Here is a 72,089-nt window from a genome sequence, read left to right as displayed (position 1 = left end):
TGTCATTAAATAATTCATCTTTCTAACATGAATGTGACCCATTCGTCGATGCCACATAATCGAGTCTTTCTCGATTGCTTTCGAGACAAAACATGTTTCGATTGATGTTGATATCTTAGAACTCATATTTAAGACATAAATATCATTTGATCGTGGTGATCGCATGATAACCATGTCCTCGGGAATCACGTAACCCGGTTTCAAGATAAGACACTCTTTGTCAGTAAATATTGTAGTGTACTATTTATCACAAATCTGCGATACACTCAATAAGTTATGATCAACCTTGTCACAATAATTTACTTTTTCAAATGTAATATGACCATTTGAAACATCACCCTCTTGTGTGATCATGCCTCCAGAATTCCCAGCAAATGCTACATAACCACCTTGAATATTTCTTACGTTGGTTAAAAGGTCGAGATTTCCGGTGATATGACGAGAACACCCGCTATCCATGATCCAGTTTTCACCAGAAATGGTCTTGGATGAACCCTACACATAAACAAAAGATTAGTTCAAAAAGGCAGCCCAGGCCTCAGTCTTGGGCACCTTTTGGTTTTCTCTTTGATCATTTACATTAACAGATTTCAATTGTTGTTCAGCCACTTGTGAATAAGTTACTGGCTTCTTAGACTTTCGTCTTTAATAAGCTGCCTGAACAATGTTTGAATTTCTGTTTTGACATAAAGGTTCAGTTGGAATGAATTTTGGTTTCACTTGACCGTGTGTCTCATTGATCTGAAACACCTTCCGAGGATTCACATCAGAGAACAAGATATGAGTATCATCAGCATACGACATTGGTCGTTTCAGAATCTCCTTAACCACTGGAATTGTTTTAGATTTGTCCTTGATAAAAGGATGAAGATTCTGAAAGTTCTGTTGATTACAATTTCTCACAACATGACCTTGTTGACCGCATAAGAAACACGTTCGCATGTCCACAAGATGATGTTTAGAAGTAATTGGAATAGATGATTTATGATGACTCACATTCTTAGTCATGCTCTTAGCAAACTCATCAGATAATTCAGATTTCTTCTTTAAATAAAAATCTAAATTAGAACTGTTTGAAAAACTTTGTAGTGTATCTGTTCCAGTTGACTTAACAAAATTAATCTTCTTAGCTTGCTTTAAAAATTGTTGTGCCTTATTCAATGGATCAGATGAGACTGATGCTTTCGCTTGAGCATACACACGTTCAAGTTCACGAACCTTGGAAGTTTCAATGTAAAACACACTCTCAATTAGCTCAGGCTTAATGATACTAATTGGAATATCTTTTTCAGTGAACATTGTGTCCATTCCTTTTAACTTAAAAACTCTAGCAGCAGATGGCTTAGAACTAGAAGGATTATTGAAACGCATTAAATCCTCATCAGAAATTTTTGGTTTAACTGACTTCTTTGCCTTCATAGAGTTCACTTTCTTTGAATTTTCCTTTTTCTCTTGAGGTTTGTGTGAACCATACACTGCTTCCTCAAATTCGTGAGGTTCGCACAGAATATGATTAGAAGTGGGAATGTTCTTAATCTTGTGTATAATCTCTGGTTCAAACACATCCTCGATAATGACCTCGTCATTGTGTTCAACAAACACCTTTTTGCTTTGGACAAGAGATTTTTGAGGAGCAACTTGGGGTTTGACAATTTCAGGTTTAACCATTTTTGGTTTTTCAGAAATTACAGATTCCTTTTGAATCAAATCCTCTTCTTTTCTTGCAAAAGGATTAATTTTATAATCATTATGAAAAGGTGGTGGAATTTCAACAAAACCAATACCTTTCTTAGAATCTTTTTGTTTTCCAGAAACTTCAATAATTTCATTCAATAAAAACGAAGAATTTCGAAATTTACCCAACTTGTTCTTCAACTCAAGAACCTCATTCTCAAGCTCAGTTATTTTAGAACGATGTTTCAAGATTTCCTGAAACTTTTGGTCATTAATGGTCATTTTCACTGATAACTCGGCTTTGAGATCATGATTACTTGTCGACAATGCTTCAATCTTTTCTCGAGATTTCATTTGAGACTCAAGAGATTGTCGATAAGTGTCCTTAAGAGAAGCAATTTCTCTTATAAGATTATCATTTTAATTTTTCAAAGCTTCTAACTTAGAGTTATTAGAATCACAGTCAACACATGATGCTTTAACAAATGAAGTAGAAGAGATAGAATTACTAACCTCATTGATCTTAGCCATGCAAGCAAACATTGATTCAGAAGACTTGTCGCAAGAATCATCAGAATCAGATCCAGAATCATTATCTGAAGACATCACACTAGCAGTAGCATCTTGACAATCTTCATGTAACCCAAACATAGCTAAATTTGCTTGAACATCATTGCACAATAGCCTTTGAGACCAATCAGTTCCATCTGCTAACATCGCTTGTGTTGTAGAAGTAGACAGTTTCTTTTCAGCATCACTTTGTCGTGGTGAAGAAGTGTTTTGACTTTGACCACAAGGTCCAGTGTATTCTTTTCTTGGTTTGTCGCATTCCTTCGCGAAATGACCGAATTCTTGACAATTATAACACTTCACCTTCAATTTGTCAAAACCCAACTTCTTGTTTAACGCTGGAAGATCTTTTCCAGTTCTCTGCATGAATCTTTTAACTTTACGAACGATCATGGCCATATTCCATTTTAAATCCATAATCTCTAAATCATCCGGATCTATTTGATCATAATCCTCATCTGTTAACTCACTCGTGGCGATTTTACTACTCACCAGGTTTTCATATGAAGACATAAATGCCGTCAGAAAAGCAAAGTTTTGCTCAGCTTCCTTCATATTCACACTAGGAGGTGTAGCAAATGGATTAGTACTAGTAGAACTTCCAGAACCACCTGAATTACCAGCAGAGTAGAAACAAACTTTTGGATCATTAAATAAAGCAGATTCTTTTTCACTTGCGGCATGAGTAAGAAAAGCAGTGATAGGTGAGATTGTTGAACTCAGAGGCATACTTCCACCATAGAAAGCCGGATCTTGATTTTCTTTTGAAGACTTTTGACACTTAAGATCATATTCTCTTGCTTCGATCTTTTGTAGGAATTCAAGTGCTGTCAAATCTTCATTCAGAAAATAATCATTCTCTTTCAAAACCATGAGAAATGTTGAATAGGAACTAGGAAGCACACTCTTGATAGTGTCAATTTTATCTCTTTCAGAAATTTCCATTCTCATTTTATCCATTTCAGCAATCAAATGACTAAATCTGGTAATCATTTCTTCAACTATTCCTCCTTATAATAAATTAAAGTTTCTAAATTGAAACTTGAGCATCACTTTCTTACTCTCAGCTGTGTTTCCCATGCTTCTCATACGCAGATGTTGAAACAAAGATGCACATCTCTTGATACTTCCAACTTGATGAAAAATATTCTCTGGTAAAGCCATAGTCAATGTAGAATATGCTTTTATCTCAATTTCTAAAGCTTTCTTCTCCTCTTGTGAGTATTGAGAGACAGCTTTAGGAGTATACCCAACAGTATCATCACCAATCATTGGTGCAACATAAACCTCATCCAGACAATATGAACAGTCAGGATGAACCAATCCTAAATGTGCACGAAACCGAGGTTCCCATTTGGCGAAGTCACTGAATTTCATCAATCTTGGACATTTAGAATGTGAACCAATCTCGGTATCAAGTTGCAACATCTGTTGCATCAACATATTTTGAGACGCCAATGCGTACATACCAGCCATCTTCAAAAAATAAAATATCTTAACGAATCAAAGAACAGTAATAGCGAACTGTGAATAGTTGTAGCGAATCAAGACTTAACGAATCAAGTCTTAACGAATGAGGAGAATAGGTTAACGAATCAAAAGTCAACTAAACGAGTCAACCTTAACGAATCACAACTAAGTTTAACGAATCACCCAAATGGCGAAACAGATAACGAATGTGATAAAGGCTTAACAAATCACAAGTCAACTTAACGAATTGACTAAACGAATTGACCAAGTCAACTTAACGAATTGATCAAGCGAATTGACCAAGTCAACTTAACGAATTGATCAAGCGAATTGACCAAGTCAACTTAACGAATTGATCACACGAATTGACCAAGTCAACTTAACGAATTGATCACACGAATTGACCAAGTCAACTTAACGAATTACTAAGGAATGCTTAGCGAATTAAGATAACGAATCAGCTACAGTTGATAACGAATCAACACTATAGCGAATTATAATATAACGAATCAGGTTGTTACAACCGTTTGTAACAAACTTGATTCCTTTTTGCCACGTGGTAAAAAGTTGTTAAAGCACAAATTCCAAGACTAACACGTGTCAAACGAATCAGTTATCTAGTTAACGAACTAGATAACACGAATTAATTAACTCACATGAATCAGTTAGCGAACTGATTAGCGAATGGCACGAGTTGATAGCGAATCAAGTTAAAGAGTTAGCAAATCGCTTGAAACTTTATAGCGAATTGCCATCATCTTCAAATCTTCAAATATTCAAGAACAAATTACCAGAAATATGAAGTTCAAACCGAGAAATACATCAATTCCAGATCTGTATTACACACTCAATTGTCAACCAAAACTAACAAATAATATACCAAAATGCTCGTAATCGCAAAACGAATTCACTCCAGCACAACTCGTAACCGATTAACACCATACACGAATCAATTTTAACCAAAACCACTCCCCTGTTCACGGACTCAAACCGAAAACCCAATACAAATCACAAATCCAATTCACAATTCAATTCCATACAATTGAACCTCAATTATACCTTAACTAAACCATTTTCACTCTAATCCATCCATAATCAATCCAAAACAACCCAAATTGATTCAAATTCAATCCAAACAGAAAAATAACACAAAACTATAATAATAACAATCAAAACCAAGTGAATTGAGCCCCGAAAGCTCTGATGCCACTTGTTTGATCCCCTTATTTACACTCGATCTAATCAATAACTTAGATCTGATCCAGATCTATATGTTGATATTAATTAAACGGATCTAACTCCTTCTATACCTTAGTTTGATTGTTATGTAATATATATTATCAATAATATTAATCGTGAAGCTTGTGAGAGAGAGAGAATACTTTAACTATTTCAGAATAATATTAGTTCTCTCCCAACTTCCCCCATTTACAAGTGAACAGTGGTTCACTATATATAGAAGACGATCTGGTTCGCTAACATTCCCTAGCGAACCAGAATCCCCTTCGTTAAATAACTTAATTAACTTAACGAACCACCCCCTGATTCGTTAACATCCCCTAACGAATCAGGAGAGAATACATTATAAAGTCCTAGTTCGCTAACATTCCTAGCGAACTAGACTTAACCTTAACGAACTAGTCTTAGTTCGCTAACATTCCTAGCGAACTAGACATGACATAACGAATTAGATAAACAAACATTAAATATTACATTAAAATAATCAAATAAACATTTAACGATAATTACAAAGACTCGAGACGCAAAACCGTGCACTAACAGTGTTCTATAGGCTGTCATCTTCGTTGTCGTTCTCTGCAATTACGGAATCAAAACTGGTAATTAATATATGTTTCTTGGTCTTTCTTAACCTGTAATCAATAGCCCTATGCTTAATTGAATAAACAATAACGAATTCAACGATTTCTTGAATTAGGGTTCATATGATTTGGGGGTTATTCTGGGCTAGTATGTCTAATCTATTTTTTGCATTCCTTAAACAACGGATGACTTGGTTAACTTGTTGGTTGCGTGTCTGTAAAATATAAGAGGGCCGGCCAGGCGCGGGTTCGAGCCCTGGCCAGCGCGTTTATGTTAAATTTTATTTTTTTATATTATTAATTAATAATTAAATCATTACATTCAATATCAATTCCAAATAAATGTTATTTTAACCAAAAACCGACACCATAACTAGTTTCTTTCCACACATTGGTTTAGCCATATACATATAAACTTATATATATATATATATATATGTATGCATATATGTGTATATATAAATAAATATAATAACTTGTTTAATCCTTAAATTTTATATAAATTAAATTTATTAAAAGTATCTATATGTATTTATATTCATAAGAATAAAAGTAATATTTTTCAAGATTTGTTTTATTAACTTAACTAATCATTTATCTTATAAATCCTTATATAATATTATATTATTATAATATTTACTTATTAATGATTCCTTAAATCTTTACTTAAGCGTATTTATTACTCTCGTTTTCTCATAGGCTTTAACGTTCGCGTGCGATTCTTTTCCTCATTCTCATTATCTTAATCATCCTCGTTCATCTTTAAGGTGAGTACCACATTCCCCTATTTTACTTGTTTTCTCACGTTTTGGGGACATATGCGTAAATAATATTTCTCATATATACTTATACACAAAACTGCAACTTTGTCTTATGTGTTAACAACTTATACCTTACTTGTTTATGTGCTTATTTGCTTTGCATGCTTTCGCATTCGGAGAGGTCCAACATAATCTCAGTCTAGTATGATCATACGCCAGTCATTAGCCTTTGTGCTTCTCGACATCTCAGTTATACTTGCTCATTTGGTTAATTTGTTACTCTCATATGACTTGTTGCAACTACATATTTTTGTTATATACTATATGTACATTTAAACTGGTGTGTCGCTCACTCAACCTTGTTTTGACAAAACTATTCTATTTTCAACGCATATGCAGGTTATCGTGTGACGTGATTATCAAGATTGTTTGAATCAACTTAGGATGCATGTTAGAGAAGAAGATACAAGAACTTAATTTTGGATGTTTAATTTAATTGTTTATTTATGAATATTTGTTTTATTTGAAATTATTAAATAGATATTGAAACTTATATTGTGCATGATAGTAACCTTAAGAGTTGTGACAATCAGTTCGCGCCCCGACATTTCCGCCGTAGGTTGGGGTGTGACAACATTCTTCATGTCTTTCGTCTCGGCCGTAGCTTTGACATCATACGCTAGGTAAACATTGCACCCTCGCCTTAATAAACCTTTGGATTTTATCATCGAAATGACATTAAGCCCTGAACCTTCCTTATCACCATACACCGTCACTGTACTGCCATCCAAATATTTTAACCTTATCAACTTACTCTGACACACTATTTGAGCCTTAAACTCAAACAACTAATACATTCCCAGATGACATCAAACCCTCCTAAGGTCAAGCATAAAGAGTAGCAAGGAAGTCAGTAGTTCTATTAGGGGTTTTCAAAAGGATCCGTATCCGAATTCGTATCCGAACTATCCAAAATTTCGGATATCCGAAAATTCGGATTTGGATTTGGATAGATTTTTTGGGATTTTTTGGATAGTTTGTATATCCGAACTATCCGAAATATTAAATTTAATATTTTTTTTATTTTAACATATGCCTTTGAATATGTGACTCTAATGCCTAAACAACAAGCGTAGCTTTGAAAGTTCAGCAGTTCCCTTCTAGGTCTTCAATCTCCATCTTTGTTCTCTCTTTCCCGTCCAACTTCGCCACCTTCATGACTCCAGTCACCACCACCTACAGGTCCTCCACTGATTCTCCCCCTTCTCGATAAGGTTTTCTAGATTTCGATTAACTTGTTAGATTATTAATTACATATGTGTTTTAAAGATTTGTTAGTTGTATTACAAATTATTAGTTGATTGCTTCTATTACAGATTGTATCGCAGATTTGTTTTAAAAAGTTTTTTTCTTCAGATTTTATGATATCCGATTCACTATCAGATCGGATATCCGAAGTTCGGATACCCAAAATTTTGGACTCGGATAGTGAAATCCACTATATGAAAGGTCCCGATATCCGAAGTTCGGATATCCGAAACTTCAGATATCCGCTTTTGAACACCTTTAAGTTCTACCTTACAATACTTAATCATTCACATAATTTTATCGAAAGTATCGCTAGTGGTCTCTTCCATAAAGTCTCATATACACAACTACATTCTTCCTAGCGTCCTCCTTTCATATTTGCTACACTATGTAGCCTCATGCTTTTGTTCCCTTTTCAGTTAGAATACCTTGACAGTCACCCCTTCTTCTCGATCATCTCTACTATCTTAAAATTCACTTCGTTACTGATGGTCGGTTAATTTGTATATGTTTTAGTTCGTTTATTGTTTAGTTTTAACTGTTTATTCTAGAACTATCGATACTTCATACGTGTATTATTGGATTTCAGGTCACAGGCGTTAAAGTACTCAATATGGACTTGTTGTAGCATGGAATGAAGACCCGGGATGTCCAGCACGCGAAACGAGAAGTTAAATGATTTTTTGCTGACGAGGAGACCCATCGCGATATGCGATGGGATCGCTTGAAGACCCATAGCGTATCGCTATGGGGTGTTAATTATGATTTGACTTTCTGGTCCATCGCGTATTGAAGACACCATCGCGTATCGCGATGGGAGGTGTAGACGGGTTTTTTAGTTTATATCTTATTTTTCATCTTAGAAAACCCTAACTCGGTTTTTACGAACAAAAGGCGGTTTCCAGCAGTCCTATAGGCGATTTACACTATCCTAGCTCGTGTCAAGATCCTACATATGATTTATGTCATCCATATTGAAGATTCAATGATGTCTAGGCTCAGCTAATCTCTTAGAATCGCACCCGGGATGTATAGTTTGTAACCATTTACAGTTTTTCTCATGTGATTAAGAATACTTATGTTTTGTTATTGATGATTGATATATGATTATTGATATTTAGTATTTCTGTGTGTTTGGTCGGTTTAGGTTTACGTTGGTCTGAATGATCTGTTACCAGTTGCTAGATAATTAGTCATATAACTGTTTGGTTAGATTGAATACGATAAAATGTACAATTACCCTTAACTGAGTCACACTGGCAAGGACTGTTTGATAACAAGTTTCGTGTGTAAAGTAATTGTTGACGTCTAAGGTTTTGTCTGGTTGATCAGTTTTCAGTTAATCGTTGATAATCAATCTGTTAGGTTGCATGAGACACTGTTTGGTTGCTTACTTGAATTCCCGGGTGTGGTTTGCTTTGTTAACTGCTTAATACTTGTTTGCTTGCTCGTTTCTTAGTTCTCTTAATTCAAAATGTTGCTTGTGTGATCAGCACTAAAAACCAGTACTTCATAATATTAAATATGTTACACGACTTGCATTGACCACGTACTCCTTGTGATACGATACCCTACTTGCTCTAATTATTTAGAATAATTAGGTTTTTGATTGACTCAAACGACGGTCATCAAAATGGCGCCGTTGTCGGGGAGTTAGTGCGCTTAGTGTTTTTCGTGTTAATTGATTTTTGTGTTTATTTTTGTTTTAATTTTAGTTTTATTTTAAGTTTTTATTATGTGTATTTTACGCGAGTTGTGTTAGTTGTGCAGATTACAGGTTTATGCGCACCCGCCATTCGGGCCGGCAGTCTCCGTTAATTTACGAGGCCGAAATCGAGAGGTTAGCTCAGCAGAACCGAGTTCATAACAGAAATTCAGAAATGGAAGATTGATGTGCTTGAAGTAGTCATAAAATAAATAACTAAAATTATACTAATCTAGACACTAAGTAATAATTCTAGACTCTTAAACTACTAACCGGCAAGTGTACCGGTCGACTCTAGTACAGCTAAGTAAGTCCGGATATCGAACCCACGAGACTCTTTAAATTACGAAACTAGCAAATTAGACTCAACTACTGGACACGACTATTTATTAATAATATTTGAGGGGGATTTAAACTAATTATTAAAACTCTAATAATAATTAACTAATGATTACTTAACTATTAAACTAATAATAAACTAATTAAACCTAACCCTAATTAATATAATAATAATAAAACATAATCATTAACTTAAACTTAATTAATTAATTTAAACTTAACCTAATTTAATTTATCTAATAAACAATTTAGAAAATTTGGATTAATTCAGATGATTAGATTAACTACCCAGGCCGGAATCTCCAAGTTACAGTTAATAATTTAAATGGAAAAACGCAAGTTATGGAACCGGGATCATACGATAGACCCTTGACAGAAAACCCGAACAGGACCCTTGAACTTCAAGAAGACGCCTATGGGCTTCTAACAAGTTTTATGACTCACCAGTTTTATATTACACTTCCGTACGGTTATTGTGACACCCGGTAATTTCCCAATCCTATAAACTAAGTAATCAACCTAATAATTAGGTGATTGTAAATATTGAGCGCGCCATGTAAGAATCAGCGCGGGCATTTGTTATATGCGCCATGCGCGAGCGCGCTATGTTAGTCAGCGCGGGCATTTGTTATATGCGCCGTGCGCGAGCGCGCTATGTTAGTCAGCGCGGGCATTTGTTATATGCGCCGTGCGCGAGCGCGCCATGTTAGTCAGCGCGGGCATGTTATGTGCGCCCTGCGCGAGCGCATCATGTTAGGAACCTGCGTGGGCATATGTTATATGCGCCATGCGCAAGTGTATTGGTTTTATGTATCTATAACTTAATGTTGCCTATTGGGTTGACCGTCTCGCATGATGCTAAGGCGGGTGCATCCCAAATCGTTTATGCGCGTGCGGAAGGGGAACTAACCTCCCCGCATGGCGGGAACATTGAGAGCTAGTTTGTCTGAAGCTCCAAGATGGAATTTACTTCAACATGACTGATCACTATGTTGAAATACCAAGACCACCTGGAGAATCTACAAATGAAACTCAATGTCCCTGACTGCGAGAAGGTTATGTACCTACACGCAGCAAAGAAATGTCCTTCACGCAGAAAGCTATGCGCACAAAGTGATACGCGCAGAACACTTAGTCTATTCTCCAGAGGTAAGGGGATTACTCCCGCCCAAAAGGAAACAGTAGCGTGTTTCATAGATTTTCCACTTTTTACTGTACACTAACAAAAGTACCTGAAAAAGCACACTGTAACATGAAAAGTCAACTGTCAGCCACCCTACTCCCACCAACCACAGACCTGCATGTCCTGTCCAAATCAAATCAAAATCTTTTATCCACTACTCCACTTTTAAATAAATAATAATAATTTCCATACTTTATCATCATTACACCTAGATATGAAAAGATTACAATCCCCTAAAGCAAGGGATTGTGTTCCCTTGAGTTTGCCTATAAATATGTAACCTAAATTATCACCCAAAACACACTTCAAACTTCTCTCTTAAGAACTGCAAACTTGCACTAATCATCTCCCAAGCATCCGTTGTTGTTACTAGACCTTCAATTCCGAGGCCAACACCAAGAAAACCCGAATCTCGATTAATCCCTTAACAAGAACCACAGGTGAGTCTCACAGCCCCTATTTTCACTGTTTTCACTACTTTTAAACTGTTTTCGGGGCGAGGGACACGTACTTAAATAATGTTTTATCATGGTATACTTACAAGCTATGCAAGCGATTATGTGTTTAAATTATGTTTCATGATGAGCAATGCGAATGGTTATCTATGGTTTTCGATGTATGTGCGCTAGAATTCGAGTAAGTGATCACTTTACCATTGGAACTCGAAGGGTAGGGACTGCTGGTTTGATCCACCCACTCGTAGGGGTCGCACCTCTTTGCATGGACGAGTGCCTAGTATGGTCATGGGGTAGTACTACGGGATTGAGCCCGCTCGTAGGGGTCGCGCCTCTTTGCACGGACGAGCGCCTTGTTTTCCGGCACAACGTCTGCGCGTAACCCGCGGGACGGTATTATTCGCTCGTAGTGGCAGCGCCACTTACACAGACGAGCACGGTTTTTCAGAAATGTCCACGCGTAACCCGCGGGACGGCATTACATTATTTAGCTCGTAGTGGCAGCGCCACTTTGCATGGACGAGCACGTTTTCCCAGAAACGTTCGCGCGTAACCCGCGGGACGGTATTACTTATTTTGCTCGTAGTGGCAGCGCCACTTACACAGACGAGCACGGTTCCCAGTAATGTTCGCGCGTAGCCCGCGGAACGATTTTTATCAGAAATATGTGTCAGATCTATGTTTTCATACGGATTATCAAGCATATGTTTAAACATGAAATCAGAAATATGTTTCAATATGATTTTTATCAAGTTACTAAAACTGGTGAACTCACTCAGTTTATACTGATTCAAATGTTTTACGTGTCTTTCAGGAGATAACTAGGTAGCGCATGGAGTCACACTTAGAGCACCTCACGCTGAACATCTAAAACTAGCTTTTTGGAAGATTTTAGTTCTATCCCTTCGATGCGCGTGGTTGTTCCCGCCGCGCAAGGGGATATGGCGTGGAAATCTTCAACAGTTTTTATACTTGGATGTTTTATGTAATTTTTAAACAATGTAATGTATTTGTATTAAACATTTCATGCGCAATGAAAATCTTACTTTGAATGTTTGCAATGGCCCGTGCTTAATTATCAATCCCCACTCGCGCGCGCCCGGCTGTTTCCGCCGCTCAGGGCCGGGTGTGACAGATTGGTATCAGAGCACTGGTTATAGCGAACTAGGAAAAGAAGTTTTAACCTAGACTATAACCGTTGGGGGATCGCATGAAATATTTTTCAAAGAAAATATTTTCAAAAGAAACTATACACACACTTAGGAACACGGGTCACACAGTGTCTAGTGAATAATGATAAGAACATTATGTGCTCAGAATACATGCGCTAAGATTGATATATTTTCACTCTTTTAAAGCGAAAATGCCTCCAACTAGAGCCAAGGGAATTACCATGACACCCGAGGAACTCGCAGAAATAATCGCGCAAGCGATCGCAACACATGAGGCCAGCAAGGCCGAATCTAGTCAGGGTCGTCAGGAGAACGAGACCCCAGAACCCGAATCAGGAGCTTTGGACAAAGGATGCTCCTACAAGACATTTATGGCCTGTAAGCCTTGGCCATTCAAGGGTACCGAAGGGGCCATTGGGCTCTACAACTGGATTGACAAGATGGAGACAGTTCTCTCCATTAGCGGATGTAGTGAGAACCAGAAGGTCCTTTACGCGACCTGCATGTTCCAAGAAGCAGCTTCGTCTTGGTGGAAGCTTCAAGTGAAGACACTGGGGCGAGAAGTTGCTCTCCACAGGACCTGGGAGGAGCTGAAAGAGATGATGATGAAAAAGTTCTGCTCTCGCGCAGAAATTCAGAACCTGCAACAGGAATTCTGGAACCACACCATGGTAGGAACGGATATCGACGCCTACAACAACCGGTTCAACGAGCTTTGCCAGTTGGTGCCAGACATGGCAAACACGGAGGAGAAGAAGATCGAGAGGTATATCTTTGGGTTACCTCCTGTTGTTAGGGTTCCGCTCAACGCCGCAGCGCCTCCAACCTTTGATGAGGCGGTAGCGCGGGCCATCACCCTTACAAGGGATACGGTCCGTGCGGGTATGTTGACTACGCGCGGAAACGAACAGCGAACCTCTGACTCCAAGAGGAAATGGAACTCTCACCACCGAGGGTCCGACTCCAAGCAGCCACCGTTCAAGAAGCAAGAAAGCGCAAGGGTTTACGCGATCCAAGCCGCAGAACCATCAAGGAAAGGATACAGCGGGCCTCGCCCATGGTGCAACAAATGCAAGTATCACCACGAGGGTGAATGCGCAAGAATCGAATGCGCCAAATGTGGCAGACCAGGGCACAAGGCGATGAATTGCCGTATCAGAGAAGCTGGAGCGAGCGACAACTGCTACGCATGCGGGAAGCTAGGGCATTTTAGTCGGGATTGCCCGCAAAAGGGAAACCAAGCTCGCGGGAGAGCTTTTGTGATCGGCGCAGGCGAAGCTAAAGAAGAGCCGAATGTGGTAACCGGTACGTTTTTGCTTAACGGCCATTTTGCATCTGTCTTATTTGATACTGGCGCTGACCTAAGTTTTATATCCGCTGAGTTTAAAGACTCCCTAGGCTTAGCGACCAGTAGGCTAGACACACCTTATACTATAGAACTAGCCAATGGTAGGCAGTTATGCGCGAACGAAAGAACTGAACAATGTGTAATAGTCATGGGAGGTCACGGGTTCAATATTAACTTGTTGCCAATAGACTTGGGAAGTTTTGACATTGTGATAGGTATGGATTGGTTAGTCGAGAACCACGCGGAAGTTATTTGCCATGAGAAGCAGGTTCGGGTCCCACTGTTGAACGGAGAGACCTTGGTAATTCAAGGGGAAAGAAGGGGAGTTGCGACAAAACTGATTTCGTGCCTAAAGGCGCGCAAGTGCCTAAGGAAAGGGTGCTACGCCTTCCTGGCGCATTTAGTAGAGAAGAAAGGAGATGAGCGAAGAATTGAAGACTTACCAGTAGTGCGCGAATTTCCAGAAGTTTTTCCTGAAGATTTGCCCGGATTACCGCCGCCACGACAAGTCGAGTTTCGTATTGATTTAGTCCCAGGAGCTGCGCCAGTAGCTCGAGCGCCTTATCGACTAGCTCCATCTGAGATGCAAGAGCTATCCAATCAGTTACAGGAACTATTGGATAAGGGTTTCATACGCCCAAGCTTTTCACCTTGGGGAGCTCCAGTACTGTTTGTTAAGAAGAAGGATGGTTCGTTCAGAATGTGTATTGACTACAGGGAGCTGAATAAGCTGACAGTCAAGAATCGGTACCCCTTACCAAGGATTGACGACTTATTTGACCAATTGCAGGGATCCAGTTATTATTCGAAGATAGATCTACGGTCAGGATACCACCAACTTAGGGTCCATGAGGAAGATGTGCCGAAAACAGCCTTCCGAACTAGATACGGCCATTATGAGTTCTTAGTGATGCCTTTCGGGCTAACTAATGCGCCGGCTGTATTCATGGATCTGATGAACCGCGTGTGCAGACCATACTTGGACAAGTTTGTGATTGTGTTTATAGATGATATTCTGATTTACTCTCGGACCAAGGCCGAGCATGAGCAACACCTGAGATTGATTTTGGAATTGTTGAGGAAAGAAAAGTTGTATGCGAAGTTTTCCAAGTGCGAGTTTTGGCTTAGAGAAGTTCACTTTCTCGGTCACGTTGTAAACGAGAAAGGAATACACGTTGATCCTTCCAGAGTCAAGGCCATCGAAAACTGGGAAGCGCCAAAAACCCCAACTGAGGTGAGGCAATTCCTAGGACTAGCTGGCTACTATCGACGCTTCATTGAGAACTTCTCCAAGATAGCTCTACCTCTGACCGCGCTAACTCAGAAAGGCAAGAAGTTTGTTTGGGGCGAAAATCAGGAAGCGGCATTTCAAATGTTGAAACAGAAGTTATGTAGTGCGCCAATCCTGTCTCTGCCCGAGGGGACGGATGACATCGTCGTTTACTGCGACGCTTCACATCAGGGACTCGGATGTGTCCTCATGCAGCGAGACAAAGTCATAGCGTATGCCTCGCGCCAACTCAAGACCAATGAAAAGAACTACACAACGCATGATCTGGAACTTGGAGCGGTTGTCTTCGCGCTAAAGATTTGGCGCCATTACCTCTATGGTACGAAGTGTATAATCTTTACGGATCACAAGAGCCTTCAACATGTATTTGATCAAAAGGATTTAAACATGAGGCAACGAAGATGGGTTGAATTGTTGAATGATTATGATTGTGAAATAAAGTACCACCCTGGAAAGGCGAATGTGGTAGCAGACGCGCTAAGTAGGAAGGAGCGAATAAAAACACTACGAGTCAAGGCTCTAAGGTTGACCATTCGCGCAGATCTCTCTACCCGCATCCGAGACGCTCAACAAGAAGCCTTGAAACCAGAGTTTGTTAAAAACGAATCCCTTGGGGGAATGATTAAGAGCTTGGAACTTAAAGAGAACGGCAATCTATATTTCGCTAACCGGATATGGGTCCCTCTCAAGGGAGGATTGCGCGAGCAAGTATTAAACGAGGCTCACAAGACGCGGTATTCCGTACATCCTGGCGCAGACAAGATGTACCAAGATGTTAAAGCGCTGTATTGGTGGCCCAATCTGAAGGGCGCCATCGCGATGTATGTCAGTAAGTGCCTGACGTGTTCGAAGGTAAAGGCTGAATACCAGAAGCCGTCGGGGTTACTTCAGCAGCCAGAAATTCCTATGTGGAAGTGGGAACAAATCTCTATGGACTTCATCACCAAACTGCCAAGGACACCTGGGGGTTACGACACAATCTGGGTTATTGTAGATCGGCTAACTAAGTCAGCGCACTTCCTGCCGATCAAGGAAACCGATAAGATGGAAAAGTTAGCCCGATTGTATATTCGAGAAGTAGTTTCGAAACATGGAGTCCCAGTGTCCATCATTTCTGATAGAGATAGTCGGTTCACCTCAAGGTTTTGGAGATCGTTACAAGGGGCTTTAGGTACTCGTCTTGACATGAGTACGGCATATCATCCCCAAACGGATGGACAAAGCGAGCGAACAATCCAGACATTGGAAGATATGCTGCGCGCGTGCGCAATCAATTTCGGAGGTAGCTGGGATACTCATCTCCCATTGGTTGAATTTTCTTACAACAACAGTTATCACACAAGCCTCAAGGCTGCGCCTTTTGAAGCTTTGTATGGGCGCAAGTGTAGATCCCCACTGTGCTGGGCTGAAGTGGGTGACAAACAAATGACTGGTCCAGAATTGATCCAAGAAACAACAGACAAGATTTTTCAGATACGGGATCGCCTTAAGACAGCGCGTGACAGACAGAAGAGCTACGCAGATGTGCGAAGGAAACCGTTGGAGTTTCAAGTAGGGGATAAAGTACTTTTGAAAGTCTCTCCATGGAAAGGAGTCCCCCGTTTCGGCAAGCGAGGAAAGTTGAATCCGCGCTACATTGGACCATTTGAGATCCTGGAAAGGATCGGTCCGGTTGCTTATAAACTCCGTTTACCCGCTGAACTCAGTGGAGTTCATGATACGTTCCATGTGTCCAACCTCAAAAAGTGCTTATCTGACGAAACGTTGATTTTACCGTTGGAAGAGATTCACATCGACAAACAACTGCACTTCGTAGAAGAACCTATAGCAGTGACCGATTGGAATGAACAAAAGTTACGCAGAAGCAAAATCAAGTTAGTAAAGGTTCAATGGAACTCAAGGCGTGGGCCTGAATTCACTTGGGAAAGAGAAGATCAAATGCGCCAGAAATACCCACACCTCTTTCAGAACATGGCTTCTGCCAGCGACGTCTCCTAAATTTCGGGACGAAATTCTCTTAACAGGGGGAGAATGTGACACCCGGTAATTTCCCAATCCTATAAACTAAGTAATCAACCTAATAATTAGGTGATTGTAAATATTGAGCGCGCCATGTAAGAATCAGCGCGGGCATTTGTTATATGCGCCATGCGCGAGCGCGCTATGTTAGTCAGCGCGGGCATTTGTTATATGCGCCGTGCGCGAGCGCGCTATGTTAGTCAGCGCGGGCATTTGTTATATGCGCCGTGCGCGAGCGCGCCATGTTAGTCAGCGCGGGCATGTTATGTGCGCCCTGCGCGAGCGCATCATGTTAGGAACCTGCGTGGGCATATGTTATATGCGCCATGCGCAAGTGTATTGGTTTTATGTATCTATAACTTAATGTTGCCTATTGGGTTGACCGTCTCGCATGATGCTAAGGCGGGTGCATCCCAAATCGTTTATGCGCGTGCGGAAGGGGAACTAACCTCCCCGCATGGCGGGAACATTGAGAGCTAGTTTGTCTGAAGCTCCAAGATGGAATTGACTTCAACATGACTGATCACTATGTTGAAATACCAAGACCACCTGGAGAATCTACAAATGAAACTCAATGTCCCTGACTGCGAGAAGGTTATGTACCTACCCGCAGCAAAGAAATGTCCTTCACGCAGAAAGCTATGCGCACAAAGTGATACGCGCAGAACACTTAGTCTATTCTCCAGAGGTAAGGGGATTACTCCCGCCCAAAAGGAAACAGTAGCGTGTTTCAGAGATTTTCCACTTTTTACTGTACACTGACAAAAGTACCTGAAAAAGCACACTGTAACATGAAAAGTCAACTGTCAGCCACCCTACTCCCACCAACCACAGACCTGCATGTCCTGTCCAAATCAAATCAAAATCTTTTATCCACTACTCCACTTTTAAATAAATAATAATAATTTCCATACTTTATCATCATTACACCTAGATATGAAAAGATTACAATCCCCTAAAGCAAGGGATTGTGTTCCCTTGAGTTTGCCTATAAATATGTAACCTAAATTATCACCCAAAACACACTTCAAACTTCTCTCTTAAGAACTGCAAACTTGCACTAATCATCTCCCAAGCATCCGTTGTTGTTACTAGACCTTCAATTCCGAGGCCAACACCAAGAAAACCCGAATCTCGATTAATCCCTTAACAAGAACCACAGGTGAGTCTCACAGCCCCTATTTTCACTGTTTTCACTACTTTTAAACTGTTTTCGGGGCGAGGGACACGTACTTAAATAATGTTTTATCATGGTATACTTACAAGCTATGCAAGCGATTATGTGTTTAAATTATGTTTCATGATGAGCAATGCGAATGGTTATCTATGGTTTTCGATGTATGTGCGCTAGAATTCGAGTAAGTGATCACTTTACCATTGGAACTCGAAGGGTAGGGACTGCTGGTTTGATCCACCCACTCGTAGGGGTCGCACCTCTTTGCATGGACGAGTGCCTAGTATGGTCATGGGGTAGTACTACGGGATTGAGCCCGCTCGTAGGGGTCGCGCCTCTTTGCACGGACGAGCGCCTTGTTTTCCGGCACAACGTCTGCGCGTAACCCGCGGGACGGTATTATTCGCTCGTAGTGGCAGCGCCACTTACACAGACGAGCACGGTTTTTCAGAAATGTCCACGCGTAACCCGCGGGACGGCATTACATTATTTAGCTCGTAGTGGCAGCGCCACTTTGCATGGACGAGCACGTTTTCCCAGAAACGTTCGCGCGTAACCCGCGGGACGGTATTACTTATTTTGCTCGTAGTGGCAGCGCCACTTACACAGACGAGCACGGTTCCCAGTAATGTTCGCGCGTAGCCCGCGGAACGATTTTTATCAGAAATATGTGTCAGATCTATGTTTTCATACGGATTATCAAGCATATGTTTAGACATGAAATCAGAAATGTGTTTCAATATGATTTTTATCAAGTTACTAAAACTGGTGAACTCACTCAGTTTATACTGATTCAAATGTTTTACGTGTCTTTCAGGAGATAACTAGGTAGCGCATGGAGTCACACTTAGAGCACCTCACGCTGAACATCTAAAACTAGCTTTTTGGAAGATTTTAGTTCTATCCCTTCGATGCGCGTGGTTGTTCCCGCCGCGCAAGGGGATATGGCGTGGAAATCTTCAACAGTTTTTATACTTGGATGTTTTATGTAATTTTTAAACAATGTAATGTATTTGTATTAAACATTTCATGCGCAATGAAAATCTTACTTTGAATGTTTGCAATGGCCCGTGCTTAATTATCAATCCCCACTCGCGCGCGCCCGGCTGTTTCCGCCGCTCAGGGCCGGGTGTGACAGTTATTTAATTTCTTATGTCTAAGTATCTTTTATGACGAAAACCTACCTTACAGCGCGGAATTCAAAAGATAGCAAAGAAAACCTAATTAATTTAATAGACTAAGCTGACAATCAAATCTAGATGGACTCCTTACGAAGAACTAAATCTAGCAATCCCGACAAGCAAAGATCTATTAATAGCCTATCATTTTACAGCTTTTTAGACTAGCAGCTCACTTTTATTTGTTTAATTGATTTTATTGTTTCTATGATCTTAATCGATATAAATTCATAAACTAGTCAAGGACAAACAGTAAATGACCTAACAAAACCCTATCCTATAAAACAATCAACAAGGGCAATGAGAAACAATAAATTCAAGTAAACAAAACCAAGCAATCATACGCATCAACTAAATAAAACTCAACCGTTTACTTAGAACATAATAACCATAACGAAACGAAAATCCAAATAAAAATCAAACCGAACTAAGGTTCATCACGACCTAGGCAGTATGTGGAATTTAGCCTAGCATATTAAAATCTAAATCAAACAAAACAAATAATAATGAAAACATGGTGAAAGTATAAGAAACGGGGAATCGAAGATGATAAAACCCGTAAACTCGAACGTGAACGTGTAACTCTTCACCGGATGTTCTCTCGCCTTCAAAATCACCAACAAACGCGTAAAATAGCTCCAAGAACTCTCCAAAATCCTCTGGTGGCTTCAGGTTATGTCAGGATTAAGTTAAAGGTGTTTAAATACCCAAAACAAGGCCCGACAAGAAGCAAAAACGAAAATAATCTAGCCCAGCTGTGCCTAGGCGCCGCGCCAAGGGCTTTTAGCCTTCTGCCATCATGCGGCGCGGCGTGCTCCTCCATGGGGGGCGGTCAGACCGGCCCGGTCTGACCGGTTCTCTGTCTGGTTCCTTCCTGATGCGTTCCGGATCTCCGTTTCGACTCGTTTTAGCTCGTTTTTCGCCCTTTTTAATCAAGATTAAATCCCGGAACCTACGAAACATAAAAACGTTAGTAGTATACAAATCTCGACTAAAAACGAAAAAAAGCAATTTAAATATTAAATAAAATATACACGGGAAACATAAATATTTATCATTATATCAAATATCCCCACACTTATTCTTTTTTCGTCCCTGAAAAAGTTTGATGCAGTTGGAACAGAATCGGAAAATAAAGTCTAACAAACATATAGGTTAATTTTTAAAGCTCAGAAAAACGCAAAAACCGCGATCACCGATATTGTTGTCCACTTAAACCCATGCCTTAGTCATTACCAGGACAAATATGATCCGACAATTTTTTACTCAGTGGTTTACACAATTAAGACCCGCTTATTTTCAGCTTTTACCGGACCAGACCACCACAACTTGACTTAAACCTCAAAATTCGCAGATTTAAAACTTTTGTTGCTCTATTTTTTCATGAGTAGCTAAGAGATCAAGAGTATTGTTTATCCACCTAAGCTTAAGCATCATTGTCTACCAAGCAGCCATTAGATACGATTAAGGTTCAATTATTTTATAGCTAGTGTTCCCCACAACATGACATACCCCCGTTATCAAGCAATACCCCAAATCCATCACCATAGGTGAGCATGCAAAATTTCATCTGTAGGGCTTACATGTAGCGTGTCCCTTGTGGTTCGTTTCTTAATGGTAATGAGACGCGAGCAAGGGGACCCCACATGGCTAACAGCGTGGATGATCAAGTCTGTAGTGAATTTGTACTTTTGTACTTTTGTGATCATGTTTATAGACTTATAAGGGTTTGCTCTTTTTGGCTTAATTTTAAATATTCACAACCCCATTTGGAATTGTGAATACCCAGATGAATAAATTGCATACAGACCCGTGGTCTCCGGACCCGAAGCATCCCATCAATACAGGATTTAAGGTTATAAAACCATACGCCAATGAGGTGTAAAACACTAAACTAGCAGTTTAAAATTTATATCACAGGCTACACGGCATACTCTAACGTTAAACCTACCCTAGCATCATATGATAATGTATTCAGATTTTTAAAATTTATGATATTTCCACTTTTTCATACCAATAATTGAGGCTTGAGTATGGCCCGACCTTTCATTACTTATTTTCTATGGACAAAACGCTTTACCCACAAGAGATTTCCGACCCATTTTATCAAATTTGCCCTTACATTTTCAAGGCTGAGCCTACCGACACATCCCAAGTTAAGTGCGTTTTATTTTATTTATCTCATATTATTAGTAGTTTGAAAAACCAATTTCCAATAAATATCATCATCTTCAACTTTAACGCAACAAAAACTAGACTCAAGGGACATTTTTTTTAAAACATTATTATTTTTTTTCTCTTTTTTTATATTTTTTAAATAGTTAGAATTAAACTATGACTCAAATATTCTATCCTCACACTTAAATTTTGCATTGTCCTCAATACAAGGATAAGGACGACATAAAATAAAAATAAAGTCGGACTACAAAAAACTAAAAATCTAAAAATAAATTAAAAACAAAAGTAAAACAAAAAGTTAATAAGCTAGATAATGGAAAAGACTTAGCTGGTAATATGCGCATGAAATATGATGCCAAAGTCTTCTTTCCATGAATGCCCTCCAACTACGAACGTGCTCAGTAAATGGTAACTCCTTCTTTCACGAACGAACGTAAGCGGCCAAACAAAACAAACATATCTAAAAATGTATCTTATCATAATGATAGATATTAAGCAATTAAAGTATTTCACCAATAAATAAATCATGAATAATTAGCAACAAATAAATAAATAAAAAGTATACGGCTCGGCTGCTCCATCCCCACACTTGTCTTTTTCATTAAATTCTTTCTTGGGGATCGCCTCTCTAGCTCACGCAATCTTTCTTTTACCTAGCAAAACTCAAAAATACAAAAACAAAAAAGAACTACAAAAACTACGTTAGTGACTCGATTAATTATACAAACTCCGCGAAACCTCCCCACACTTGAACTTAATCAGGAGGTTTCTTCTTAATCTGGACCCTATCTAACCCGTTTAGTTCCACCCGGAATTTATCAAATATTAATATATCAATGATGGACTCGCAAAATATTAATTTAGAATTAAAAATCAGTAACGGTTCAGACCACCTATATTTAAACTTACCTGACAAGAGCCGAATGCGTTGTAAGTATTGAGAAGACTGGTCGTGTTTGACTTTTAATGGCTTTTTCACTCCCGTAGACTATCTCCTAAAATAAACGCAACTTCGGTTTTCAGGTAACCTATCATCCTTGACCTTCTCCCGTGGTTTTGATTCCTAATAAGCATTCAAAACACAGTCCACAGGATGGCAATAATGTTTTTCCTCTAACACCACATCCTCATCTACACTGTCTTCTACAAGTAGGGCCTCGAAAAACGCAACATCCTCATTAACGTCCAATGTACCCCGTTCGTCATACTCTGACAATCCATCCAACTCCAGATCAAGGAATTCATCTCCCTCACTCAATTCATTCACAACCTTTTCCTCAACGCCAAACATCAACTCAAGTGAATCCCCCAAATCCACGTCATCCTCTATCTCTTCTTTATTTACTAACGACCTCTGATAAAAAGCCCAATCTTCTTCGTTTATCTCATCATCAGAGTCACTCCAAAAATCAATAATAGCATGTGAAACCGGAGGTGGGACTTCAACATCCATTTTTTTCTCCGTTACTTGAGTGATCTCCTCATCTAACTGCTCAACATATTCCAAGGATCTCAACCTCTCCATTTCATCTTCTGCATCCAGTCTCCTAGAAATTTCTTCAACTTGACGTTGGAGATCTGTAATAATATCCTGGTGATTTTTGAAGATGGTATCATGCTCAACGAGCATCTTTTGGGTATCTGTAGCCATGTATTGGACCAACATCTTTTCTATCCTACCCATAGCAGCTACATCCTCATCAGAAAGGCTTTTAGAAAATTGATCATAACACTGCTCCTGGTTTTGCTGAGGTTGCTAATACGAATTATCAAAATAATACGGAAAAGGTCCTTGTGAAAAATTTTGCACCGGCTGCACAGAAGGGTTAGTACGATTATATGGACATGCACGAGTCATATGACAACCAGCGCATCTATAACAAATAAAGCGAGAACCCTTGTATGGACAATTATAGTGTAAATGAGGATCACCACACGTATCACAATTAAGGTTACTGTAGTATGGACATTTAATGGTAAAGTGAAGTCCATTACAAATTTCACACATAATTACAAGAATCTAAACAAGCAAAAGACACGGACAATTAGACACCTACCACTCAAAGAAAAAATAAATAAATAAATAAATAAATAAACACGTAATTATCTAATTAACTAAAACCCTAAAAACTCAAAAGCAAAAACACAATAGTACGTATATAAAAGTCCAATCAAAGCTAGCAACGCAATCGCCAAAAGTCCCCAGCAACGGCGCCAAAAACTTGATGTGCTTGAAGTAGTCATAAAATAAATAACTAAAATTATACTAATCTAGACACTAAGTAATAATTCTAGACTCTTAAACTACTAACCGGCAAGTGTACCGGTCGACTCTAGTACAGCTAAGTAAGTCCAGATATCGAACCCACGAGACTCTTTAAATTACGAAACTAGCAAATTAGACTCAACTACAAGACACGACTATTTATTAATAATATTTTAGGGGGATTTAAACTAATTATTAAAACTCTAATAATAATTAACTAATGATTACTTAACTATTAAACTAATAATAAACTAATTAAACCTAACCCTAATTAATATAATAATAATAAAACATAATCATTAACTTAAACTTAATTAATTAATTTAAACTTAACCTAATTTAATTTATCTAATAAACAATTTAGAAAATTTGGATTAATTCAGATGATTAGATTAACTACCCAGGCCGGAATCCCCAAAGTTACGGTTATTAATTTAAATGGAAAAACGCAAGTTATGGAACCGGGATCATATGATAGACCCTTGACAGAAAACCCGAACAGGACCCTTGAACTTCAAGAAGACGCCTATGGGCTTCTAACAAGTTTTAAGACTCACCAGTTTTATATTAAACTCCCTTACGGTTATTTAATTGCTTATGTCTAAGTATCTTTTATGACGAAAACCTACCTTACAGAGCGGAATTCAAAAGATAGCAAAGCAAACCTAATTAATTTAATAGACTAAGATGACAATCAAATCTAGACGGACTCCTTACGAAGAACTAAATCTAGCAATCCCGACAAGAAAAGATCTATTAATAGCCTATCACTTTACAGCTTTTTAGACTAGCAGCTCACTTTTATTTGTTTAATTGATTTTATTGTTTCCATGATCTTAATCGATATTAATCATAAACTAGTCAAGAACACACAGTAAATGACCTAACAAAACCCTATCCTATGAAACAATCAACAAGGGCAATGAGAAACAATAAATTCAAGTAAACAAAACCAAGCAATCATACGCATCAACTAAATAAAACTCAACTGTTTACTTAGAACATAATAACCATAACGAAACAAAAATCCAAATAAAAATCAAACCGAACTAAGGTTCATCACGACCTAGGCAGTCTGTGGAATTTAGCCTAGCATATTAAAATCTAAATCAAACAAAACAAATAATAACGAAAACATGGTGAAAGTATAAGAAAAGGGGAATCGAAGATGATAAAACCCGTAAACTCGAACGTGAACGTGTAACTCTTCACCGGATGTTCTCTCGCCTTCAAAATCACCAACAAACGCGTAAAATAGCTCCAAGAACTCTCCAAAATCGTCTGGTGGCTTCAGGTTATGTCAGGATTAAGTTAAAGGTGTTTAAATACCCAAAACAAGGCCCGACAAGAAGCAAAAACGAAAATAATCTAGCCCAGCTGTGCCTAGGCGTCGCGCCAAGGGCTTTTAGCCTTCTGCCTTCGCGCGGTGTGTCGTGCTCCTCCATGGGGGCCGGTCAGACCGGTTCTCTGTCCGGTCCTTCCTGATGCGTTCCGGATCTCTGTTTCGGCTCGTTTTAGCTCGTTTTTCGCCCTTTTTAATCATGATCAAATCCCGAAACCTACGAAACATATAAACGTTAGTAGTATACAAATATCGACTAAAAACGAACAAAAACAATTAAATATTAAATAAAATATACACGGGAAACATAAATATTTATCATTATATCAAATATCCTCACACTTATTCTTTTTTCGTCCCTGAAACAAAACGAAAACCAAGACCCACTCCCACAGAATAACCAGTTTCACCCAGAAATATGCCTCCACCACCAATTTTCAATAACCAGAACGAGCAGAACAACTAAAACGCCCAAAACAATTCAGCTCGTGCCTCCAGAACCCGAAACCAAAACCTAAACCTCAAATTTGACCAAGCAGGGCCATCAGTTCCAAACAATAACCCCAACCGCCGAGTTCGGATAAATATTGACGATGTACGATCGAGTGTTCCGACTGAAGATGAGGATGAGGGTGAAGATAATAATGGAAATGAAGGTTTTCGGGCAGCGGATGATGAGGTAGATCGATGGGTTAGGAGGAATCGGGCGGCTGAGCCCGAGAACGAGGTTGGTGAACCAGAGATTGAGGGTGATAATAATTATCAAGATGAGGTGGAGGAGCTAAAACGGGCTGAACCCGTTAACAGAAACGGAAGGGATCGAGAAAGGGTGAATCGGGCGGAACGGCCCGAAAGAGTTCGTGGTATTCCAGTTAACTGGGGCGGTATGGGAAACCCGAGGGGCAGAGGAGAAATTACATAGCCCCGCTCATGGTGTTAACAGTCGGTTCAGACCGGCTATCTCAGATGGAGCATCCCCGTTGGTTCCACAGGAACGAGTGCAGGGACAACCAACTTTCAAGTCCCGGCCATCTTACGTCAACATCGTTCCTCACTTCAACGGGATGGCTTCGGAAGACCAGTATTCACACTTAACTGATTTTTCGGCTATCTGCGGGTCTATCGGTGACGGTACGTTTGATCAAGATGAAGTCCGGTTGCGGTTATTCCAATTTTCCCTAAAAGACAAAGCGAAACTTTGGTTTAACTCGCTACCGATGCACAGTATCAGAAACTGGGGCCGAGATGCAACAAGTTTTTCTAAACGAGTTTTATTCACAGTCGAAGATTACTGAGGCCCGTTCCGACATTCGTCACTTTTCACAGTTACCTGGTGAGTTATTTCATGAATCCTTTACTAGATACAAAGACATGATCAGGAAATGCCCTCATCACCAGATCGAACTGTGGGAACTGGTAAAGTGCTTTGTTGATGGGTTGACATACGAGGACCGAAAGCATCTTAAGGCCTCGTGTAATGGTTTGTTGCTGAATCAGCCTGAGGAAGATGATTAGGATTTTTTGGAGTTTATGTGTGAAGATTCCAAGGCAGAAGCAGCAGCTGAAAGACGAAGACGTGGTAATTCCTCCAGGTCAGTTAAGTCAGTTACGAGTGAATCTGAAAGAATTGCTGAGTTAGAACGTGAACTGGCTGGGTATAGAAAGGGTAAGAAGAAAGAAGTCGGGAAAGTTGGTGTTAAATTCCCGGTTTGTGAAGATTGTGGTGAAATCGGGCATAAGGCAAAAAATTGTCCCGAGTATTATGATGATGTGGAGGATGACACCGGGGAAGTTAATTACACTTACGGGGATTCCAAAGGCCAAGGGTTCAATTCAAACACATATCACCCGGGCCTAAGGAACCACCCGAATTTTCGTTACGGGAACGCGTCTTCTCAGTTGAACCCGAACTTTCAGGGATCGAACCAGAACAGATCACAGGGTAATTACCGCCAAAGCGGTTATCAGCAGGGTTCGTATGATCAGAATCGGGGGTATAACAGAGACGGTAATCGGGGTGGAAATTCATCGGGTAATCAGGACCAGCAGAGGGTGTCCTCGGGAAATGCAGCTGAGTCGGTGCACCCAAAGTTGGATGCATTGATGAAGTTTATGACAGATCATAAGGCTGAGACAAAGAAACAGTTTAAGTTACATGATAAGTCAGCAGAGGCAATGTCAAAGCAGATTGGTCAGCTCGCAGCAGATATGGCAAAGTTTCAAAAGAGCGCAGGTCAACTCCCGAGTGATACTACAGTCAACCCGAACCATTACTGCTCAAGCTCCAAGAAGGGAAACAATGTGCACATCAATGCGGTAAGTCTTTTACCTAATTTTGAAATTTCTAGTGTTGAAGTTAATTCACCACCACAGTTTGTTGAAGAGGTGGTGGAAGATGTTAGTGATGAGGGTGATTGTGTTGGTCAAAATGAAACGATTTTCCAAAATAGCTCAAAATTAAAAGCAAATGAAACATGTTTTTGTGAAAATTGTTCTTGTGATAAATGTTTTAATGAAAAGTTGACCAACATGAGAGATGATGAAGTGGAGAATAATACCACCTCAAGTAAACTCCAAGACCCGGGAATGCCACTTTTATCAATTCTAATCGGGAAATTTTAAACTGATCAGGCACTTCTAGATCTTGGAGCATGTGTTAGTATCATGCCCGGTAGTTTATATGATCAGTATGAATTTGGCCCGTTAGAAAGGGTAAACACCACTGTGGTGTTGGCGGATCAAACTCATACACTTCCTCGGGGCATGGTGACTAATGTAATGGTTCAGGTGGAGGAATTTTTCTACCCAGTTGACTTTCTTATACTTGACTATGCTAAACGTGTGAACAATACACAACCACAAGTCATATTGGGTAGGCCATTCCTTGCCACAGCACATGCAGTGATTGATTGTGCTAATGGGATTTTGGGAATCAAGTGTGGAGACCGTGATAAACGGTTATTATTGTTTGAAAATTCTACTAATCCTCTTGTTGACAAGTGTGTATCCTTGGACAAGGATCGCAGAAAAGAGGAATGTTTTGTGATTGACAGGATAGATAAGAAGGGATTTGAGAAACAATAGAGTGAGAAGGTGGAAGAGAAAGGTAGCCGACCAAAGAAGAAGAAAGTGAGACATCCACCCACCCAAAATGATCAAGAGTGGAGATTGAAGATGTTCGGGCTAGATCCTGGCCTATCGGAATACTGGCAACAAATGATTGAAGAGAAGCGTGCTTATAATGATGAGGTTTCACGGGAGCGGGTCAGACGCCCACCTTGAATGGCATACAATTTTCAAAAGGGTGGTATTTGTACATTTTGTATATTTTTAGTTTGCATTTTTTTTATTTATTACTAATTGTATTTCAAGCGTAGCATCATAGTAAAAGCTAAGTGTGGGGATGCCGCTCCACGAGAAAATGAGGTTTCAGTTAAACGACCCAGAGTGCTTTCATGTTCATTTTGTTGTGGTTAATCCAGGTACGTGTATATTATGTTGTAACCAAACTTTGTGGGTGTTGTTCACTATAAACCCTCACGAGACCCCACTCGTCCTCCCGGGCTACCGGGGGGTTTACAGGGCTTGTTGCATACGCTAAATGCAATCGTGATTCCTATGAAAGTGAGTTAGGTCTTTTAACGTTTTAACTTGTTTAACAAAATTTATTATGAAACGACTTAATTTGGCTCGGTAATTGTTTTAATAAAATTAACAGAAAATCATTTTCAAAACTCTTAAAAGACCTATGTCTTACACTTGTGAGAAGCTTGCTTCTACACGTCTCGAGAATTTGCAGGTTCGATTGTCAGTATGGTAATTGGATGAGACGAGAATATACGAGTGTAATGAGAGTTCACAAGCCGACTGGTCCTTCTCCAGTCACGTTGATATCAGGTGATTTTAGTTTCGTAATTTAATTTTGTTTATTATTTTAAACGTTAAAAGTGTAATTGTATAATTGTTAGTAGAACCGCCACACATGAGCCCCGAAATTTTAAAATTGCTTAATAATCAAAAAGTCAATTTCAACCCCGTCCCTCAAATGTTCATTAATTTTTTTATCATTTTTAACTTTGAGGACAATGTTAAGTGTTCTTACATTGAGGACAATGTAAACCTCAAGTGTGGGGACGGGGGAAATTTGAAAACTTTTAGCCCGATAGAACCTCGAAGAGTGTTCAGAAACCAAAGTTGTTAACTGTTAATTATTGTCATTAATGCCAAGTTATAGGTTTCTGGTCATGGTTGGTTTTTCAGCTTCTCGATAGTCTTACTCACAAATGTTTTCAAAAAAAAGAGAAGTTGAAAATGGGGTCGTTTAGTCGGGGATAACGAGTCAAGGGGACGGGTATACATGTTTCATATCGGCAGCCCATTATTCCAGACATATTGTGAGATGCCCCCTATACTTAATACACATATTATATAATAGATATAAAACATGTCTTACACCATTGATTGAGGGAAACCAGTATGTCTTACAGAGTTAGAACTTGCTTGTCACATGCTTATCGAGATCTTAATACCACCACCTGTATGGAGATTAGGACTTTAGAAAACCTTTGCATACACTTTTCCTCCACTAAATAAATTTCCTTACCCGACATTATCCCCCTAGAAGCCCATTTGGACCTCATTCCTGTTTGTTTACTAAACCAGACATTACACACCATTTCAGCCTTGGCCTTCATTATATTTTAACCCTGTGTGATGAAATCCAGTTCGTTATCGAGTTGTATATAGTCAGTTGTTGAGCATAGTACACAATGTACGTATGTCTCGGTTTAGTTGTAAATATGTGTTTGTCAGAGTTGTATATTTATTTGCTTCAGTGTATTGTCTATCAGTTCAAAAAAAACCAGCAAAAAGTCAAAAAAAAAGTCAGTTCTTATTCAGTTATGTAATTAGCAATCTGTTTATTTTTTATTAGTTGTTTGTATATTTGTAAACTGGGTTTCATTCACCTTAGTCACTAAATATGCCTATTCCGCACCCAACCTAAGCCTCAGCAAAACCTTAGTCCGAGTCTTTATGCAACCAGTGGGTAATGGGTGGAGATAAGACTGGCCTGCAAGCTTATTAAGTTGTAACTCATATTTGGTGTTTGAGGGCAGAGACATATACTGGCACATCTTTTGCTAGTTGTTGGGTCAAGAGTTTGACCCAAATGAGGAGATTTGACCTAAACGAAGAATATGGAAGATTGGAATCTTCTCAACCTCCTCGAAAACTTCTAAGTATTGAATCCGAGCACACCTTGGAACTCCGAGCAAGCTTTTACTTAGCCGAGTACGAGATTTTTCCTTCCGGGCAAGGTTTACTTCAAATAGTCTTCTTAAGTGGATATCCGAGCAAGGTATGCTTTTTAGTGATTTCCCGAGTAAGGATCACTGATTTGGCATCTCCGAGCAAGGTTCACTTTGTCAAGCAGGGTTGTTCTTCAAGACCAAGTATTTTACTCATCCGAGTAAGGTTTGGTTAACCAAGTCCATGAAGCCAAGTGATTGGAAGACCGGGCAAGGTATTCTTTAATAATTATGGTCCGAGTATACTTGACGAGTTAATGGAATATCTCTAAGTTATATCGAGTAAGGTTCTGCTCATGTAAGGTATGTACTCCCGTGTACGCCTTATCAACAAGTTATTCAATGACAACGAGCCGAACAGGACCATAGAAGAACAGATTGCTCGTAAGGATTTGTTGGGCAAAGTCTGATAAGTTCAAGAAGATTGAAGTCTACTCGGTGAATATTTTACTTGGTAAAATATTCTTTAAGTAAAGTCTACTTGGAAACTGATCCCGAGTACACTTCTATGTTTACCAAGTCTGAAGGAAGGCCGAGTACACTGCGTACTCGGAGACTGAAGATTAATGAAAAGCCTACCCGGAAGGCTTGTTTTACACTTAGCTTATTTTGAATATGTAAATTGAATACGTATGATTGTATTTAGGGTTTCTAGAATGAATGACAGCTGTCCTAGGCTGGCAGGCCTATAAATAGAATATTTAGGGCACGCCGCCAAGGAGAGGCAGATGGACACATGATACGGATAAGTCCGACACATTAATTGAGAATATTTTGTGTGTGACGGATGTCCTAGGATTCCTTATAAAACCCTAAATCGATTACCCCGTTTGTATGATGAACATTATATAAATGGAAATCTTTTGAGTGAATCCTGTGTGTGCCTTCTATCTTTGAATATTCATTGCAACCGTATGTTTGTTATTGATTCCGCCTTTAACAAACGGTTATCTTTCTAAATATAGTAACCCGTCATTAGCTCTCTTGTCAACACGATTAATTTTGTGTGAGTTATGACATGATTGATTAAGATCCGAGCCGAATCGACCATATGAGGGGACCTGACACTAGTCCAGATATTAAACCAAGAGGAGTGTTGATAGTGTGAGGGGTATGAACATGTATGCCTTAACCGGAAACAAAGTACACTCGTCTAGGTGGCTCTATTGTTTTTATAATATCATTTAACCTTATTTGTGGGATGTCAATCTAGAAAGTGTCAGTCTGGGAAACTGGGTATGACCTTAAACCTCACTAGTATTAATGACGATAATCTACATACCTATGATGGAGGTCGATGTTTGCTTTAGAGTGTTTCTTGAGGGCAAGCAAAAGATAAGTGTGGGGATGTGATGGTCGGTTAATTTGTATATGTTTTAGTTCGTTTATTGTTTAGTTTTAACTGTTTATTCTAGAACTATCGATACTTCATACGTGTATTATTGGATTTCAGGTCACAGGCGTTAAAGTACTCAATATGGATCTGTTGTAGCATGGAATGAAGACCCGGGATGTCCAGCACGCGAAACGAGAAGTTAAATGATTTTTTGCTGGCGAGGAGACCCATCGCGATACGTGATGGGCTCGCTTGAAGACCCATAGCATATCGCTATGGGGTGTTAATTATGCTTTGACTTTCGCGATGGACCATTGAAGACACCATCGCGTATCGCGATGGGAGGTGCAGACGGGATTTTTGGTTTATATATTATTTTTCATCTTAGAAAACCCTAACTCGGTTTTTACGAACAAAAGGAGATTTCCAGCAGTCCTATAGGCGATTTCCACTATCCTAGCTCGTGTCAAGGTCCTACATATGATATCTATCATCCATATTGAAGATTCAATGATGTCTAGGCTCGGCTAATCTCTTAGAATCGCACCCAGGATGTATAGTTTGTAACCATTTATAGTTTTTTCTCATGTGATTAAGAATCTTATGTTTTGTTATTGATTATTGATATTTAGTATTTCTGTGTGTTCGGTTAGTTTAGGTTTACGTTGGTCTGAACGATCTATTACCAGTTGCTAGATAATTAGTCATATAACTGTTTGGTTAGATTGAATACGATAAAACGTACAATTACCCTTAACCGAGTCACACTGGCAAGGACTGTTTGATAACCAGTGCCATGTGTAAAGTAATTGTTGATGTCTAAGGTTTTGTCTGGTTGATCAGTTTTCAGTTAATCGTTTATAATCAATCTGTTAGGTTGCATGAGATACTGTTTGGTTGCTTACTTGAATTCCCGGGTGTGGTTTGTTTTGTTAACTGCTTAATACTTGTTAGCTTGCTCGTTGCTTAGTTCTCTTAATTCAAACTATTGCTTGTGTGATCAGCACTAAAAACCAGTACTTCATAATATTAAATATGTTGCACGACTTGCATTGACCACATACTCCTTGTGATACGATACCCTACTTGCTCTAACCATTTAGAATAATTAGGTTTTTGATTGACTCAAACGACGGTCATCAAAATGGCGCCGCTGCCGGGGAGTTAGTGCGCTTAGTGTTTTTCGTGTTAATTGATTTTTGTGTTTATTTTGGTTTTAATTTTAGTTTTATTTTAAGTTTTTATTATGTGTATTTTACGCGGGTTGTGTTAGTTGTGCAGATTACAGGTTTATGCGCACCCGCCATTCGGGCTGGCAGTCTCCGTTAATTTACGAGTCCGAAATCGAAAGGTTAGCTCGGCAGAACCAAGTTCATAACAGAAATTCAGAAATGGAAGATCAAAATCAGAACCAGAACCAAAACGAAAACCAAGACCCACTCCCACAGAATAACCAGTTTCACCCAGAAAACATGCCTCCACCACCAATTTTCAATAACCAGAACGAGCAAAACAACCAAAACGCCCAAAACAATTCAGCTCGTGCCTCCAGAACCCGTAACCAAAACCTAAACCGAAACCTAAACCTCAACTTTGACCAAGCAAGACCATCAGTTCCAAACAATAACCCCAACCGCCGAGTTCGGATAAATATTGACGATGTTCGATCGAGTGTTCCGACTGAAGATGAGGATGAGGGTGAAGATAATAATGGAAATGAAGGTTTTCGGGCAGCGGATGATGAGGTAGATCGATGGGTTAGGAGGAATCGGGCGGCTGAGCCCGAGAACGAGGTTGGTGAACTAGAGATTGAGGGTGATAATAATTATCAAGATGAGGTGGAGGAGCCTGTAAATCGAAGACGGGCTGAACCCATTAACAGAAACGGAAGGGATCGAGAAAGGGTGAATCGGGCGGAACAGCCCGAAAGAGTTCGAGGTATTCCAGTTAACCGGGGCGGTATGGGAAACCCCGAGGGGCAGAGGAGAAATTACATAGCCCCGGCTCATAGTGTTAACAGTCGGTTCAGACCGGCTATCTCAGATGGAGCATCCCCGTTGGTTCCACAGGAACGAGTGCAGGGACAACCAACTTTCAAGTCCCGGCCATCTTACGTCAACATCGTTCCTCACTTCAACGGGATGGCTTCGGAAGACCCGTATTCACACTTAACTGATTTTTCGACTATCTGCGGGTCTGTCGGTGACTGTACGTTTGATCAAGATGAAGTCCGGTATTCATACTACATGTTGTGAAGCATTCCAGCTGACTTATCTTCGCTTCTTTCATGTTGCTTCCACTAGGATTTCCCCGTTTGGGCTGCCTTTGATGCTTCAGCGACAATTGTTGGCATTATAGTGCAAATAATTTAGCAACTCCCTTAGCGTATTTGACTACAAGGTCCAAGTGTGATCCTTCTTCATTACTTTCTAAACTTAGAGTCCTACTGTTTTCGTATATCGTTCTGCATCACCTTATTCAAAAAGGGTGTCTAGTTGGCCGTGTACTACCATATCATCCAGTATGACCTCCTTGAGCTTGTCCCTATGTAGCATTCATCATATATTTTCTTTATCGAAACATAACGTTATCACTCCAGGAATTATTTAGCACATGCTTTGTAAGGTCAGTAGTTAATGACGATTGTCAAGTGTAATTAACTCTTTACGTTACTTCTTAGGTCCTACATACTTCCCTAACTCCCTTTATGATTTCACTTGTGCTAGTAACTACTACTTACTCAATCATGCAAACATACATATAATCTACATTCCTATCCCTAACAATTAAGCTAGCATACACACATCCGTCTCTAGCAATTAAGCTAACATTCATACATTCTTCTGCTTTCATTTAACATGCATATACATATATTTCTAAATCTTTACATGAACTTAATCATGCACCTTACCGTTCTTGGCTTGCTTGACCGACACATGACTTTCTTGAACTGGCATCTTCTTTCTTTTCTTCTTTACGTCTATTTCTCTATTAGAGTCTAAGCATATACGATGCTTACTTCTCTCGAACTTATGCTCTAATACCAACTTATAATGCCCCGATCTCGGGTGCCCTACTTTGATGTTGGGTTTACTCATAAACACAGTTCTAGATATCATAGTGAATTAAAACTTTGCACGGAAGACTTAAAACTTCAATCATATATCACAAAACATGAAATACTTGTCTTAAGCATAACAGAAAGCATAATAACATTTCTTCTCAAGATGCCAGTCTTTCAGTCCAATGTCATGTGGCTAGCTGCTTTAACCTATTTGTCTGCTTGCATACTAAAATTTAGCTACGATGAGTGAGTTCTAGTTAATTAGGCAGCATACATTACATTCTCATACTTACATATACGTATCCGAAGATACATGTTACATACTTAACATGTTTACCTTTATTTCATACATACATACATACATACATGCATGCATACATACATACGTACGTACATACAAACATGCATACATGCATACATACATACATACATAAATACATACATACATACATACATACATTCGTACTTTCATACTTTCATTCTTTCATACTCTCATTCTTTCATTATTTAATACTTTCTTGTTTTAACTTACTTGGTACATACATAACTATCTCTACGATTTAAAGAGCCTTTCGCCCTATAAACTCACAGATATTATTATGGTCTTGTCCCTAAATTTTCATATATTGTTAGGGTATGTTCCCTATATCCGCAAATATTATTAGGGTCTCTTCCCTTCTTAACCATTCAACCATACAATCCACACAACCATAAATACACTTCTTTCGTGTATATATATATATATATAAATTTATGAATATGTATGTATGTATATATACCAACGTACATACTCATAACTCTTCTATATTCACAACATTCCTATAGCAATCATATATCATTCTTATAACATTCATATAGCATAGACTTACTAATTAAATTAAGTGTATTAACTTGTCACATAAGGAGTATCCACACAGTCCCCAAAAAATAACAAAGAAATGAGGCTAGAAACTCACATGGGTCATGTTTCTTTCGGAATTGATTGTAACACCTTTCTTCAGCCGGACACGACTAACTATTTAATAGATATAGGTGGTAAGTAACTATAATATATTCAAGTCTTGCCACCTAGCCTTATAACTATTACAGTTTGATTATTGGATTATTGCGCTGAATCGAATCGATTATTCTCACGAATCGAGTCGAATATCACAAACGAATCGAGTCGAATATTACAAACGAATCGAGTCGAATATCACTCACGAATCGAGTCAAATATTACAAATGAATCAAGTCGAATATATCAAATGAATCGAGTCAAATATTTCAAACAAATTGAATCGAGTTCCAACGGATCGAATCGAGTTTCCAACGGATCGAATCGCATTCCCGATGCGATTCGACTGGGTTTGTGTTTCCCGATTCAATCGTTTCTTTCAACCAAGCTTGCTACTTTTTAGTTCCTTATAACCCGTTCTACCATCCTATGAAGTTTCGTATCATAGTGACTCCATTTTCTCATTTTTTTCATGATTCTAACCTTAACCGTTTTAACCCAAACCGAGCCAACTTACCCATTTACTAACAAATTCATTACTTTATCAATATTGTGATCCGATCTATCATCCTACCAAGTTTCATGCATATATGTACACGAAAAGCAAGCCTTTTAATAAAAACCCACGTATGAGTTTTATGTTCGAAATCACTCAAATATCCGAAAACCATATCAAACAAACTCTGATTTATGTGATTCAAGCGGCCACGGAACCGTCTCGCCATGATCTGCGAACTATCCGCGCCATCACCGGACACTGCCGCTACAGTCGTCGGAAATCTCAAACAATCTCCGAAAAATTCCATTTTTCATTGTTATGGTTTCCTTGATAAAAACCCAACTTTCCGACCTCTGATCAAAGATCTGATCGGTGGGAATTTTTATTTATGTGTCATGAACGCTTTGTTAAAATTTGAGACCGATCCGACAGTTAGATCTCAAGGATCATCGGGTCTTTGTGGGTTGCTCTTTCAAAAACGAGAATTTTGGGTTTGAATGAGGCTGGAGGCCAAGATGATTCTGAAATGAGATGGTTTGTACTCTTATAAGGTAGGGTAGGGTTTCATGTTTAGCTTTTAATCTATTGACACTTAATCCCCTTATATTTTAGATAATTACATTTATCTTCTATAATTTAACTAAACCCGATTCATTTAAATACCCAACCAAACTTTGGGATGTTACATTTTTGTACTTTTCTTTTCGTTTGGATGATAGCTCCATGTACTCTAAAATTTTCAATGTTGTTCATAAAGTTATGTTTGCATTTGACTGATCTAATTTACGCATTTGCATGTAATATTTATGGGATTTGTTTTGCTTATTTTTGGATCAACTAAATCTAACGGCCTATGATTGGTTACCCATAAACGTAATCGTTAGTGGTAATCGGGACTATGATCGTGTTTATGAACATAGTTATCTAATAGGAACCGCAAACGTTTGGCTACCTATGACCGTTTACTTTTAAATCGGGACTGTGTGCTTAGTTAAGACATGGATATTAAATAGATGCCCTATGTACTTATGGATATTATTTCGGCGATTTGTCGATTCATTTGCGATTTTACCGATATCTCAATACGTGTCTTCAAACTTAATCCTTACTCTTAGCGGTAAAGCTTCCTCATGATTAATGTTGTGCAATCTTGTCAATGTCTTCATGTAGTTATTTCACCTCTCTCAATCTTGACATTTTTGTTTTGGTTATCAAGTTGTGTTTACATAAATTTTGTTTTGTCTTTCATGACCCCAATGTGATTATGTCTTTAACTAATCTATTACAATTCTAGTAATTACTTTCGTTATTAAACAAGGGTTTTATTTTTGGCTTTAATAGCCCGTTAATACATTGCGTCTTTCAAAGTTCTGTCTTGATATTCTCGATCCTAAGAACTTGTCACTCGCAATATAAATTTGTTCAGTTATTTCGTTGGATATTGTTAGTCTTGATGCTACATTCATCATCGTGACAACAAGAGTTTTGGCTTCAATAGCACATTAATTTGTTTCGTTTTTGTTCAAAGTTTTAATCAAAATATGTTCTTATATATTGTTTATGGTTTTAACCCACAAACGGGACAAACAATGTGGGCATGTCACGAAATTAGTAATTACGAGCGGATGCATAATTACCAAAATCCCGCATGGAAATCATAGTGAGTGCATTGGTGTGCAAACAAGGACAACAATGCAAATGAAATATATATATATATATATATATATATATATATATATATATATAATAAGACAAGATCATGGTGGACATGCCACAGATAATTGGACTTGTCATATTACCCATTTGTGGCGTTATCCGGGTCGCTCGAATATCTGTGTTGTTTTATTTTATCTCGGAGATAATCTCGTATCATGGTGTATATTTATTGTATTTTTCTTATATTCTAATTTCGAGATGAAATTTTCAAAAGTTGTGAATGTCGTGACATTCGGCGATTTTCGGACCCGAAAACACAGCCCATTTAATTAATTTTATTTTTATTCTTTTATGATTCGTTATTTAACTAAAAGGATGAATTATTGTTATTATTATTACTTTTTTTTATTTGGTCATTATTTGTTTAATTTATTACGCGAGTAATTAATTAAAATAAACAAAGTTAGATCTAACTTAATTAATTGTTCTAACTCGAGGGGCTAGTTTGTAAATATTTTAAAACATTCTCTTCCCTCCTTTTGCAATCTCGTCAGCAACACCCTCTTTCTCATTTGATCCATATTTTTAGCCGGGAATCGCGGAATTAGTCGTTTATACATGTCAACTGATCAATCATGCATTCAGTCATCGTTTAATCATGGAAGTTGACAGCTAATTGATAAAGTTATTCATTAAAATGAACCACGGACTAAAAGATCTTCAAAACTCTATAATTGCCCAACCAAATTTCAATAACTTGATTCTCACACTCCTCACATCAACACTAAGCAGCGCCCCTTATCAATTTTATCTTAAAAGCTATTTGGGATCGTTTTTGCACTCGGGTTATAGCCGTAAACCCTAATTTAGTGTTCTCGATCGATCATACCCATTTAGAGTAATTGTTTTATTCTTAGTGTTCGTTATCATCCGAGCAAACAAAGCCCTCTGTGAATTTTAATTGACAGAGGGCAATCGATGCTCAATTTTGGATCTAATAAATTAAGGTTTATATCATGAAGTGGGTTTGATTTGGGATAATGTATAATTCAATTTTGTTTTATCCTAATACATTGTTAGACACCTGTCCCAGCGGTAGGTGCATATTCGTTAAAGCTTTGAACCGGCTGAGACGCGAGTTCGAGCCTCTTTTGGGCCAGTTTTGTTGTTCTTTTTATTTCCTTTTATTTTTTTTATTTATTATTAATATTTAAACGATATATATAAAAAAACTAGTATTATCTTTAACCATTTTAACGAACTAAAAACCATTAATCTCTCAAAATAAATTATGGTTTAAACTTTTTCGTATAAACACACACATTACTTTATATTTATATTTGTATACACATAACTTTTTATATATATATATATATATATATATATATAATATATATATATATATATATATATATCTTTACTATATATAATATACGAGTGAAGGGCAAATTAAGACAATAATTTTTAAGCATATGGTACAAGTTTGAAGAGGGATAAATGGTCATTTGAAACACAAATATCACGTGTATTTCTTATTTTATCAATATAATTACAATTTTAGTCCCTCTACTTTAACCAACTTTATGCAAATGTAAAAAATAGTTACAAATTCAACCACTATCTTTTATATATCTACTCTTTTTTTAATTTCACTTTTAACCCAACTTCCCCCACGATGTTTAAACGATCATAACTTTTTCGTACGTTAATATTTTTCTAAAAAATTACACTATAAAAACGAGCATTTTTTTCTCTTTAATTTGAGTATGATATTGCCATAGTTTGTTTAAGTTATAAAAATAACATGTTATGTATAGGTGCTTGTGGTCTGCTTTTGATGGTTTTGAATTAAAATGTGAGCCACATCGTCAGTAATGGTATTTATCGTTGAAAACTTAAACCAACCAAACTGAATCATTACCAACGATTTGGTTTCGATTTTGATAATAAATTGAGTTTAAAATAAGAATGATTAGTCTGCATATACCAACAAACGATTTCATTGTTTCAAATAGAACAATAAACAGGCATAAATCTGTTACGTGATTTCCAAATTATGTGTTTCCCGCTGCATCGCGCGGGCACCCGTCTAGTATATATATATATATATTTCTTGTATTAACCTAATATAATTTGTAGATAAATAAACAAACTAACTAACTAAAATGGTTACCCGTCTAAATATACCAATCATCACTAACTAAACTTTCAAATCAAGATTTCCGTTTAACATATGATCTTTATATATATTATTAATTTAGTATTTATTGTTTACAAAAAACTTTAAAGTAGTTAAGTCGTTCACGCTTATAACTTTTAGAAATTAATACAAGATTTATTTAACGCTTATCGATCCCAATCCCGCTATAAACCCATCATGATGCGTCTTGTTCACTTATTTCTAGTAGATATTCATTTTTTTTAGTTGTGCCTTTAAAATTAGGACATATCGTCAGGAATTTTCATGGAACTAACTAATTCACTTTAACCATCTTCTCTTTACTATCTACATTATTTAAAGTGATTTTTTCAAATATCTTTTTACTCTTTTACTTTTAGGGATAACACGTATGCCTTATCAAAAATTGTTATTCTTTGTAGCCTTATTTTACTCAAACTACAATTCACATCATATACTTGTGTTTTTGTGTTCTTGCTTGATGTTTATGACGCATTGTGTTTATACGATTATGTGTTTTATAGCCTCATATAGTATAATCATATGCCCACCTTAGTAGTCGATTATGTGTCAAATCAAACAGAACCTCATTTAATGTTTTACATCTTCATATTTGCTTGATATAATATGCATGCACATGAAATTATATGATTTTAGCCTCATCTATAATTATGTACACAAACTTGTGTTGAACTCACAAACTATTTTTAGTTGACCATTATTTTCATACATGCAACAGGTTGATGTGATAAGGACGAAGAACATGTAGTTGGAATATTAGGTTTATTATATAATGAATAATGTTTATATTATTGATGCAGTGTTATTTGAAAACAATTGTGTACTTGCGATTAATTGTGATGAAAAAAATACATTATCACTTTAATACTGTTACGAGTTTATGAACAATCTTTAACGTACCACCCCGCGTATATTCCGCCCGAGGTCAGGCCCTAAACTATTTACATACTTGTTTATGTATTATTATCATACACCAACAAGTGTTCTTCCATACATAAGTTTATTAATCATCAACTTACTAAATTAAAAAAGATAAGAAATTTCTAAAGAAAAACTATTCACCCCTAGTTTTCTACACAGTGAAATCATGTAAATCTTAATAGTTTGAAATATAGGCACGCACACTTTATAAATTACTCATGTTATTTCTTGTAAAATTCAGACTTGCCGATTCAAACACAAAACAAGCCAGAGTGATCATCATGACATATTAAAAAAATTGCGAAAATAACCATGCTAAACATATCAAAATATAATCTTGACGTTTTAACACGATTATTTCATCTAGGCATGATTGTAAAAATTTCATCTAAACGTCGATTAATCGCTAGTCCGTGCTCCACCGATTTAATCAAAATTGATCAGAGTAGTTGCTACTCTTACCCCACCACCCGACTAGCGCGGCCTGTTTTTACATGTATACATTTTCATTCACACAACAAAGTGCTAGTGGTTTATTTATTTTGTATTACGGCATCTACTCAAGACAGTTCGTTCCTCTTGGTGTCTCCGTTGTACCATCTGCTGCAGGTACTCAAAATCCCTAATCTTACGTGGTACTAGATCTATTCGATATACACTCAATTTCATTCTTTTTATGGATAATTGGTTTGCAAATATGTTTTTGGAAATGATATCGTTACAGTTTTTATTAACTTTTGCCAACTATTGTTGTTCTTTCGCTCGAGTAATTAATTTACAAAATGAAGCAGTTCGTTACTAGTTACATTCCTAGATTTGAGTCCGTTTGCTAATTTCGATGTAATTCTTTCACCTTAAATGGATGAGGATATGTTTGATTATACACAGGTAATTGTTAGGGCCCGGTTTATTATTTGAAGTCAAAAGAGGAGACCTAAGCCCACCCCGGTTTAGATTTTCTTGTATTGTTTGTCACTCAATAAAGAATATACCTAGTTGCCACCCGTGGATGTAGGTCGGTTTAGACCGATCCATGCTAAATCCTCATGTTTGTGCTCAGTTCGTGTGTGTGCTAGATCCTAACAATTATTATTAGTCAATTAAATTGCAAGATTCTTGATTTTTGGAACCTCAAATTTTTACACTTGTAATGCTATGAGTAGTCCAAAGAATCTGTTTTGTAAGCGTTTTAGACGGTTTGCTAAGTTTACTGTTTTTTTAAGACACTGATTTTAGTCTAAGCTTTTGAGATTTTCAGTAGACAGGAGGGAGTGTGCGTATGTATTTAAAGGGCCGGATAATGTTTTAGGTTTGCAATATGGTTGCCAACTTTCTGATTGGTAATACTAGTTTACAATAGTTGTATTGAAGAAACCAATTCGCTTATCTAGAATGTATAATAATGGCTGTATTGAAGATAAGTTTATATGTAGGGTTTGTTTATCGCAGGGTATTTTCGTGGTGGCTACTGTTGCTCGCTGCATTTCTGTATCCACTAATATGAGCTTCAGCGGTTCTTCTATTGGCACTGGTTGGTGAACCCCCCCCCCCCCACCCCACCCCACCCCACCCATGTCTATTATTTTATAGTCAAGTGCTACATTGATTGTGTTTCTGTTGAAGGTGGTAGAACCGCCAGACGGGCGTTTGAGTTTGGACGAACATATGTGGTGAAACCTAAAGGCAAACACCAGGCAACCATTGTCTGGTTACATGGCCTTGGTGATAATGGTTCAAGGTAATTTGATATTGAATTTGTTTACAGTGTTCTTAACTGAATGGACAGTATTTGTAAATTTACTTATGTTTCTACATGAATAAAGTTTCAGTCAATAGTTAATACTCATTAGCAATTGAGATTGGTATCATCTTTTCATACGTGTTTGCTTTTGGCAGCTGGTCACAGCTTTTGGAGACCCTTCCTCTTCCAAATGTAAGAATACTTTTACTAGTTCAATTTTCATTATTAATTTGGCGTGTCATCGTATTTTCCTACATGTTTTGTAGATCAAATGGATATGCCCTACATCACCTGCTCTACCGGTAACCTTATTTGGCGGCTTTCCAACAACCGCGTGTACGTTTAAATCCTTTATATCGTTTTATTTTGTGTATTTATAACCTAACGTGACATTGTTTTCTCACATGTGGTATTATCTGCTATTAACGTTGTTAGTTAATTGTTTTATTTCCCAATTGAAATTTCTAGGGTTTGATGTAAGTGACCTGTCTGAAGATGCACATCAAGATGTAGAAGGTATGGATGCTTCAGCAGCACATGTTTTGAGTCTGCTATCTACCGAGCCTCCTAATAGTAATCACCTTCCAGTTATTGTTTTAAACAAGATATCATATACCTTTGGATGTAGTTCTTATTTCATATACTTTTGACTTTTGCAGTCAAACTTGGTGTTGGAGGGTTTAGCATGGGGGCAGCAACTGCTCTATACTCTGCAAGTTGTTTTATTAATGGGAAGTTTGAGAACGGAAACGCATACTCTGCTCATCTGGATGCAGTTGTTGGCTTAAGTGGCTGGCTTCCATGTGCAAAGTAAGATTATGTTTTTCCTATGCACATATTTCAGTTTAAAAATAAGAATATCAATCAATCAATCAATCATGCCCAGTAAAATCCCACCGACAGCAAAGCTATAAGTAGGGTCTGGGGAGGGTGGGATGTAGGCACACCGTACCTCTATCCAAAGGAATAAAGAGGTGGCTTCCAGAGAGACCCTCGGCTCTAAGTTACATGTGTATGAAGCAAAATAAAGGAAATCAAAGTTTAACAGTTATATAAAAACTACTACTAATTATAATAATATTAATAATAAGATCACAGTTTAACAGCTATATAAAAGCTAATAATAATTATAATAATAATTATAATTATTCCTTTATTTTTGTATAACCGTCTTGTTCGACTTTTTATAGAGACCTGAGTAAGAAGGTCAATGGGGAGGAAGCTGCAAACCGTGCTTCGTCTTTACCTGTGTTGCTGTGTCATGGAAAAGGTAAACACTTTTTATATTTTTATAAACCAGTTATGGTACTGCATGAAAAGACTAGCATAAACTTAAGAAAATTACGATTATGTCTTACAAGTTTTTGGTTGACCAATTTTGGTTCCAAAAGCTTCAATGGTTGGAGATAATAATAATAATAATAATAATAGATGTATTTTTTTAAAATAATTCCAGTTCCACTTTAGTTTTTTATCATATTTTGTTGAGTTTTATAAAATTCAAAATTCTTTTTGTTAAATAAAACTGAGATTACAAAATTCTCAGTTCTTTAGTTTTTCTTTCTTTTCATGCTAACTAGTTGTACTTCAAATAAACATGATATTTGGTCAATTATTAGGAGTTTTTAGATTATTCATTTTCCTTCCTTATCTATTTTTAGTTGGGTTCATCAATCAATCTAAACTTATTCTTCTCTTTAAATTCCGTTCAGCTTCAACCACTATTTTGCATTCTTAAGCGATTTAATTTCAGTTAAGGATACAGTTCTGTCATTTCACATTTATTCTTTGTGTTTTTTACTATATGAACAACACCCTCATTAACATAAACAACTTCAGTTAATTGTCTTAATCCTCTCTTATCTGTCTATTTACATGTTTGGATCATCCATGAATGCTAGATCTTTTAAAACCTTTTGATCATGGAAGAAAGCCATATCTATAGCTTTGGATCTACATGTCAACCATGAATAAGATGTCAAACCTTGAAAACACTGTGTTAGTAGGATTCTTTAAGGACTTCAAGTTTAATAAGAACTAGGGCATGATTATGAATAACTTTGATTTCCTCTTATATTCTCTCATACATATGTTTCTTAGAGCTGAGGGTCTCCCTGTAAGCCACCTCTCTATCCCATTGGATAGAGGTACGGTGTGCCTACATCCCACCCTCCCCAAACCCTACTTATAGCTTTGCTATTGGTGAGATTCCACTGGGTATGATTGTTTGATTGATTGAGGGCATGATTATGAATCTTTTTGATAATAGGAAGAAATAACTCCGCATGAATGATAAGATGCTTTATTCCATAGTTGTAAAATGCGAGAAGCGCTCTAAAGAGTTGTAGGTGCGCCTAGCGCCCATGCTTTAAGCGCAAAAAAGCGCCCTTTTTTTTTAAAAAAAAGCGCACATAATAAAACAAAATTTTAAATATATTGATATTGGAAACAAACATGCATTCTTGAACAGTTTATAGAACAACCTAAAACCAAAACATGAAGTACCAAGCTAAGCAGTTAATGCGGAAAAATATCGGATATCGGTCAAGGACCGATATTTGAGATGTCGGTTATCGCGGTGAGATATCGGTGGGATATCGGTAATTTTAATATCATGCAAAATTTATATATATAGCACTTTAACACTAACAATTTAGTATACTCTCCTACTATTAACAAATTATTCTTTTGCAAGTTGCAAAACACTTACAATTGTAGCAAGTAGAAATTGATTAAGACTCAAACCACCAACATTAAACACTAAAATTTGAAAATTAAGACATAAAACACTGATATCGGGAATATCGGTGATATATCGGTGAAATATCGGTCAATATCGGCCAAATATCGGTCAATATCGCCGATATTATCGGTAGCGAGATTCTGACCGATATTTTGACCGATATTTCACATGGGGACCGATAACCGAGATATCACCGATATACCACCGAGATTGACTGCATAGGTACCAAGTACATCTTAATAAGAAAACATAGAGAATCCAAAAACCAAAACAACCCAATAATCATAGCCATCGGATGTGTCCTCAACTTCCATCACATAACCTTCAGCTTCCTTCACTTGGTCATCATCAGAATCTTCGTCAATTAGCAAAGTAGACCGCTTTGAAGATCTAGCTTTTGAAGTTGAATGTTTTGAAGATCTCGTTACCCCAACCTCTCCTGCCCCGTTGGCTTCACCTACAACATTCCATGCAAAGTTTTCATCTTCATAAAAAACTTGATCGTCATCCATCGTCCCCGTAAGCCACTCATTGCAATCATCAATTTCATCCAAGGATATCGGATCATAAGCCACTTTCGAATTACGCGATTCTTGAGCGTCTTGTTGTACTTAACATACACAAGATCATGGAAGCCTTTAAATAGTGGTAGGTTTAGGTTTAACTTAAGAATAGGAAACAGTTGGAATAAATGCAATTTAATTCGCATGGGAAACCAGTCAGCGCTTTAATATCATTGGGAGTGTAATCGCATTTAATGCGAGTCGCCCAAAAAATGTGCTTAAGGTTACAAGGTTACAAGATATTAAATCCTAAACCTAAACCTATTCTGAAGTTAAACCTAAACCTACCACTATTTAAAGACTTCCATGATTTTGTGTATGTTAACTAATTAAATTGCATTTATTCCACTTGTTTCCTATTCTTAAGTTAAACCTAAACCTACCACTATTTAAAGGCTTCCATGATCTTGTGTATGTTAAGTACAACAAGACGCTCAAGAATCGCGTAATTCGAAAGTGGCTTATGATCCGATATCCTTGGATGAAATTGATGATTGTAATGAGTGGCTTACGGGGACGATGGATGACGATCAAGTTTTTGATGAAGATGAAAACTTTGTATGGAATGTTGTAGGTGAAGCCAACGGGGCAGGAGAGGTTAGGGTAACGAGATCTTCAAAACCTTCAACTTCAAGAGCTAGATTTTCAAAGCGGTCTACTTTGCTAATTGACGAAGATTCTGATGATGACCAAGTGAAGGAAGCTGAAGGTTATGTGATGGAAGAAGTTGAGGACACATCTGATGGCTATGATGATTGGGTTGTTTTGGATTTTCTATGTTTTCTTTTTAAGATGTACTTGGTACTACATGTTTTGGTTGTTCTATAAACTGTTTCAAGAATGCATGTTTGTTTCCAGTATTAATATATTTAAAATTTTTATTTTATTATGTGCACTTAAGGCCTAGCCGCACCTACAACGCTTTAGAGCGCTTCTCACATTTGATAACTATGACATATGTATTTGCTTGATTAGTCATTTCTTCATGGTGAATTGGATAAAGAAACTTATTAACTTGACACCTTGTTTAGCGCATTCTAAACCTAAAAAAGGGCGTGCGTCGAAGAAATCAAAATTCTAAACTGACTATGGTTTAAGTTCACGTGCGTTATTATTCACTCAAAAATCTAATACACATGCTTTTGACTTTTTGGAATCTCATGTCAACTGCTTTCTTTAGTTAAGAAACTTCAATTTACAAGATTTTAGTAGTGTTCGTAGATAACTGTTGGCAAGTTAGATTTTTGAAACAAGATTTTCAAAGTTTATTCAAAACAAATTCATTAGGAAGCCACTCTTCCCTGCACTCAAATATCTCAATAAGAATCCATATTAAGCTACTCTCAACATTAGTTTGTAAACATCGTACATCCTGTTTGTTATATCTTTCTCTTATTACTTTTCCTGTTATCTATATAATGTCAGCTGATGATGTGGTACGCTTTCGTTTCGGGGAGAAATCAGCCCGGACACTATCTTCAACCGGCTTTAAAAACCTAACATTCAAAGCCTACGACTCGTATGCATTCTTCCTTTCTTTAATATAGAAGTTTGTTTTAACGATCTTGTTTATTTGCAAAAATTAAAATAAACTTGGTGGTTATGTAGGCTTAGCCATTACACAATTCCAGAAGAGATGGACGAGGTTTGTTCGTGGCTAACTTCAAAACTAGAGCTGGAAGGTAACTCGTAACTTCAAGCATTAGTTCATGTTTTAGTTTTAAAGTCTTTATGGCACAGAACCTTAAGACTGACTCACTGTACCATTGTTATCTTATTACTTGCATTTCTGGTCTGGATTCATGATTTAAGCTTCGTCTTCATTGGGCATTGGTCAGAGCTACTATTTATAAATGAATATTATAATCACAACACATATATGTTGTTGTGCTAAATTATTGCCTTTTAAAAGTGTCTTGCACTTAAGTCCAAGGCCCATCATTGCGTCTAGCACCTTCGACTATCTAGATTTGAGTAGACTCGAGGTGATTATTAATGACTTGTCGGGTTTATATCGGTGTTGTTTTTACTTTAGCTAGTATGAGTTGAGATGACATTCACCCGAGCATTTGTAACAAATCAATGATCAAATGTTCTTTTTCTTTATTTATAAAAGAATTGAGAGTAAATAAAAAAAAAAGAAAAAAGAAAAAAAGAGATTTTCAAAAAAAGGTAACGCATTTGGTAACCAATTTGAGATTTTCAAATTGGTCTTAACAGGTGTTTGTTTCTTGTCACATGTCGGCATATGTGAAATGATCAGTTCTACGCTTCTCATCTACAAACAAACAAACATACAAAATTTCAAAAAGATAAAATGAAAAATGGTTTTCAACTTCATCTTTTCTTTATCAATCAACGCCAAATCATCAATTTTGTTCCTCTCATTTACTAACAAAAAAATAAATAAATAAACTTTTTCAACCCTTCGTTTTAGACCAACTCCAAACGAAACTAAACGGATATATGCTCTACAGATAGAAATAGATGAATCGAATCCCACGTCTGAATTCTCTCAAGCGCATTCCAACCAATGAAATCAGATTATTAGTTATCAACCAAAACTCAAACAAGTGTGCAAAATTCCGGGATGGTTACAAAATATTAGTAAAAAATCAACGTACTATTCATGAGATGAAACCCCGTCACTTGGGAGGATGATGGCGAGAAACATCTTAGCTTTTTTTTTTAAACGAATGTTGCTCTACCATTGCTAAGGCTCACTGGTATACAGCAGTGGTGTTGCCCACTGGTCCTACATGGCTGCCACGTCCCTCACGTGAGACCCCAGAACACCGCCCTGCACCAATCAAGTCACGCAACCTGACCTGAGTAACCGTCCTCATTCACGTTATTCACCTCTTTTACTCTTTTATTTTTCCTTGTGTTCAACTAGAAAGGTTTGAGTTTTGGAGGAATTGGAAGAAGGGATTTGGTTTTGAGATGGAGATGTAAGGAGTCTTCATTTTTTAGAGATGGTTAAAAGTTGTTGTGAGAGGATGAGAGAGAAAATGTTACTGTTCATAATTAAATTTGGAGAAACACATTGTTCATCTTTATAATTCATTAATGTTTTTTAAAGTGGTTGTGAGTGAAGAAGAGATAAAGGTAATGTATAAAAAAATATTATTTAATTGAAAATGAAAGAGAAATGATATGTTTTTAGTATAATTATAAAGATGGAGATGGAGAATGAAATGAGAATGCTCTATCTAGTTTTAAAGATATATTTTAAATTTTAAAAATTATTAAAATAGAAAAAATAGAAAATGGAGAATGAGGAAATCCTAGGTTGATTAAGGGGCAGGAGAGGGGAACTGACGTAAACGTGGCAAGTGAAAAGAATGATGTTGAGAGATGTATACCCTTTAGCCTAGCTCATAAATGACACTAGTTAAATATAAACTACTCTTTGACAAAGATTGAAATGCCTCCCATCTAAATACCTTTACCAAGAAGTGCACTTTATGGTAAATACATGCATGATTTGGAGGAACGATTCGATATGACCTCGAGACAAAAGGCAGTTTTTGCTTGTCTCAAGGGGGCTCATGCTCAGGATTTTTTGACTGTTGTGCCCATTGAAGGTCTTGGGCAACGGATGTCGGCAGTTGAATACATATCCATCCTTAAATACCGGCTTATAATTCCTCTTTTCCCTCCAGATGAATCATGCCCCATTTATAAAAAAAGCCTGTTTGAATAGATTTGGTGAGCATGCACTACACTGTAAGGAATTACCGAGATTCAAGTAACGTCACGACTGGGTTAGAGATGTCTTATGGGATGTGCTTAGGCGTGCCGGAAGAAAGAGGCACCTGTTAACTTTCTGACTGATCCGCGAGAGGGGAGATCTACCCTGCGTCATGCGGACTTTCTTGTGTTTAGATGGGCAGAGGTAAGCATGCGTGTGTCGACTTCACTGGGGTGTACCCGTTGGTGGGGCTGAGAGACAATGGCTTTGTTCCGTGACAGGCGGTTTTGAGGGCGGAATCTAGGAAGGTTGCTAAGCATGAGACAGCGTGTTTGGAGAATCAGCACGTGTTCGTTCCTTTTGCCTTTGACACATTTGGATCCCTAGTTCCCGAGGCGGTTCGCTTTTTGAAACAGGGACTCGCAGAGCCCGAGGAATCAAGGATTGATCTTTAGTAGAATATTAATAGAATAGGCTTTGCGATTCAAAAGGGGATAACGACGCAACTTGTTACTCACTTACCCATTATCCAGATGTAGCTCGATTTTTTTATACATATCATAATTTAATGCAACGAATTAAAAAGTATTTTATATTTAAAAAAAATATGGACTAATCCCAGAATGCCAAATCAAATTAAACACCAATAAAGTAAAACAAATATATAAAAGAAGCCAAATCAAAACAAAAAGGTTAAAAGAATTATATATAAAGAAATCCCGCATAATGACTTCTAGAAAGAATAAAGCAAGAACTAAAATCCAGCTAACAATCAGCTGTCAGAACAAAACATGATGCAGAATATGTTGATAAATTATCACCTGGACTAGACGTGCACAAAAAAACCGGTTCTGGAACCTAACCGGTGGAACCGAACCGGAACCGGTTCCAGTTCCAACCCGGTTGGAACAATACCCGGTTTGGGTATTTTTGTACCCGAAAATCGTACCCGGTTCTCCTATTTGTATGTCAGTACCAGTTCCAACCCGGTTCCTACCCGGTTCTTAATTGGAACCGGTTCGGTTCGTACCCGGAAAAACCGGTTCCGACGGGTTTTTTTTGAAGGGTCAAACAAAAGTCAAACTAGCCGTTGGAACCGGTTCCAACGGTAATATAGCCGTTGGAACCGGTTTTTTAGACACCAATTAGCCGTTGGAACCGGTTCATGAGACACAAATCGTAATGAACCCAAACATCGGGGCATCTTGTTGTTTCGATCACCATAACAACGTCATCATTGGTTGCCATTTGTTGTCGGTTTAAGGTTAATTGTTGTTTGGAGTGTGTTTTATAGTTTTGGAAGTGGTTTAACAAGTAAACAAACAAACCTTGCTATTCATAGTAAGAAAATAACCTATTTATAGTTAAAAAACCGGTTCCAACGGTCAAAAACGGCTATATAGCCGTTGGAACCGGTTCCTAACGGCTCTAATTTTTAAATTTCAAAAAAAACCGGTGGAACCGGGTTTTACGTAAAAACCGGTTCCGGTTCATACCCTACCCGGTTCTTAAAAGTTCGCATATCTGGGCATCGGTTCGGGTCGGGAACCGAACCGGTTCTTGATTGGAACCGGTGCCATTTTACAACCCGGTGTAAAAAAACCGGTTTGGAACCGGTTCGGGTTTTCCATTTGAACCCGATTTGTGCACCTCTAACCTGGACCCTCCTTCAATCACACTTTTCCATCTCATATCCATTGGACCACCCCATTTTTTCCTTATTTCATTTTTTTTTATTTAATACAACCATCATCTCAGACCCATGCAACCAATTATTCCACAAATTGAACATAAGGATATGCACCGATGATGATGATGATGATGATGATGATATGGCAAGTGGAAGGAAACTTTGTATGCAGAGTATCCATATTGCCATCAAAATGACCATAATGACCCTAACCCTATCTTGACTCACAAAAAACCAAGAAACATTGTCAAATGTCTAGAAAGCATCAAACATGCACATATTGCCAGATCATAACCAGTTTTTAGGTTCCAAGCACATACATATGACAAATACAAAAAATTGACCATACTACCCCTAATAACAGAACTAATGACAACATTAAGCTTAATTCATTCCTTGAATCAGAAACAAGACATGTTTAAATACCATTCTTGCTAGAAAAGAACCATTTATTGAACACAACTCTAAGCAATCAATCAAGGGGCCTTTTTCTTTCATAAAATTATAACAAGTGACAGATGATATAAGGCGATGATCAACGACGTATAAACAAATCACATAAGTTTGAAGAAAAATTACATTTTTCATATCGCTCTCTCTTCTTGTAAAAGTATGCAAGCTTCATGTTCAACAAGACATGCTTCAAATAAATAACCAAAAGATCCGTCCTTTTCAACTTAAATTAAGTTTTTACCTGAAACCAACATCAAATCTTGAAATAAAACCATTACAAACTAAAAATGAATATAACACAAATCACACAAGAATAATTCTTACAATAAGATCAAGATTCATCATTTGGCAGCAAATCAGGAGGACCCGAACCCCCATCTGAGGACTCGTTGTCATCATCTCTGGGCTCGGACTCAGGCTCGGGCTCGTCATTATGAGTCTCGCCCCAGAGCCGTGTACTGGGCCTTCTTCTAATGGTCACATGAGCACGGGCCCGGGATGTTCCGGACCAGCTACTGCTTCTTGAACTGGTTCTCGGTCTGAAAACCCTAATTAAAAAGAAAACGGTCATCCAACCGCCTTCATCAAACGATAAGGCACTAGCGTTATTATTATTAGTAGCAGTAGTAGTAGTACTATTATTATTATTATTATTATTATTATCTTCACCCCTTTCATCTCCCATTGAAGATTGAAGACTACTTAACAGATCCCCAATATCCCTCTGTCTTTCTAACCGCCTCCAGTCTCGCTGGCGGTCAGGGTCAGCTTCAGACGGTCTGACCAGCGGGTGCTCCAACCGAGCATGCTTTCTTAGATCCGCATACGTACCCGAAAAGTTACACGTCTCACTAGCACAGCTTCTTGATTTGGAGTTCATAAATACACGCGCAGCCTCCACGACAACCCACCCATTCACCTCACCGCGACATAACGGGCAGACCAGTTTTAACGCGGGTGTGGACCCACCTTCCAGTACCCCCGAAGATGCAGTCTGCAGTAACTCTTGTGCTTCCATCATCTTTTGTGTCTCAGAAGACGCTTTCTGAAACTGGTCAAAACAGTTCGAATGTCGGTAGCTCGTGTCACACATGAACGGTCGACAACCTTTTTCGTGTGACGAACATAACAACAATATAGCATTGTGAGGATGCTCCATACACACGGGGCATCGGGCTTCCTCCCATTCTTTAATATTCTCGGTTTCTAAGGGGTTTTTAGTTAACGTCCGCCTCGAATGATTGCTGTTGCAGGTGTATGGTGAAGTCCAAGATCTGTCTATAGACACGGATCGGTCTCTTCTATCTTTTGGCATCTTTTTTATACACAGTCAATATCTACATAATAATAATAATAATAATAATAATAATAATAATAATAATAATAATATTGAATAAAGCAAACACTTAACATAAACACCAATTTGCAAGTAAAAAAATGAAAAATTCATCATCCAATTGAAGAGCATAAAGAAGATCTAAAAAACCCCCAAATTAAAAATCCCTAAAAGTTACAAACTTTATAAATTATAAATACCCAAAATTAAAAATCCATGAAGTAGAAATAAAAACCCTACAAACCAAAGAAAAAAACACTATAACATCATACATACTTAAGCACAAACAATTACACAAAACCCACATGTATGATAACGAATCGGGTGTATTAGACCAAGAAATTAAAGAGTTTAATGAGAAATATACCGATAAATTAAGTGAGTTTGGTAAATCGGAAACGATTTGGATGATCCGAGAAAGTAGAAATGGAGCTAATAATGTGGAATAGTTGTCAAGAGAGAGAAGAAGAAAGAAAGAAAGAAAGAAAGCTTGTTACGGTAAAAAGGTGGCTTTATATATACGCTCCCGGTTATTGAGTTTAAACCGGTTTGGTTTTCTTCATTGGGCGGCGCCGGTTTTGTTTGTCTTGTATGAAATGAAATGAAATGAAATGAAATGAAATCAATTTCCTTTCTTCCTTAATATATGACCCTTTTCTTGTGGCTTTTCAATAAAACCATTGGTTGTTGAGCATCTAGCCCAATTTTCTTTTAACGGTCAAAGAATAAAATTTCCGGGTTTATCCAATAGTAAAAGATGAACCCATGTGCTTGTGATCACATATAAAACTGGACAGCCCAACCCACCGTTACTTGTTTCGAGGAAAACCCTCTGCCCAGAGGTCTAAGACGGTAAAACCTAATTGGAATCGAATTTAAAATTGAGTGGAATCGAATTTAAAATTGAGAATTTATCAGCCAAAATCTTCACTTTCCCTCCAAATCCAAGTGAGTTAAAGTTAATTGGCTAGCATAATTAGATGATGAATTAAAAACATAGTTTGTTGAACTATTAAAACTGTTCAATGATTACATTGTATATGTTGAACAATCTTTGACTGTTCATGTGTTTGTCTGGGTATTGATCTCATTCTCTTTTTCACATACTTTTCTTCTTTTCAGAAGATTTTACCGTTCAAATCTTGCTAAAAATTCTCAACATGTCATAGTCTTGGTGTTGAACAGTTTTTCAAAGTATCGGATCTTTTCAATCGCCATTCTCACACAAAATCTTGTCAAAATCTTTATGATCACCATATACACCATATAAGTGTGCCTGCGTATGGCGCGTAACCTTATTTGATCCGTATAAGTCAAGGTTTCAGATCTTATACGCCGTATAAGATTATTCTTGTACGTTGGTTTCTTTTACAGCGTATATCTTATATGCTGGTTTCTTATTGTTGTTTGTTTTTCGTTTCTTCTTCTCGATCGTTTATATCGTTTTGCTGTGTAAGAACTCGGGTTTTCCACTTATTATGTTATATTCGATACCCAACTCGTTTTATGTTCGGGAAATTTTATCAATGTAAATTTCGCGTCTATCGATTAATTATTATTAGATAAATTATATCTAGTTATTATATATAAAAATAACTTTGAACTATATACAATTTTAACCCAAAAACTATACTCTAACCCCTTTGTGTTCCCACCCTTATAATATAGGGACCTTTCTGCAAAATTTGTTATATTATTATATCATAAACCAAAACCTATTAACCCAAACCCATATACCCTTATACCCGTATCCAAGGACCCGTTTAAGTTTTCTTGTGCCATAATTCTCGACGTATTCCTGTAATTGATTTAGGGGATTTATTATCCTTGCCATATTCGGCCTAACCGACAAGTGAATTAGGAAATCTTTATCTAATAGATACGTATTGCTTATGTTATATAAACTGTCTATAACTCGTTTATTAATATACCATCTAACGAACATCATAAATCAATTAAACCTACCTGCGTGATCCTTATACCAGCGCCAACACTAACCCCATCTTTAATTATATTAATTTCGTGATTGATGCGTGTTCTTCGTCTGCCGCTGCCGTTGACTGTCGTAAACAAATAAGCTATCGGGTCGGTTCTTCGTTGTAGGTAATTTAATTGTGTATAAGGTTTGCGTTTGCATGATAATTTAAAGCCCTAAATCAATTTATCCGAACATCAAGCCGATAAGCGAATTGATGATTCTAGGGTTTGAATTGAAGTTGGTTGAAATTGGATATAGTACATATTAAATTATTTTCGTTTTCTTACCACTTGACCCATTGGCTCGTATGGTTAGTCTAAGAATCATTCTTTGGGCCACCGTTCTCGCGGGTTCGAGTTCCAGCATACTGTTTTGATGTTTTTTTTTAATTTATTATTTCAGCTTTATTATATAATAAATGTATTATATAAAATCATTAATTAACTTTTTAAATATAACAATTAATTGGTATTTTATAAAAACCTGACATATAAACTAGTCGTTTTTCCGAATCGTTGTTAAAACCATATATGTGTGTGTGTGTGTGAATGTATAATAGTTATTACTAATTGTTAACGGTTTAAATAATAAGCATTTAAAAAAAAGGTTTTGGTTTTGTTTAATGATAACTAATATTATTGATAAATAAACTTAATTAAACCGGCATCGTTAAATTGACGTTTTTGGTTTTTGACTCGTTCTTAAATATAAATATATATATATATATACTTGTATATAATCTTTATTAAATCTATTATATATATATATATATATATATATACTAAATGTATTTTTAGTTTAAATATTAAAACAAATCTTTTTATATAATTTATCTAAAAATTAATAAATATTTATTTAAGTATTGTATTAATTATAATATACTATTTATTAAAGTAATAATAAATCTTTGTATATTTAACTTTTGCAAGAACACACCGATCATCATCCCGAACCTCTGTCTAGTTTTGGATTCGTATTCAATTCATATTTATTTTCCGTATTTATTGTTACTTATGATTCTTGTCGGTAATTCCCGAAGAACGTGGTTTACCGCTTTCTTATCAAATCTTTATCTCCTTGCTTATTTGCTAAGGTGAGTAATCACTTCCCTTTTAACTTATTTTTAAACCTTTGGGGACATATGTGTACGTTATCTATTTACCTATTATATAGTATTCAATTGCAACTGTTAATCCTTATGTGTATATCTGTTTATGCCTAACTTGCTATTTGCTTACGTGCTTTGTTCTAACGCATTCGGAGAGGTCCATCACTAATAGTATGATCATATGATCGTCATAGTGCCCGACGTCCAATCGCATGACAATGGTTTCACCGACAGCCCATCTTTGGTATCCAATGCTCGATTCCCATGGCAACGGTTTAGCCCTTTCTTTATTATTTGTGTGAATTGTTTATATGTTATAACCCAATTGTTTATCTCACATGAACAGTTTGCGTTTTCTCTTATATATTATTATTGTAGTGTCAAAATCTGTTGTTTTACTCACTCAACCATGTGTTGAGAAAATTATTTCTATTCTATGCACATATGCAGGTTATTGTTTGAACTAGTTGCAAGATTTGGTGAATACTTAGTAAAGAATTTAAGTTAGAATAATTAATCAAGATCATTAGAAATATAAATTTGATTTGTTGTATTTTATGGATTATGTACTTGTTTGTATTTGATTTATGTGATGTATTTTAGTTTAAATAAATAGGTATTGTCACCTTTATTATTGCATGATAGTACCTTGAGAGCTGTGTGTCGGTCCCGATTATATCGCTCAATCACTATGCCGTAACCCACACTATTAAGTATCGACAAGAAGGTTAACGACTTGCTAATTTAGGAAAGAACAATAGTTATGTTAATGGCAGAAACACTAAAACACTTAATGTTGCTAACATGACACAAAGGTAACAAACACACACTGTAACTCAAAAGATTTCCATTGATATAATATGTCAAATACAATAAGATATCAATTAGCATTTCGAAATGGAATGTTTTATCTATACGTGATAAAGACAGCCGTCACAATCAATATTAGGCAAAAGGTCTAGGTGTCATGTGTTGTCTTAGGCGTGCCATAAATTATTCCTTTTATAGGCCTGCACTGACACCTGACATTCCATATCTGGAAACCTTAATCATTCGTACATAATTAAAGCTATTACAATAAATGCTAAGTGTAAACAGGTCTTCGGGCAAGCTTTGCAGCATGTATTCTTTGTCGAGCAGACCTGGTAACCAAATTGTGCTGGGAAACAGTTCTCCGGGTAGACTTAGAATATTTCCAAAGAAAATATACACCTAGCAGACTTCAATCCTCTTGACCATATCAAACTTTGTTCGATATAATCCCACTAGCAAACTTGTTCTTTAGGAATCCCTTTAACTCGTTGCTAATATTAACTTATTAGGCAAATCCAAGTGTGCTGGTAACACTGTAGCTTTGCTAGGAGTTGAACCTTGCTCGGTAGAAGTCTTTAACTTGTTTCTTGGTCAACTTTCTTCAACCTTGCTGGGAACACTATTTATTAAGAATAAACCTTGCTAGATTTTGTTTTAGCTTGGTTTTAGCTAAGAGTTTGCTAGGAAAACAAACCTTGCTTGGCCTAAAGGACTACCTTGCTAGACAAAGTGAACCTTTCTCAGTTTAACAATTAAGAGGAATTCTAGAAGATAACCTTTCCAAGAAGGCAAAAATACCTTGCTAGGATAAGTAAAACCTTGCTAAGAGGTCTGAGCTTGCTCGGAGTCCATCCTTAGCAATTTCTTGAGAGGTTGAGAAGTTTCCAATCTCCCTTTAGCCTTTTACTAATCCCAACATTCTCCCCAGGATTGGAACAACCTCAGCTGTACCAAAACACATCTATGGTTACATACACTTAGCTAAAATACACATCAAATTTCAAAAGAAAATTACATATCATAATCAAAGAATATTACAAGTTGGAAATTCTGTCGTATGGACATTACAAAGCAAACCTAATCTATAAAAATAATCTTCATCTCCTTGAGCTTGAGGCTTCTTATCTTCTAGCTAACTTGACACTTGCGGCACTTTCCTTGAAGATGAATAACTGCGCGTGGTTTGGATGATCAGTGGGAACCGTCCATGTGATTATATTATTGAGATCTTCCACATGCAGGATTTCCAAGTCAATATCCTCTTTTCTGATGCCCAAGGCCCGTCCATCAGAGTTTCTAAGAAAGAAGGATCCATCTTTATCATTAACATCAACACTAGCAATCCTTCCATTTCCCTGGACTTCACAATTTGGCCTTGTCATCTGCTGTTGTAACATCCCCAAAATTTTAATCCAACTTTGACAACTTAGAAAAGTTGAAGGATCAAAAATAATTTCAAAACAAGTAAAGGAAAAATTAAAGAAAGAAATAAAATCATTTCAAGTATGAGAAAAATAAAATATAAATAAGAAAGTTCAATCCCATATTGAGAAAATGGGAGAAGAATCCATCACACATGGAAAGATGGAAGAAAGTGGAAACATTCCACATAAGTATAAATAAGGAAGATAAATCTCATCCCACATGAAAAGTGGGAAAGAAATGGAAGCTCTTTATAAGAGATGGAGTTTCCATAGTTATATTCTTTTATGCTTAGCATGAGCCAAGTGTTCCTAGCGGAGGGTGAAGAGCACCCGACGCGCACTCACACGGGCACAGGCTCGGGCGAGGATGATGGCGATGCCGATGGCGAAGGCGACGGCGATGACGAAGGGCGTTGGGCGCAATGTGGCGCTTTGATGACGCACTTTGCACTTCGCACTTCGCACGCTCGCATCGCTTTAGTATTTTTGGACAATAAGAGTTTAACCCAGACGTGACAAGCTACCAAAAGACAAGGGACCAAAAATGAAAAATTGTATCCAAGGACCCATCGCGATACGCAATGAGTCCAAGAACAAGGCCATCGCGATAAGCGATGGTCCGTTATGACTCAGCGACATGTGTCGCATCTGGGTGACACGTGGAAGATGTGTCAGGCCACGTGGCTACACGTGGCACTCTCTGAGCAACATGAGTCATCGCGATATGCGATGACCATAAGAAAGGGTCCATCGCGTATCGCGATGGAGCCCGATTTCAGCTATAAAATGAAGGGGTCACGACTCATTCTCAACACACCACCCCACCCCACTCTCTCTCTAGAATTCCTTTCTCTCTTTACCTCGGTTTTCGTGCCTCGACTCGATAATCATCACCTCGTAAATTGTGCCATATACCGACGACACCTCGAAGTTAGTGCCTACAAATCCTGATGACCGGCACACCTCGTTTTGTGTGCCAACCTCATGATGCCAAGCTTCGAAGTTTCTCCAATTAAAAGTCTTAGTACGCAACATAGAGTAGAAGTGTTGCTCGTACAAGATTAGGCATATAAACTCCGTATACCTGCGTAAGGTAGGGGTTCTGCCTAAGTTATTATTTTATTATATTTATAGGCTTAGACCCTAGTATGGGTATAGCCTAGACCTTGATCAAAGAATTATAAATACAAATATTAAGTCAAAATAATGTTTCTTTAAAAAGTAAGAAATATGGAATTCTAAATAAATGAGGATATAGTTAGTATATTATTTCTTCATTATTAAGAAATATAAGATATTATATAAAGGATAGAGATAATTGACATTTCTTCTTGAAGAAGAAACATATCATAGACATTCCTTTTTGAAGAAGAAACATACCACATGATTAGCAAATAAAGAAAAAGATTTAAGATCTAGTATCTTATTCAACCAAAAGATCCATCAAGGTTTAAAGCTATCAAAACCAGAATAAATGTCTATAGCCCAATTAAAAGACGATCCGGGTATTTATATGAACCTATTTTATTATAGGTCAATCGTTCATTCATTCGTTCACAAAGGTTTTCAAACGAGATCACTACATCATTCAGAACAGACAGTCACAGATGAATACGTTAAACCTTTTCAATCAGTCAAGATAAATATGTTGTTTATCTTAAACAAAGACAGTCAAATAAAGATTTATAGGATTACGTGATCCCTATTAAAATACAAGAGGGAAATAAAAGCAACTCAGACCGAGTACACATGTGTCTGGATCCAAACATAATTAATCTAGTCTATCAATCAAGGCTACGTGGCCGCAGACTAGAGATCATATAAAAGTTCTCCAATGGCATCAGTTCCCAGAGAACCATAATTATGTGTGTATGGCAATGACACAATCCCAGAAATAAGAGACGTTTATGCTGAGTGTGTTCAAGGAAACTATATTGTCAGTCAAAGAAAGATTTATAAAATGTTTTTAGAGTCAACGATTCACTAGCATATCGCTGACGTATTTTTCCTAACATTTCAGGAAATAAAGTTAGTACAGATAGCAAGGAATTAGAGCCATTCAAGAAGATAGACGCTAGCAAGGTAGAGATTGCTCAGTTTTAAATCATCAAAACATTATAAATAATATTTAAATATGATTTATAAAAGTTAACCAAGATTTATAAATTAAATACTTGGGTATTTATTATCTGAGAAGCTTTCCAAATAATATATATATATATATATATATATATATATATATTTTATTGTTATAAATAAATGTTTTTAATTAAATTTTATTTCAAAAGTATATTAATATTTTATTAGAAATTAAATACTTCCACTAAAACTCTGATATATTTACAAAACATGTACCAACTATTGGTCACACGCCTAGGCCCTAAGTCGGGGTGTGACAGGTTGGTATTAGAGCCATCGATCTTAGCGAATTAGGTATTTAATCATACCTAGGCTTTGATCAGATTCGAGTTTATGATAATCATTAGTATTCAATTAAGGATATTAAAATAAACTTTGAAAAAAAAATCAAATATGGACAAGATATAACAAGTATGGATAAGATAGGAAAACGCGCTCTTTTCCTTAATATAACCTCGTACAGATGTCCGATCGTCAATCTAGCCAAGAATCAGTTCAGCTTCGATTATGTAAAGGTAAAGGCTATATGGGAACATCTTTTCTCTCAATTCATATATCTAGTGATGAAATTTCATACCAAACAACAATGGAGGACGATTCAGATTCGTTTGATTTCGACATCCCGCTAGCTCAAATTATTCCAAGACAAAACACGTATGGAGCCGAATCAAGTAGATCCAAGAAACCGATGATGTCAAAAGGAAAGGGAGTAATAACTCATCCAGAAGAAAATCTACAGGGACAAGAATATTATTCAACAATGCAAGATCTTTACTTTGCTCACACTAAAGGTGAACGTCAGAACATGGAAATGTATGACATTGAAGATGATTCAACTCATTATGAAGTCAATGTCACCAAAATAACTGAAGCAATGCTCAAGGAAGAAATGGATGCTGAGGAAATGAGAAAAGAAAAGGAGAAAAGAGAAAACACCAACAAAGACAACAAGATCAAGAAGCTGATTATTCGATGGAAGAAATAAAAATCTTAGTAGTTGTAAACAATGCAATCGTAATATATGTCATGCAATCTTGTAACAACATAAATAAGAGATATATTTAAATTTCCTCAAAATTAGTAATATATCTTTTAAAGAATCATGTCAAGAAAAGATTGCCCAAACTCTCAAGATAATTCTTTCAGTACATCTGGAAGTGAGAAAGTAAGAAAATAAAGGAAAAGTCCAGGTGGACAACGTCTAAAAAGATGACTAATCTCAAGTCAACGCTACATGAAATAACTAGCAAGGATTAAATGAAACAGACTTAGAAAAAAAAAGAATTATAGAAATTCTCGTGGTCTATTTGTACACAAGGTATGTACTAACTATTTCATGTAAGGCCCCGGTCCCGGTGCCTCACTTTGAACGTTGGATTTACTCGTAAACACAGTCCTCAATATCAGAGTTAATTAAAACTTTCGCGGAATAATAATAATAGTCAACCATTCATTACAAACATACATATCTTGTCTTTTTAAAACATAAATAAAACATAGCATCAAAAATATCATGACAAATCTTCATATGCCAGCCTCTTCAATCTTGCCATGTGTCCCGCTCAAACCAGCTCTCTTAGTCAATTAACCTGTGTGCATACTAAAAGTTAGCTACGCTGAGTGATTTCTAGTTAATCAAACGACATGCATTACATTTACATACTTACATATGCACCCGAAGGTACATACCTTCATATTTACTTACATACATACATACATACATACATACATACATACATACATACATACATACATACGTACTTTCATTCTTTTCTTCATACTTACATACATACTTTCATTCATACATATACATTTTAAAGAGCATTCCGCCCTATAACCTTCGCCGATATTATTAGGGCCGGTTCCCTACATTCGCCGATATTATTAGGGTCGGTTCCCTACATTCACCGGTATTATGATGGCCGGGTATTTTTTATATATATTAGTGTATTAACTATGTAGTTCTATTGAGTATATTGTTAGAACTTTGCTACTTCATACATGCTTTTGTATTTCAGGTAATTGATCGTTAAAGATGCTAAATGCGAGACCGGTACGAGCATGGAATGATATCTCGGGAAGACCGAAGCATTATTTGATGTCTTGGGAAGTGTTGCAAGGATTCGGGAAGAGTATGGATGATAAATCATAAGCCAATGCTAAAACTGAACAAGATGGGTTGACAAAATGCAACATTGAAGTAAAACGAGCATATCCTGAGCTAGAAAATGAGTTACGGGAGCCATAATATATGAATTTTGGGTTTTTCTACGAGAGGAATACAAATATGAGGTTTTATTAGGTCGCTTTACGCTATGGGTAGGGTCTATGGCCATCGCGGTACGCGATGGTCTTAAAAAACGTGAAAAAACGGATTTTGACCTATATCTTCTATTTTCCGAACCCTAATCAGTATTGACGACTTCCAGCAGCTATTAGGCGATTTTGGGTGAGTTCCAGGGCTACCAATCATCTCTTGGTCAATCCTAATGGCCTTCCTCATCATAATGGGTTGACAAAGTGTACTTCATACAGTTTGTTACCATTGTTAGAAAATGCTACTAACCATGTTGTTGACAAGTGTGAACCCTTGAGAAAGGACCACACAAAAGATAAATGTTTTGTGACTGACATGAATGAGCTAAGGAGCAACATGGAGGATAAAGGATGGAATGAGATGTTGCATGGAGTTAGAGATGGTGAGGAAGCAACTACAAGAAAGGGAAAGAAGACGAAAAAGAAAGATGTAAAGAAACCGCCAGACGTAAATAAAAAATGGCAGGATCATGTCGTTCCAAAAGGTTGGGAGGAATCTCTTGAGGAGCGTGCATGTAACGAGAAGGCTGCACGGGGGCAGGCTAGATGCCCACCTTGAATGTCATAAAATTTTCAAAAGAGTGGTATTTGTACATTTTGTATATTTTTAGTTTGCATTTTTTTATTTATATTCACTAATTGTATTTCAAGCGTACCATCATAGCAAAAGCTAAGTGTGGGGATACCGCTCCACGAGAAAATGAGGTTTCAGTTAAGCGACCTAGAGTGCTTTCATGTTCATTTTGCTGTGGTTAATCCAGGTACGTGTAAATTTTGTTGTATTTGGAACTTTGTGGTTGTGTTCACTATAAAACCTCACGAGACCCCACTCGTCCTCCCGGGCAACCGAGGGGTTTACAGGGTTGTTGCATATGCTAAATACAATCGTGATTCCTACGAAAGTGAGTTAGGTCTTTTAACGTTTTTAACTAACTTAACAGAATTTCTTATGAAACGACTTAATTTGGCTCGGTAATTGTTTTAATAAATTTAATAAATTTCATTTTCAAAACTCTTAAAAGACCTATGTCTTACACTTGTGAGAAGCTTCCTTCTACACGTCTCGAGATTTTACAGGTTCGATTGTCAGTTTGGTAATTGGATGAGACGAGAGTTGTGTTTTTGAGAGTTCACGAGCCGACTGGTCCTTCTCCAGTCCCGTTGATATCAGGTGATTTCAGTTTCATAATTTGTATTGTTTTTATTACTTTAAACGTTAAAAGTGTAATTGTATAATTATTAGTTGAACCGTCACATTTGAGCCCCGACTTTTAAAATTGCTTATTAGTCAAAAAGTCAATTTCAACCCCGTCTCTCAAATGTTTATTAATCGTTTTATCTATTTTAACATTGAGGATAATGTAAACCTCAAGTGTGGGGATGGGGGAAATTTGAAAATTTTAGCCCGATAGTACCTCGAAGAGTGTTCGGAAACCGAAGTTGTTAACTGTTAATTATTGTCATTAATGCCAAGTTATAGGTTTCTGGTCATGGTTGGTTTTTCAGCTTCTCGATAGTCTTACTCACAAATGTTTTCAAAAAGAGAAGTTGAAAATGGGGTCGTTTGGGCGGGGATAACGAGTCAAGGAGACGGCTATACATGTTTCATATCGGCAGCCCATTATTCCAGACATATTGTGAGATGACCCCCTATACTTAATACACATACTATATAATAGATATAAAACATGTCTTACACCATTGATTGAGGGAAACCGGTATGTTTTACAGAGTTAGAACTTGCTTGTCACATGCTTATCGAGATCTTAATGCCACCACCTGTATGGAGATTAGGATTTTAGAAAACCTTTACATACACTTTTCCTCCACTAAATAAATTTCCTTACCCGACAATATCCCCCTAGGAGCCCGTTTGGACCTAATTCCTGTTTATTTGCTAAACCAGACATTACACACCATTTCAGCCTTGGCCTTCACTTTATTTTAACCTTGTGTGATGAAATCCAGTTCGTTATCGAGTTGTATATAGTCAGTTGTTGAGCATAGTACACAATGTATGTATGTCTCGGTTGAGTTGTAAATATGTGTTTGTCAGAGTTATATAATTATTTGCTTCAGTGTATTGTCTATCAGTTGGTAAAAAAAATAATAGAAAATAAAAAAAAAACAAAAAAAAAAAATAAAAAGTAAGCCAAAAAGAAAGTCAGTTCTTATTCAGTTATGTAATTAGCAGTCTGTTTATTTTTGATTAGTTGTTTGTGTATTTGTAAATTGGGTTACATCCACCTTAGTCACTAAATATGCCTATTCCGCACCTAACCTAAGCCCCAGCAAAACCTTAGTCCGAGTCTTTATGCAACCGGTGGGTAATGGGTGGAGATAAGACTGGCCTGCAAGCTTATTAAGTTGTGACTCATATTTGGTATTTGAGGGCAGAGACATATACTGGCACATCTTTTCCTAGTCCAGATATTAAACCGAGAGGAGTGTTGATAGTCTGAGGGGTATGAACATGTATGCTTTAACCGGAAACAAAGTACACTCGTCTGGACGGCTCTATTGTTTTTATTATAGCACTTAACCGTATTTGTGGGATGTCAATCTAGAAAGTGTCAGTCTGGGAAACTGGGTATGACCTTAAACCTTACTAGTATTAATGGCGATAATTCACATACCTATGATGGAGGTTAATGTTTACTTTAAAGTTTTGCTTGAGGGCAAGCAAAAGATAAGTGTGGGGATGTGATGGTCGGGTATTTTGTATATATATTAGTGTATTAACTATGTAGTTTTATTGAGTATATTGTTAGAACTTTGGTATTTCATACGTGCTTTTGTATTTCAAGTAATTGATCATTAAAGATGCTAAATGCGAGACCTGTACGAGCATGGAATGGTATCTCGGGAAGACTGAAGCATTATTTGATGTCTTGGGAAGTGTTGCAAGGATTCGGGAAGACTATGGATGATAAATCATAAGCCAAAAGCCAATGCTAAAACTGAACAAGATGGGTTGACAAAATGCGACCTTGAAGTAAAACGAGCATATCCTGAGCTAGAAAATGAGTTACGGGAGCCATAATATATGAATTTTGGGTTTCTCTACGAGAGGAATACAAATATGAGGTTTTATTAGGTCGCTTTACGCGATGGGTAGGGTCTATGGCCATCGCGGTACGCGATGGTCTTAAAAAACGTGAAAAAACGGATTTTGACCTATATCTTCTATTTTCCGAACCCTAATCAGTATTGACGACTTCCAGCAGCTATTAAGCGATTTTGGGTGAATTCCAGGGCTACCAATCATCTCTTGGTCAATCCTAATGGCCTTCCTCATCATAATTGAAGATCTATCGATTACGATGCCCAGCTAGTCTTCTCCGAATCATACCCGGGATGTATAGTTTGTAATCTTTACCGTTTTTCTCATGTGATTAAGAACACTATGTATAATTGTTTATGGTTGATATATGATTATTGATGTTTAGTATTTCTGTGTGTTCAGTCGGTTTAGGTTTACGTTGGTCTGAACGATTTGTTACCAGTTGCTAGATAATTGATCATATGATTCTTTGATTAGATTGAATACGATAAAACATATGATTGCCCTTAACTGAGTCACACTGGTAAGGACCGTTTGATAATCAGTGCCGTGTGTAAAGCGATTATTGATGTCTAAGGTTTTGTCTGATTGATCAGTTTGTAGTTAACCAGTAATAATAATCTGTTAGGTTGCATGAGATTACTATAGGTTGCTTACTTGAATTCCCGGGTGTGATTTGCTTTGTTAATTGATTGAAACTTGTTTACTCGTTTGCTTGTTTAACTCTAAATTCAAATCATTGCTTGTGTGATCAGCACTAATAATCAGTTACTTCATAATATTAAATCTGTACACGAATTACATTGACCACATACTCCTGGTGGATACGATACCTTACTTACTCTAACTATTTAGAATAATTAGGTTTTTGATTGACTCAAACGATGGTCATAAAAATGAACCAAAGGCGATTTCTAGCAGTCCTATAGGCGATTTCCACTATCCTAGCTCGTGTCAAGACCTCCCGCATGATCCCTATCATCCGTATCTAAGATTTGATGATGTCTAGGCTCGGCTAATCTCCTAGAATTGCACCCGAAATGTATAGTTTGTAACCATTTACAGTTTTTCTCATGTGATTAAGAATACTTATGTTTTATTATTGATGATTGATATATGATTATTGATATTTAGTATTTCTGTGTATTCGGTCGGTTTAGGTTTACGTTGGTCTGAACGATCTGTTACCAGTTGCTAGATAATTAGTCATATAACTGTTTGGTTAGATTGAATACGATAAAACGTACAATTACCCTTAACTGAGTCACACTGGCAATGACTGTTTGATAACCAGTGCCGTGTGTAAAGTAATTGTTGACATCTAAGGTTTTGTCTGGTTGACCAGTTTTCAGTTAATCGTTGATAATCAATTTGTTAGGTAGCATGAGATACTGTTTGGTTGCTTACTTGAATTCCCGGGTGTGATTTGCTTTGTTAATTGTTTACAACTCGCTTGTTCGTTCGTTGCTTAGTTCTATAAACTCACTTTAATTGCTTGTGTGATTAGCACTAAAACCATTCACTTCATAATATTAAGTCTTACACGAATTGCATTGACCACATACTCCTTATGATACGATACCCTACTTGCTCTAACTATTTAGAATAATTAGGGTTTTGATTATCTCAAATGACGGTCATCATATTATTACGGTCGGTTCCCTATATTCACCGGTATTACTAGGGTCGGTTCCCTACATTCGCCGATATTACATTCGCCGATATAATTAAGGTTGGTTCCCTTTTCTAACTATACCTTCCATACCTTTCTATACATTCATAATTATAACTTCCATACGTTCATACATCTTTTATACATCATATATATATATATATATCAATCATATCTTTAAACTATCCCTTGACGGTACATGCAACATCCGAACATCGTTCATGCATCGTCAAGCATTCATTCCTACATAAATCATATAAGACATACACTTACCACTTAAGGTAAGTGTATTAAATGATTACATCGAGTATGCACACAGCCCTGAAAAACATAACAAGGAATGGGGCAAGAAACTCACCTGAACGCGGTTACGTTCACTGTTTATGGTTATTCCTTTTCTTTAGCCGCGCACGACTAACTGTATAACAATTACACGTATCAATTATCTATCGCTACCCATATTGCGTTTCTAGTTTAATTATAACCCTCAACGAACGGGGGTCCGGGGGGAAGCGCCCCTGGCAGCGGGGTCTAGGGGCGGCAGCCCCTAGCACGGTCCAAGGGGCTGAGCCTCTGGCTGGGGTCGAGCTGCCAGGTCAGCTTGGAAGATTTTTATTTCCATTAACTGTCTTAACACATTTTTCATTAGAATTCTAAATTATTAGTTATTTGCTAACTTAAAAAGTTCGAGGGCTTCTTTGTAATTAACCATTTAATTCTAAGTCCAGTGACCTTTCTATCATTCTTTTAAACTTCAAATTCATCCCAGTCCCTTAACGAACGGGGTTCATAACGAATGAACCCATTCGTTACTTCATAACGAATCTTCCTTTATGACAATTTGCTATTATAACGAATTAAACCTTATAACGAATTGGACCTTATAACGAACCAGTCCTCATAACGAATTGAACATTATAACGAACTGGTCATCATAACGAATTGGATCTTATAACGAACCAGTCCTCATAACGAATTGGACCTCATAACGAACTAATCCTCAAAATGAATTGGACCTTATAACGAACTGGTCATCATAACGAATTGGACCTTAACGAATGGGGCTAGTTCGTCATTCTTTCTTTAACGAATTACTCATGAATTAAGGTTAGTTCGTTAAACTCCCGCTAACGAATTAAGATTCGTTCGTTAAGTTCCCGTTAACGAATTAGGTTTAGGTCAGAGAATGTCAGGACATTCTCTGACATTACCCTAACCTCGTACCCACTTTCCGGCGCCGTCGTTGCCGGAAAACTAGGATCTCGCTGGAAAAGTGAAATCTAGCTTGTTTTCCCCCGTTTTTCATCCCGTTCGATCCAGATCTGAGCTAGGGTGACCCATAGGCTCATATTTTGCTCGGTTCATACCCGATTCCACCCGGATGCTGTGAATTTAATGGTTTAAAGGTGTCGAATCATCGTTTCACGACTAGATCTAGCGGGTTTGCATCTATACAATATCATTACGTGAAAATTGACCTTTGGTCACACGAAAAAAGTGTGGCCGTAGGCCTTTAGCCACGCGCATTTGGTTCAGGTCATATGTGGCCAAAGGTCGCGACACCGTGGGTATGATATGATCACACACAGTTTTTAGTGGCCTTATGTGGTAATAAGTGTGGCGAAAGGGGTACCAGCATTAGTTTGCTGTCCATCAAGAAGCCTATCCAATAAGTGTGGCTAAACGATAGAAAATAACCATATGACTATTTACTATTAGTAACCATTGCACGTATATAGCCACATGAATTAATATTTCAGCAACATGAATTTTACAATAATTTGGCCATAGGGTTGTGTTAAGCTTGCATTGTGACCTATACCATGTGGATATAACAAAGAAATGGCCACTTAAATTTAAAAATAGAGTGGCTAATTATATGATATAGACACTGGATATTACATTAAAAGTGGCTAAATATGATTACTTGCCACTCAAACACTCCTTTGTAGATTATAGTGTGGCTATTGTCTTACCGTTTGTTACACATAATGCTTTTCGTAATTTAAAGTGTGGCTATTGTTAAACTTTTCGTCACACATAGTGAGGTACTGAGTGGCTAATCATATCATATAGACACTGGAGGTTATTGTCAATGTGGCTAAAAATGTGAACTTGCTAGTCAAAAACTCTTTTGTAGTTTTGGTGTGACCATTATCTTACCGTTTGTCACACATATGCTATTCATAATTTAAAGAGTGGCTATTGTCAAAATTTTCGTCACACATAGTGAGGTACTGTGTGGCTAATCATATCATATAGACACTGTAGGTTATTGTCAATGTGGCTAAAAATGTGAACCTGCTAGTCAAAAACTCTTTTTGTAGTTTGTGGTGTGACAATTGTCTTACCGTTTGTCACACATAATGCTATTCGTAATTTATAGTGTGGCTATTGTAAAACTTTTCGTCACACATAGTGAGGTACAATGTGGTTAATCATATCTTATAGACACCGGAGGTTATTGTCAATGTGGCTAAAAATGTGAACTTGCTAGTCAAAAACTCTTTTGTAGTTTGTGGTGTGGCCATTGTCTTACCGTTTATCATACATAATGCTATTTATAATTTAAAGTGTGGCTATTATCAAACTTTTTGTCACACATAGTGATGTATTGTGTGGCCAAACATATCATATAGACACTGGAGGTTGTTGTCAATGTGGCTAAAAATGTGAAGTTGCCACTCAAACACTCTTTTGTAGTTTGTGGTGTGGCCATTGTCTTACCATTTATCACACATAATGCTTTTGTAATATAAAGTGTGGCTATTATCATACTTTTCGTCACACATAGTGATTTTTCTAATGACGTTTGATCTCGTTCTGCCACACAAACAAAAACCAACTGATGAAAGTGTGGCCAATGTTTTTGGTACCCTTTCGTCACACAAAAATGTTTTTATTGTGGCTAATGGTCTTTTATAGACTCTAATTTTTGTAATTTTAGGTGTGGCTATTGTCTTACTTTTGGCCACACCTATTTAGTGTGTTCTATGTGGCCAAATTGTGTGTAATTAGGCAATATATAATTATTTTTATTTTTTGTGCAGTAATATAAAACAGCTATAAGCAAGCATGACAAAACAAAATTAGAAACAAATTATATTAACAATAATATTCTCTTAAGTAAATGTATATGCAACATATCTTACAAAATACAAAAATAACAACTACCTATATACTAGCTAAGGCGTCGGTTATCTTGGCACTGCTCCTTGTCTTCTGTTTGGTCACCCTGTCTATTGTTGTGTACTTTGCCTTTGCCTTCTTGCCAGCTCTGTCTGGTTCTTTTGAGGATGGGTGTGGTGGTAGCTAGAACAAAAGAATATGAAAAACAAATATGTAAATTAATGTCATATTTTTTAATTGAATAGAACAAAATAGTAGGCCTGCAAACGAACCGAACGTTCGTTTAACTGTTCATGAATCTTTCGACGGGAAGTTCGTTTATGTTCGTTTATCTTTGTTCAATTACGTTAGTTTAGATTATAAACAAATGAACATAAACGAACACAAGTGTTCATTCTTTAAACTAAATGAAAATGAACATAGATATTTGTTCGGTTAAGTTAAAAGGGAACAAACCTCCTGGTCACATAAGATTAGGTGTTCTGGCCAAGCAACAAAAGTACCAGTCAACAGTCAGAATTTTACCAGCCTCACAAGGAATAATTGCTTGTTCCTTTATGACTTCATCAATACTAACTTTATAGCAACCCTCCGGGATTTCTTTTTCATGCAACTGTTGTGGAACCGGTAACCAATGAACTGTACCACGTGCCACATTGTTACGCTTGTCATGCACACACAAACGACACTCATACACCTATAAAAAAGCATGTGAAATTAACAATGGATATGCCATGTTGAAGTCAATATATAAGTACATACCCATGGATATGCCATGTTGGTGGAAATTAACAATGTTTCACGCAGTACATACCTTTATTTCAGCAGGTGGGAAAGCTTCATCCGTAGATACATCAACTTTTCTTTTACGGCTTCTCCGTTTCACCTAAAAACCATTCAATGAATCAGTTTATGGATGGAAATCAATCAACAATTAAAGGGATAACTGAAATTGCCAAATACTTACTGATGGTTTTTTCGAGCCGTTACT

At 37.2% G+C, this 72,089-nt stretch overlaps 2 protein-coding genes and 1 long non-coding RNA gene across 3 annotated transcripts; 2 read left to right on the top strand and 1 right to left on the bottom strand.

Annotated features, from left to right (window-relative positions):
* Window positions 1-28,699: 28,699 nt before the first annotated feature.
* Window positions 28,700-65,318, top strand: LOC143593530 (uncharacterized). The gene is made up of 2 exons (XR_013146121.1): window positions 28,700-30,015; window positions 65,228-65,318. It is a non-coding gene; the product is annotated as an uncharacterized LOC143593530 (long non-coding RNA).
* Window positions 42,667-48,139, top strand: LOC143593529 (uncharacterized). The gene is made up of 9 exons (XM_077073136.1): window positions 42,667-42,766; window positions 42,859-42,973; window positions 43,132-43,168; window positions 43,243-43,312; window positions 43,445-43,549; window positions 43,636-43,786; window positions 44,167-44,246; window positions 47,708-47,801; window positions 47,891-48,139. The coding sequence occupies exons 1-9, from the start codon at window positions 42,736-42,738 to the stop codon at window positions 47,973-47,975; spliced, it is 768 nt and encodes a 255-aa protein (XP_076929251.1). The 5' UTR covers window positions 42,667-42,735; the 3' UTR covers window positions 47,976-48,139.
* Window positions 52,194-53,435, bottom strand: LOC143593528 (uncharacterized). Its single transcript, XM_077073135.1, has 2 exons — window positions 52,444-53,435; window positions 52,194-52,360 (listed from the first exon to the last, which is right to left on the bottom strand). Exon 1 carries the CDS (start codon window positions 53,432-53,434, stop codon window positions 52,451-52,453), a length of 984 nt encoding a protein of 327 aa, XP_076929250.1. The 5' UTR covers window position 53,435; the 3' UTR covers window positions 52,194-52,360; window positions 52,444-52,450.
* Window positions 65,319-72,089: the final 6,771 nt, after the last annotated feature.

The sequence above is a fragment of the Bidens hawaiensis genome, unplaced genomic scaffold, assembly GCF_021521415.1.
Source record: "Bidens hawaiensis isolate Kalapana, Puna unplaced genomic scaffold, B.hawaiensis_p1.1 tig00042292_1, whole genome shotgun sequence".
NCBI classification, from domain to species: Eukaryota; Viridiplantae; Streptophyta; class Magnoliopsida; order Asterales; family Asteraceae; genus Bidens; species Bidens hawaiensis.
This window is presented reverse-complemented; position numbering and strand designations above follow the sequence as displayed.

Excerpts from the sequence above, each read along its gene's own strand:
- LOC143593529 (XM_077073136.1), top strand. The coding sequence starts at position 42,736 with ATGAGCTTCAGCGGTTCTTCTATTGGCACTG. Across the intron at positions 42,974-43,131 it reads CTTGGTGATAATGGTTCAAG|CTGGTCACAGCTTTTGGAGA; the intron begins GTAATTTGATAT and ends TGCTTTTGGCAG. Across the intron at positions 47,802-47,890 it reads ACATTCAAAGCCTACGACTC|GCTTAGCCATTACACAATTC; the intron begins GTATGCATTCTT and ends GTGGTTATGTAG.
- LOC143593528 (XM_077073135.1), bottom strand. The coding sequence starts at position 53,434 with ATGCCAAAAGATAGAAGAGACCGATCCGTGTCTATAGACAGATCTTGG.